We start from the raw sequence: 72,089 nt of genomic DNA on the forward strand, positions 1-72,089 counted from the left end.
CGACAAGGTACTGACAATAACAGAGACAGTGATCTTGGAACCCCTGGCAGTGCTCCTGGAAACCGAGGGCTCATGGAGACAGCCTCAACATGTGACCAACCCTTGTACAACCTAAACTACAAGGCACCTTCCCAGTCGACTTTGTCTTTACCTAAGCATGTTAAGTTGGACTGCTTCTATCAGGCCAACCCCAAGGTTTAAACACATGCAAAAATCACTCAAAAACAGAACTGTGTAAAAACAGAATATATAAATACCCCCATAGGGTCTATACCAGGCTTTGGGCAACATGCTATCTCACCATGCTCATCTGCAATTCAGGTCTCAGTAGTCTACACTTGCCTTTGACCAGTTAAATAGGACTGGTGGCTACTCTATTAGCCCAGTTCCAGAGTCTCCAAAGACAGGTCCCATATCAATTCTAAACTTCTTACACTGATTCACCAGGTTCCTCAGACCTTGGCCTCTAGACAATGCCTTCCATTACTGGGCAGCTGTGTTTCTCTTTCTGCATCTCAAATGGAATGCATTACATGCGTTTTATAATATACCTTTATCTTCATTACCCACCTTCCTCAAGAGCCCAAGACAAAGTCTAGAATGTACTGAGTTTTATTGAGAATCTAATTAGAGAGAAAAAGAATTCAGTGTAAAAGGAGAATAAAACCAGACAAAGCAAAATAAACAGATTTATAAGAAGCATGTTACTATTGAAGGCAACCTCCAAGAACAACCAAAAATTTGAACCCAGGGTCTTAGGAAAAAATGAAAGGTGGCAGATATTCATATATACCTCACACTCCTGTGCTAGAGAAAAGAAAAGCAGAGTCCTAGCAGGTGTGTGGAATGATCCCTGCAGTCATGACAGGCAAAGCAGCAAGGTACAAGAGATCTGGAAAAAGCCTCACAGTATGCAGCACCACTCACAAACGAGTCCCCAGAAAGTCCTAGAACAATGAGTTGGACAAGCAGCTGCCTTTTCACATTAGAGAAGGGAACTAGTGGGAAACTGAAGGTTAACTGTGAAGGTGGAACTCACCATCAGAGACACAGGTCTACCGCTCGGTGTCAGCTGTATGTCCAGCACTGATGATGAAAAAACAAGGCTTCTCTGAAGGGTAGAAAGACTTGGTCTTCAGCCACTGAGTACACTGGACCAAACAATCAGGAATAGCAGGGTTAGGGTAAAACTGGAAGTTCCAGAAATTGATGCCAGAGATGCTTTTAATGGAGTGAACTGAATACCAGTTAGGGAAGGACAGCATAAAGCCCACCCAAAGAAGCAACACAGGAAGCAAGAAAGAAATTTCTTCAAGAATAGAGGTTCAAAATCAAGGAAGAACCCGTGACACCCTGATTGGTAAAGAAGAGCAGGAAGTGGTTCTTTTGCAAATTGCAGGTGATGCAGCAGAATCGGGCCAGAGCTCTTGAGAGGAGGTTTTGGTGAGATGAGGAATCCAGACCCAACCTTAAAAGAGAGCTATCGTTGGGAAAGCAGCAGAGAATGACCCAAAGCCTTGGGACCCTACACATACAGGGGAGATCCAGAGGAAGCTCCTGGCTCCTAGCTTCATCTCCAGCTATTGTAGCCATTTGGGGAGTGAACCAACAGATGTAGAATTTTTCTGTCTCTCCTCTATATAAATCTGCCTTTCCAATGAGAATCAATAAATTTTAAAAAGAGAGAGAGAGGGCATGCACTATTGTTATGCCAGAGACCTGAGTTTAGGCCTGGTGATGGCCTAGGCATCACCCCAGAGGGAGTCGTGTGGTCAAAGGGTAACAGAGGGTGGGGAAGGGAGTAGACACAGCCACTCCTTAATGAGCCTGCCACCTCTCAGTTCATCCCATAGAGCCTGTCATATGACAGTGAGTCATTTTCCAGAAGCAGCCTATGATCCTGAGAGCATTTCCTTGGTATCTCTCTAAGATGATGCTTTTCTTTCTCTTCATTTATCCCCAGTTCCTCTCCATTCTCTGTTTCTTCTTCTTCCCTCCGCTACTCCAGTGTTGCCGTCTCTCTCCTGTGGTGTTCCTCCTTCTCCTCTTCTGTCCTTCTTTCTCTCATTTCTATCTGCTTTATACATTCTTTCCTTTCATGAGCCTATAGGTCTATTCAGAAAGCAACCACCCCACTGACTGATCACCTATGCTAACCAGCCAATGTGTGAGAATGGGTACCTATTGACTTTGGGAAACAAGTGGATGGAGTTAATTTTGGGTACTGAGCCTGGAATAACAGGTTCATGCAGATGACACAAAGTAGTGGCGGGTGGTTGGGGTGGGAGAGAGCAATTTTCATACCTGAGTTTCAAGGGTATTAGGATTTCCAAAAGGCCACTCCTAGTAAGAGATTGTTTGCTGAGGGCAACTCTGGGTTAATGACCTCTTACGATCAGAGGAAATGCCAATGCATGAAGGTAGAGACCAGAGATCTCTTCTTCCTCTGTCACTCAAGAGAAGATTGACACAATGGGGAGCAGGGTCCTCAGCAAGCCAATAATTCCTGTATATTCCCAATGACGTTCTTGGTCAACATGGCATCTTAACACTTCCTCCAGAGAGAGAGAAAAGTCATTCTTATAGCAATAAATGACATTTTATCTGATCCCCCCCCCCAAAAGCCAAGATCCACTGAGCACTTGAAAAATAGAGGATTTGGTTATTGTACACCATTCCTATAGCCTCTCAGAAGAGTCAGAAATGCCTATTGTAATCCCCTCATTTGTTTAAAATATGAAGAGACTTCATAATACTAATCTTGGGTACAGGTTATGACCTAGGCCAAGAGGCAAGGCTGTTTCTGGTCTAATTAGTTTCAGAATTCCTTCCTAGCTTAAAGTATGGCCACCTAAGCAGCCTGTCGTCCACAGTATTCACACCAGTAAGTGTGGACAGCACAGACAGGTCCTGGTGACATGACTGCCATGCAGTAAGTGTGAAAAAATGTTAAGCCAGAGATTTTCATTACAAAAACTGGAATGAAGGCAGAGCAGTCACACAAAATCTCTCTTCCTTAAGGCAGGGCTCATTTTCTGTATAAAATGCCAGCTGACCAGAGACTCCACAGCAGATCCAGAGGCCAGTGCACCTGAGCTTTTCTGAATACCAGGTGAGTCTCTGCTTGAAGGTTTCTAATGCTCTATCCGTAGCTTGTATTGAGTGGGACTTTTTGTCATGCTGAAGATATACTTGTTTCTAACCCAATTCTTATAGTTAGTGTGATCTCAGAAGTTCTGATAGAAATGACTTCTCTGAAAATTTGTTCTGTTGGCAGGAGAATGTGCCCATGTCAGGGACCCTTTGAGCAATATTTTAATTCTCCCTGCCATATTCATTAAGAATTTCCAATATTGAAGGCACATCTCTGATAGTTTAGATGTTCAAAAGATAAGGGTTTTTTCTTTATCCCACGAGTGTGTGATTCATCAGAAAGTATATTCCTGGGGCACATTTTGTGAAAATGGAATACGAGAATTGATTAACAGGTAGAGAGAACAGGTTAGGACTGAAGCAATGCAAGGAAGAGGCCTTGGAGACTGACAGAGATGATCTGGAAGGAGAGCCACAACTGGGACCAAGCAGTAGCACCACAAATAGGCCTTCAGAAAGCATGTGCAGAGAGAACAGTGTGAAGAGAGGCAAAGGTGGGTCATGTGGGCTTCACAGGGAGGTGTACATAAAACTACCCTAGCAGAACTAACACACTCCATCTAATGGACATAAGCGGGTAGACTCCAAGGCTTTGCTCTACCACATTTCCAAATGGTTAGAAACCTGGACCTCCTGTCATTCTCAGGACACTACCGTGGTGTTGCACTGCTCTGTTGTTTTTGGCTTGTGTCTAGGCTTTTCAATAGGTCATGCATAGAAGAAGCTTAAGGAAATGCTGCATTCACTAGGAATGGAGTGCTTTTGCCTTCTTCCTTTTGAAGGGTGCAAGTACAAGAGTCATCAGGGTATCCTGTGTTATCAAAAGCAGAGAAGCAGAGAGAAAGAAAAGAGAATATGACCTCTGAAGGCACATGCCATGAGAGATTTATGCCTCTCTCTGAACTGGTATTCTTCCTTCTCTCCCCAAATTACTCAGATTTTCTATCTCTAGGTTCAACATCTTTGGAAGCATGAGCTCTTACCAGCAGAAGCAGTCTGTTACCCCACCCCCTCCACCTCAACAGCACCAGGTGAAACAACCCCAACAGCTTCCACCTCAAGAAACATTTGTTCCTATAACCAAAGAACCATGCCAGCCAACTGTTTCACAACAGGGAAGCACCAAGATTTCAGAAACAGGCTACATCAAGGTCCCCGACTCTGACTACACCGTGGTCTCTGGGCAAAGCAACATCAAGGTTCCTCAGCCTGGCTACACTGTGGTCTCTGGGCAAAGTGGCACCATTGTCTCTGGGCAAGGCTACACCAAGGTCCCCGACTCTGACTGCACTGCGGTCTCTGGGCAAAGCAACATCAAGGTCCAACAGCCTGGCTACACCGTGGTCTCTGGGCAAAGTGGCACCATTGTCTCTGGGCAAAGCAACATCAAGGTCCCCGAATCTGACTGCACCGTGGTCTCTGGGCAAAGCAACATCAAGGTCCAACAGCCTGGCTACACCGTGGTCTCTGGGCAAGGCAACATCAAGGTTCCTCAGCCTGGCTACACCACGGTCCTGGAGTCAGGATGCACCAGTGTCTCTGGATCAGGCCATTCCACAGTCCCTCAGCCTGGTTACACCAAGGTTCCTGAAACACATCCCTCTGTAGTCCCTGCAGGCCCAGCTCTGCAGCAGACCAAGCAGCAGAAGTAATGTGGTGACATCCATGTCCTCAGGGAGCTGATCGCCAGATGCTGAACATCCCCTCCCATCTGTTCCATGTCTCACCTCTCTCTTTATGTTGTAATCAGTATGTTTTCACCTGAAACGTACTATCTCTTCTTTGTGTCATAAAAGTGTGTGCTTTGACTTTCTTGGTATACACTTTGGAGTTCTGTAAACCTCTGAAATAAGTTAATTTCTCAGTGGCCTGAGTGGCTTTCAATTGTCCCATGTTCACCTAAAGGAGAATTGTGTAAGAATTGTGTTACCTGAACTTCCTCCATTAAACCACTTGCAACCTCACTCTTGCTTGTATGTGTCATTAATTCTATCTTCCTCTTTACTCTAGCTGCTATTTGTGTCTGGATCTATAGGCATAAAGGGATTGCTACAAAATCACACCTAATTCAGGCTCCAAATGTTTTTTTATGAGGCCCTGTGTCTTCACTTAGGGGAAATCCACACACAGTAATGAATGTTTTGTTACAGTAATCAGACCTTGTCATTTTGGAGGTCAAGATGAATATAGGTTTTCCGGTTGCACTTTACAGTTATGTTTGATTTCCAAGGTGCCAGTTCACCTGTTGTGCTAAATATCTCTCCCACAAATCTCTTGTCTTTTCCTCCAGAACTGAAGTCAATTTGTCTGTTTCTCTTTATTAATTCTGCCCTCCATATACCCTGACACCACAATACACACAAAGTGGTAGATTTATTGCAAATAGCCACCCATCCACATAAATACCCACAGAAACTCCATCCTCATTAGCTTAGAGAGTTATATCTTTTACTGATTAGCTATTATATCAAAAGGGACCTAAATTGTTACGAGGAAGACACAGCATACTTCATGCACAGTGTCTCCTGTTGGATAATTTTCAGTCTTCTGTAGATTTAGCATTCACACCTTTCTCATATCTCAGGGGTCTTCTGTCCAATAGGCCCTAAACGATCAAGGGGTGAGGCAACAGCATTGTATTGCAGCAGAAACACCAGAGACAAACTGGCAGTGAGGGATGTCCATTTATTTGAAAGAAGTCACAAGCTTATATTGAATAGGAAACGGAGGTAGGAAGAATGGCGATCCCAACAGTATCCCACCAACAACATTTTGGCTGGCTAGTAGGTATGTCTGTTTCTCTGGACTCTCCAATGAAGCTGTAGGTCATGAAGCACAGGAAACATGTTTCAACAAACTTACTACCTGCTGAAAAGCAGGATGAATGCAACATTTGACTTCCTAGGGTTTACCAAGTTTATTAAGGAAGTCCTAGCACAGCTTGTTAAAGAGGCAGAGAAGAGACTGGGGTGCAGTTCATCGCTCTTGCTGCATGCCCAGTGAACAGGTTGGGGTATCAGCTGAGACTCCTCTCAGGGGTTCCCCTGGGTACATTGTGTGCCATGTACCTACAGCCTCCTACTTGGGATAGGCAGATAGAGATCCAGGGACAATCTCCCACTCACAAATTCAAGCACATTGTTCACACATGTGCATACACACACACACACACACACACTCCCAATAGTGTCTCTCCCAATACCACTCTCAAAATTTTATCAAGCGACTCTAAAAGTAGGTAAATTTTATTTACTTGTTTGTACTTATTTGAAATGCTTAGAGAGACAGATGTATTGGACCCACTGGCTCCCTCTCAAATGACCACAGCATCTGGAGATGGCCGAGCCATAGCCAAGAGATTGGAACTGCGTATGGTCTCCAACATGGGAGACAAAGACCCAAAAACATGAGCTATTACCTGTTGCCTCTCAAGGTGTATGTAAGCAGGAAACTGGAACGGAAAGCGAGCCAGTACTTGAACCCAGGTACTCTAGTATGGGGAAGTGTGTGTTCCAAGCAGTGCCTTCACTACTGTGCCAAATTCACATCCCAGAAGGTAAGTTTAAAATAGATATTTAAAAAGGGGTTAAATGACCCAATTTGGGTCAATAATCAGTTAAAATTAGGTGAAGAGCAACTTATTAAACTTCAAAAATGTCATGAAATAATCAGAGCATCTAGTATGATTATTGAATTTCAATACAAGGGAAAAATTAAGAGAAAGCAGAATTTATTTCTTCCTCACATCTACAGCCAGTTCTCCAGATTCTCATGCCTCCAAACTTTCTCCTGCAGCCTGGTCTTCCTGATTAGTCTCTGTAGGGTGGATCTGGAATTCCAAAAAGGCTGGTTCTCTTCCCAAATGGCCGCAATGGCTGGAGCTGAGCCAATCCAAAGCCAGGAGCCAGGAGCTACTTCTGGCTATCCCACATAAGTGAAGGATCCCAAGGCTTTGGACCATCCTTGATTGCTTTCCCAGGTCACAAGCCAGGAGCTGGATGGGAAATGAAGCAGCCAGGATATGAACTAGCACCCATATGAGATCCCGGTCCTTGTACGGATAGAATTAGCCAATTGAGCTATCATGCTGTGCCCCTAAATAGTTCCTTATCTTATTAGTTACAATAATGTGAATTATTACATTTTAATCCCATCATTTCTGTGGCTTAGAGCAATGGATGTCTAGTTTAGATAACTATCGTGGCTGAACTTATATTGCCAGGGAGTTCTGTACTACTTGATCACTCATTGATTCCATCCCCTGTCCTATATAGCTCCAAAATCTTGAAGGATTTTTGTCTCCACTTCACACTACTATGTGTTTGCATGTTCATGATCACCAGAAAACGGTGATTGCCTCAATCTCTCAGCCCGTGAGCTACTGGATAGAACACGAGAGTCTGTGATCTCTTAAAAGCACTGAGATTTGTGAAAATGTTATGTCCATCCTCAGCAAAGTGAAGAATACACAGATACTGAGATCCTAAAACTCAGCCACAGTCCACTCTATTAATGATCAAGTATACATTTGTTTCTTTTTTCTCACATGCACAACGTCCTCCTCTTAATGAATCAGCACAATGTGATCAATCCTTACCACCTTCCTCCTCTTTGTGTTGCCTCTCTGAGTGATGTATGACCTTCTTCATCATGTTTTCATAGTGCTGAGCCGATCTGAAGCCAGGAGCCAGGAGCCTCTTCTGGGTCTCCCATATCGGTGAAGGATCCCAAAGCTTTGGACCTGCTTTCCCAGGCTACAAACAAGAAGCTGGATGGGAAATGGAGCACCCAGGATATAAGAAATGGAAGAAATGAAATTTTATTTTTATTTGCATTTTCATCACAACCAAAGATGCTGAGCAATTTTAAAATGTGCTTATTGGCCACTTGTATTTCTTCTCTTGAAAAATTGAGATTTTTGCTGCATTTTTAACCAGATTTTTTGTTCAGTTGTTGAATTTTTAGCTGTTGTATTTATTAGGGATGTTATTAGTCCTTTTTCAAGTGGATTATCTCCAGTTAGATTGGCTATTGTTGAAAAGTCAAAAGAAAACTAATGCTGGCAGTGTTGCTGAGCGATCACTCCAATAAATTCTTGGTGGAAAGGTAAACTACAACCATTATGGAAGGCAGTGTAGAATTTCCAGTAAAAAAATAAAATTAGGGGCCCAGCATGATAGTGTAGTGGTTAAAGTCCTCTCCTTGCACGCACTGGGATCCCATATGGTAGACGGCTCTAATCCTGGCAGCCCCGTTTCCCATCCAGCTCCCTGCTTATGGCCTCGGAAAGCAGTCGAGGATGGACCAAAGCCTTGGGACCCTGTACCCACGTGGGAGACCCGGAAGAGCTCCTGCCTTCTGCTGTTACAGCCGCTTGGGGAGTGAACCATCGGATAGAAGATCTTCCTTTCTGTCTCTCCTCCTTCTTGTATATCCGCCTTTCCAATAAAAATAAACAAATCTTTAAAAAACAAAATAAAATAAAATTAGGCCTACCAAATGACCCAACCATGCCACTTTCTGGGAATGCATTTAAGAGATGATGTCAGCATAGAACATGGATATCTGTACTCACAAAATAAAAGATATGAAATTAACCTAGATGTAGTCAATGGATGTATAATATTGGTTTTATGTAGAAACTACAGCAATAGGAGAAAAGAACCTCAGTATAATATCAGATAATTCAAATTTAGAATAACATCTGGGGATTTAGAGCCAAAAGGATAACTGGGGTGCTGTGGGTGGAGGGGATGGATGAAGGAAAGAGGAGATACCAAGGGAAGAAGAAGTCTTTCCAAACCAACTTAAGAGGGTTCTTGCCTCTATTTTGAGTATCATGTCCAATGAATGATTGCCACATCCAGTACAATGAAGATTTTGCCCAAACTGGATCTTTTTTTATTTCAATTTAATTTTCCCAAATGTTCATTTATTTATTTATTTGTATGAGAAGTGAGAGAGGCCATGACAGAAAGAGAGACAGGCACAGAGTGAGTTCCTCTCTGATGGGTTACTCTACAAATGCCTGTACTGTCTATAACTAGGTCTGGAACTCAGCAGGACCAGGAGCTCAGATCCCCCTCATGGTGGTTGCACGATTCAGCTTCCTGAGCCGTTGCCTGCTCTCTCCCAGGGTACACATTAATAGGAAACTGGAGTTTGACAAAAAGGAAGACTCAGACTCACATGATCCGACATGGAAAGTGTATTACAGCTGGCAATTAAGTGCTAGTCAAAAGGCCTGTCCAATACAGTATTTTAAAATTTAGTTCATATTTCTATTTGGTCTTTTAGGTCAAAAGTGTTGAAAAACCCATGGAATTTGTACATCTTTGAGCATTAAGTTAAGGAACTACTTCTTTTAAACAGGTTGCCTTTATAATTAAGCAATTCCATAGAATACTTCTGCAGTATTTCATTTCTAAGGAATATAAAGGAACCATGGTCTGAGTCAGTTTGGGGCATGATTGACCAAACTCGTTTTTCAGGCCTCTGCCCTTCTTATATTTAGATAATGAACTCATTTTGAGTTAAGAATAGTCCACCTTCATGCTTTTGAATGTAGATACCCAGTTTTTCCAGCACCATCTGTTGAAAAGGCTATCATTTCCCTTAATAAACAGTGTTGATACTCTTGCCAAACATCATTGGTCCATCGATTTTGGATTTTCTATTGTACTTTAATTGGCTATATGCCTGCATTAACACTAATACCACACTGTTTTGATTACTATAGCTTCATAGTAAATTTTGAAATAAACAACTGTGAATCCTCTTATTTTGTTATTTTTCCAAATTTTGGTTATTCAAGATCCCTTGAAATTTCAGACAATTTTTTAGGCTCAGGTTTTTTTTTTAAATCTCTCCTAACAATGTTACTGAAGTTTTAGTAGAGATTTTTATTAAATCCGTAGATAACTTTTGGCGTTATTGGTATCATTTCCTTTTCAAAGAATTATTAATTTGATGGGTCCGGCACAATAGCATAGCAGCTAAAGTCCTCGCCTTGAACATGCTGGGATCCCATATAGACACCGGTTCATATCCCAGTGGCCCTGCTCCCCCATCCAGCTCCCTGCTTCTGGCCTGGGAAAGCAGTCGAGGAGAGTCGAAAGCCTTGGGACCCTGCACCTGTGTGGGAGACCCAGAAGAGCCTTCTGACTCATGGCTTCAGATCAGTTCAGCTCCGGCTGTGCAGTCAATTGGGAAGTGAATCAATGGGTGGAACATCTTCCTCTCTGTTGAATAAAAGAAGCAAAAGAACACATCTTTGCTCTCATTCTTTGGCTATGTGTATAATGTTTAGTGTGGACTTTTCATATGTGATTTTGTAGTGCTGAGGTAATTTTACTTGGTTCCTAGTTTGTTGAAGTGGTTTTGCATTTTACTACAAAAGGCTGTGGAATTTAGTCAAATGTGTTTTTACTTAATTAATTGAGAAGATCATGTGGTTTTGCCTTTCCTTATGTTAATGTGGTGTGTTACATGAACTAATTTTAATATATTTGAATCACCGTTGTACTCAGGAATAGATCCCAATTGGTGATTGCAAAGAGACCTTTTAATATGATTCAGTACTTGATTTGCTACTACTTTGTTGGTAATATTTGCACCATAATGGACAGTAGACATTCTGGTTTTTTTTTTTTTTTCTTAGAGTGTTCTTATCTGGCTTTAGTATGAGGATAATTCTGTACTCCTAAAGTATGTTTTAAAAAGTGTTCCTTCTCTTCTGTTTTGCAGAAATTTACTCGGATTGTTGCTGGTTCTTGTTCAAATATATGTTTATAACTATCTTATTGGAATTTTATAAAACAAAGACTTATATACCGGCAAGTTATGTTCAAAAGAAATCCTGGGGTCTGGCGTGATAGCGTAGTGGTTAAAGTCCTCTCCTTGTGAGGATTTCTCTGCACTCCCCTCCTAAAACTGTTCACCTAAACTGTTGACATATGTCTTGTTAGAGTTAGAGAGTTAGATCACCCGAAAAACAGCCAGGTTCTGCAAAATCATGCTTCAACGCTACAAACTGCTAAATACTAAAATTAAAATAGACATGAGACAGCTGAATAGTAATCAGTAGCCATTTTCAAATGTATAGAACCCAGTTGTATATAAACTAATAATTGGTTTTTTTCAAGATTTATTTTTATTATGTTTTTATTGGAAAGGCAGATATACACAGAGGAGAGACAGAGAGGAAGATCTTCCGTCCGATGATTCACTCCCCAAGTGACCGCAACGGCCGATGCTATGCCGATCCGAAGCCAGGAGCCTCTTCCAGGTCTCCCACGCGGGTGCAGGGTCCCAAAGCTTTGGGCCGTCCTCGACTGCTTTCCCGGGCCACAGGCAGGAGCTGGAAGGGAAGCAGGGCTGCCGGGATAGAACCGGCAGCCATATGGGATCCCGGGTGTGCAAGGCGAGGACCTTAACCACTTTGGCCACCACGCTGGGTCCATAAACTAATAATTGTAATGTCAATGTAGAAGTCATAGGATGTGGTTCAGAACTTGCACTCTTTTTTTTTTTCCTCTCTCTCTTTCAACATGCTGGTTACACAATACCATGTCAACTAATTCCATATCGTTATAAATTGTTACTGATATAATGTCAGGGCTTTTAATTGATTGGGATGATACTCTGTCAGCTCTACCTTCAGACCAGAGATGGTCTCCCCAAGAAACCGTTGAATTTATCTGGACAATAAGATGCTGGACTCTATGCTTTGTAGATGCTTGCAAGGAAAGAATCCCAACTGAATTTGAACTGTGATGATGCAACAAGGTGGAAGAATCCACCATGGGGGGGGGCGGGTTTTGGGGAGGGGAGGATGAATCCCAGGGCCTATAAGACTGTGTCACATAATGCAATGTAATCAATAAAAAAAAATAATAATTTGAAAAAGAAAAAGTCCTCTCCTTGAATGCACGTGTTAGGATCCCATATGGCAGCCGGTTCTAATCCTGGCAGCCCTGCTTCCCATCCAGCTCCCTGCTTGTGGCCTCGGAAAGCAGCCGAGGACGGCCCAAAGCCTTGGGACCCTGCACCTGTGTGGGAGACCCAGAAGAGTTCTTGGTTCCTGGCTTCAGATTGGCTCAGCTCCAGCCGTTGCAGCCACTTGGGGAGTAAACCGTCAGATGGAAGATCTTCCTCTCTGTCTCTCCTCATCTCTGTATATCTGCCTTTCCAATAAAAATAAATAAATCTTAAGAAAAAAATTCTATGGAAGAGGAATGAGCAGGTGTGAAACTTGGTGAAAAGGAATAAAAACCATGAAACAAGGAAGGAAGGAAGGAAGGAAGGAAGGAAGGAAGGAAGGAAGGAAGGAAGGAAGGAGAAAGAAAGAAAGAAAGAAAGAAAGAAAGAAAGAAAGAAAGAAAGAAAGAAAGAAAGAAAGAAAGAAAGAAAGAAAGAAAGAAGAAGAAAGAAGAAGGGAAGGAAGAAAGAATGGAGAGAGTGAGGGAGGGGATGAGAAAGGCAGGGAGGGAGAGAGGGAAAGAGGAAGGAAGACACTTCAAAAATAAAATTCATGAATAAAATACAGTTCAAGCAATGTCATTAAAGAACCCTCTCGATCACAAAGACGAGACAGAGTCGTAGACAAGGTGTGGGAGTGATCCTTAGGGACAAAACAGAGAAAAAATTTACAGAGGGCCTAAGAAATATTCAGTACCACTCACCCCCAGGTGCCAAGAAGGTGTCAAGACAAGTTGAAAGAACAGCACCTTCCTCCCACAAAAGAAGTGACCCAGCATGAAAGCCAAGTGCTTGGGGAGGTATAACTTGTTCTCAGAAGCCATGGAGTTTTCTGTAAGACCAGAATCTATTGCATCATTGCTAATGAAGAAACAAGCCTGAGTATGCTAGACCACACAAACAAGAATAACAGGGCTGGCATAAAGTTAGAAGTTCAGGAAGTTAATGGAAGCAGAGTTTTGTTGGAGTGAATGAGGCACCGATAAGTCAGGGCAGGAGGACTCATCCAAGGAAGCAGCACAGAAAATGAGAAAGAAACTTTTAGAACTGATATCAACAATCAAGGGACAACATGAAGGACCCATATTGTAAGCTGAAGTTCACCTTAGCCAGTGCCTAAAACAAAACAGCATGATGAAGGACAGAGGGGCAGGAAGTAGATGCTTCTGGGGGCAAGAATCCCAGGTGGTACAGCAGAATCTGATCACGACTCCCTCTGAGGATGCTGAAAGGTGGTTTCACCAAGGAAAGAAAGGAATCTGGACCTAAATGAGAGCTATTGTGATACCAAAGACTGGAACTTTGGCACAGTGATGGCCCTGGCACCACCCAGGAAGAAGGTAACCGGTCAAATGCTAGCACAGAGGGAAGGCAATGGGTGGGGAAGGCAATGGAAGATTCCAGTCCTTCTCAATGCATACCAGAAACCCGTCCTAAGACAGTGAATCATTTTCAAGAAGCTGCTTCACAAACCTCTCCTCCCTTCTCCCCAAACATTCACCTCTCCTTTTTTCTCTCTTTCTTTCTCCCTTTCATGAACCCATAGATATATTCCAGAAAAACAATACCTAGCCATTGAGCCAGGCAATATGAGAATCAACAACTAGTGACTTTGGGAAAGAGGTGGATGGAGCTCGTTGTGGTAAGTAAGATAACAGGTTCATGGGGGTAACACAGAAGGGAAGAGCTACCTACATAGCAGGGTTTGAAGAATGTTTGTATTTCCACAGTCCCATGCCTAATGGGAGATCATTTACTGAGGGCAACCCTGGGCTGCTGACCTCAGGTTCATCCCACTGTGATCAGGGGAAAGGGCTGATGCAAACAGCTGCAGCATCACACCTCTGCTCTTCCTGTTTTACTCCAGAAAAGTCAAACACCAAATCGGCAGGATCTGCAGGTCTGTGCCACTGTATCAGAGAGATCCAGACCACCTTGACTGTCCACCCCCAGTGACATCGATCACCTTTGGTCAATGAAGAACCTTAGAGCTCCCCCCATAGAGACAAGTCATTTCCAAAGCAGTCACTTTAACCTGTCATCTCCACTCCCTGGTCTAGGTCCAGTGATAAAATGGATGATTCATGTATTGACACCTTCCCTATAACCTCTCAGAAGAGCCAGAAATACTTATTCTTATCCCCACATCCATTTCAAATGTAAGAGACCAAACAGGACTAGTAAAGGCTGAAGATTAAGACCTGGGCCAGGAGGCATGACTGTTTCCTATTAGTCCAGAACTTCCTCCAGTTTTAATCCATTCCCACCCCAGAAGCCTGTTGTCCACAGCAACAACACCACAGGGGTGGACAATGCAGACAAGCCCAAGTGACAACATCATTGGACAGAAAGTATGAAAAAAATGTTAATCCAGAGCACAGAGCTGGAATGAAGTCGAATGAGTCCCCCCAAATCCCTCTTCTTTAAGGCAGGGCTCCTTCTCCCTATAAAAATCCAGCTGGCCAAAGACTCCTCACCAGAGCAGAGAAGCCAAGAAGCTCAGCCTACTGAGGTAAGACTGCCTGTTTCAAACTTCTTCCTATTCGTACTGTAGTGTGGTTTAATTCAGTTGGGACTTCTTGACATTCAAGTGACATATTTGAGTGCAATTGCCATTTGTTTGTAGGGATAAAAAAAGTAGATCTTTGTTACTTCTGACTCAAACTATAGCTACAGGACTGAAGAACAGGAGCTTTTCTTTAAGGCAAGTATTTTATAATAGAATATGGACTAAACTCCACATCCACTGCATTTTTTGGTATTATTTTGATTTACCTTTTAATTTCATTGATGATTTTCAGTATCAAAATTCTTTGTCCTTTTGTGTGTTTAAAAGTTAAATTCTGCTTTACCCCATGAACCTGGGACCCATTACAGGATGGAATACATGAGTCCAATTGTCCAGCCAGGCAGGATGGAACATTGTTAGTGGAGAGTTCACAGAGGGTGACTTGTGGCGTGGCAAGATATGGAAGGTGACTGGAACCTGGGAGGAAAGCCGTGTTGATTGTGTGGAAAAGGGCTGATAGAGTGAAAACCTTTCTCAAAAGCATGTGTGGAGGAGGCAGCATGCAGAGTTGCTCAGAGATGGAGCATGTGTGCTCACAGGGAGATTTACAGAAATTCCTTTGAGTGTCACAGGCTTCTATCCGTGGACAGAGGTGGAGAAGCTATAGGCAATTGATGTTTTTGCCTTTCTAAACTTGCAAACCTGTGGCCTCTCATCAATCATGCGGGGCTATTGTTGGGCTGTGTTGCTAATGCAGACATTTAAATGTACCAGCTAAAAAAAGAAGTATTAAATAGGTCCGCACTGGGGTCAGCCTTGTAGTGTAGGAAGTTGCCACCTGCTATGCCAGCATCCTATACAGGCACCAGTTGGTGTCCCAGCTGTTCCACTTCCCAACTAGCTCCCTGCAAATGCACCTAAGAAAAAGTGGTAACAGGATCCAAGTGTTCAGGCCCTTGCCATCCACAAGGAACACCTAGAAGAAACTCCAGGTTCCTGGATTTACCTGCACCAACCCTCATCTTTGTATCAAACTGGGGAGTGAATCAGCAGATAGGAGAACTCTCTCTTCTCTCTCTCACTCCATCTCAAATGAATTCATAAATATTTAAAGGGGGAGGAGACACATTTGGGCACATTTACATGAAAAAGATCAAGTCAACTTTAAGATTCAGCTCTTGAAATAACACAGATTGGGTCTGGCATGGTAGCCTAGCAGTTAAAATCCTCACCTTAAACGTGCTGAGATCCATATGGGTACCGGTTCTAATCCTGGCCACACTGTTTCCTATGCAAGCTTTCTGCTGGCCAGTCGAGGATGGCCCAAAGCATTGGGACCCTGCACCCATGTGGGAGACCCGGAAGAGGTTATGGGCTCCTGGTTTCAGATCAGTTCAGCTCTGGCCATTGCAGCCACTTGGGGAGTGAATCAGGAGACAGAAGATCTTCCTGTCTATCTCTCCTACTCTCTACATATTTGACTTTCTAATAAAAATAAATACATCTTTTTAAAAAGAAAAGAAAATACACAGAGATAAACAGTTTTTGTTGATGTCAAATTCGGGAAACAGAAGAGAAGAGTGTCTTTCACTTCTCAAGAGGCAAAGAGTCAGATTTCTTTGGTGTTTTTTGACTTCATTTTGGTTTTGTCAACCCTCTGAACCAACTTTTTGGTCTCTAGGTCCAACATCTTTGGAAGCATGAGCTCTTACCAGCAGAAGCAGTCCGTTACCCCACCCCCTCCACCTCAACAGCACCAGGTGAAACAACCCCAACAGCTTCCACCTCAAGAAACATTCGTTCCTATAACCAAAGAACCATGCCAGCCAACTGTTCCACAACAGGGAAGCACCAAGATTTCAGAAACAGGCTACACCAAGGCACCTGATTCTGGCTACACTGTGGTCTCTGGGCAAAGCAACATCAAGGTTCCTCAGCCTGGCTACACTGTGGTCTCTGGGCAAAGTGGCACCATTGTCTCTGGGCAAGGCTACACCAAGGTCCCCGACTCTGACTGCACTGCGGTCTCTGGGCAAAGCAACATCAAGGTCCAACAGCCTGGCTACACCGTGGTCTCTGGGCAAGGCAATACCAAGGTCCCTCAACCTGGTTATACTGTAGTCTCTGGGCAAAGCAACACCGTGGTCTCTGGGCAAAGCAACATCAAGGTCCAACAGCCTGGCTACACTGTGGTCTCTGGGCAAAGTGGCACCGTGGTCTCTGGGCAAGGCAACATCAAGGTCCCTCAGCCTGGCTACACCACGGTCCTGGAGTCAGGATGCACCAGTGTCTCTGGATCAGGCCATTCCACAGTCCCTCAGCCTGGTTACACCAAGGTTCATGAAACACATCCCTCTGTAGTCCCTGCAGGCCCAGCTCTGCAGCAGACCAAGCAGCAGAAGTAATGTGGTGACATCCATGTCCTCAGGGAGCTGATCGCCAGATGCTGAACACCCCCTCCCATCTGTTCCATGTCTCACCTCTCTCTCTCCTTCCCCCGCTCTCTCTCTCATTTGTACCCTAAACCTATCTATAATAAATCTTTCTTACACATTCTGAAGTTCTCAGAGCCTCTGAAATAAACAGAGTGTCTCAGTGGTTTTCCTGGTATTCAACTGCCTCATGTTCATCTGAAAGGAAATTCTGTTTGAGAACATATGTTTCCTGTGCTTCTCGCATTAAACTTGTTTTAACTCCACCTTTGACTGTGTGTTTCAATGGCTGGATCATTCCCATTGTGAGTCAGGACACGCATACACAGAAGAGTGGGTTATACAAGTCACACATTTCATTCTTGGTCTGTGCATTTCTATAAGGTGTGGGGCTTCGCTCAGAGACAATCATGGGAGAGTAATGGGGATTATGTAAGGGTACCCAGATCCTGTCCTTCTGGGAGCGACCTCTGAATCAAAGCTTTCCTCTTGCACTGGATGAGTCATGTCAGAGTCCCATGGTGCCTTAGCATCTTGCACAAATGCAACAAATGCCTCCTCTTCATGTCAAGAAAACATTATTCCACCTTTGTCAAACACAGTTAGTTCCATGTGTACGAAATAATTTATGAGCTTCCTTAGTTCAGCTCATCTACATGGATAGAGGTTATCTCGCCAATATAGAGCACTGGCTAAACTATATATAGAAAAACGAACTTAGAGTCCTACCTCTCATCATATAAAAACAACCAACTCAAGATAAATCCAACACTTATATTTAAAATCTGAGACCAAGGACGTGATGGGAATGTAAATATAAATCAGTGAACCCACTGTGCTGACTTCCCCCTGTGGAAAACAGTGTGGAAATTCATTTAGAAGCCAAAACTAGAAATAGACTTATTTGCTCCGACAATCCCACTGCCAGCTATTATACCCACAAGATATGTACACATCATTGCTACAAAGGGATACTTGCACCAAGATGTTTTTAGCAATGCTGTTCAAAATATCCAAAACATGGAATTAACTACGGTTTCCACAATTAGGTAAATAGATAAAGCAAATGTGATATGTGTGCGTGTATTCCAAGAAAAGCATTGTTCAGTTGTAAAAAGAATTAAACGAAGCATTATTCAGTTGTTAAAAAAAAACACAATTAAATTCTACCATTTGAACCAAAATAGATGCAACTGGGGACACCAAACTTAATTATATAAGCGAGCCATTTAAAATTTTTACCTGTTGAACTCTTCATTTGGTTGAGAACTAAGCCTTTGAATATAATATAGATTAAAAATATTTTATCTCAAAAATTAAGAGACAGACAGAAGAGAGGAAGGAGACAAGAGGAAAAGAATTTAAGCTTTTAAATATTTATTTATTTATTTATCTACTTGAAAGTCAGTTACAGAGAGAAAAGGAGAGACCCAGAGAGAGGAAGAGAGATCTTCTATCTGCTGATTCACGCCCTACATGACTGCAACAGCTGGGATTGACTCAAAACAAAACCAGGAGCCAAGAACTTCAGGTCTCCCTCATGAATGCAGGGGCCCAAGTACTTAGACCATCTTCTGCTACTTTTTCCGAGTCATTTACAGCGAGTTGAGTTGGAAGTGGAGCAGCTAGGACACGAATTAGCACTCATACAGTATGCAGGCAGTACAAGTGGCAGCCTTGCCCACTATGCCACAACAAAAGCCCATATGCCACTTTTTATCAATGTATAGTATCACATTTATGATGCATTTGCTGTTGGTATTGCTTTTAAAATAATTTTACTTGGAAAAGATACTTATAAAAATGTATCATTTTAAATATACAATTTTTAAAATGATTATTTTTATTGGAAAGGCAGCTTTACAGAAAGAAAGAGAAAAAGAGAGAAAGATCTTCTATCTGCTGGGTCACTCCCAAAGTAGCTGCAAAAGCCATAGCTGAGCTAATTCAAAATCAGGAGCCAGGAGCTTCTTCTTGGTCTCCAACATGAGTGCAAAGCCCCAAGGCTTTGGCTCATCCTCTACCGCTTTCCCAGGCCTCAAACCGGGAGCTGTAAGGGAAGTGGAGAAGCTGGAACATGAACCAGCACCCGTATGGGATCCCAGCAAGTTCAAGGTAAGGATTTAGCCTATAGGCGTTAGCACTGGGCCCAAATATGCAATTCTACAGCACAAATTCCATCTACAACATTGTAGATCTCTATAAGGATGGTCTTGTAGGAAGTATCATGCTCTTAAATCTGTTAATATAAAATCCATTAAATTAGTTTGCCTGAAATACATAAAAAATTAAAACCAAACAAATGAAAAAATGTATGCCTGTATGTCTATTTATGGAAGATAAAATTGATACCAAATCAAACAAAATACAGATCATGATTCTTTTTTGGCAACCTTCTTGGTGTTCATTTAAAGATAATCATGATTTCCACATCATGTACTATTATTATTCCACATCATTTTTAAGATGTTTATTGAAGTATTAAAAGATAAAACTCAGTCAAAATGTTGCTGAGCTGGAAGAAACCTATGCTCTGCCCATGGAAAATGCCCCTTAGGTTCCTGCAAATGTTACTGAAAATACCACTTATGTTCTCACATGAGAAGTCTGAAGGGAGGGTTCACTTCCTGTTGGAAGTAGCTGCGATGTCTTCCTCCACACACAGCTCCATTGCAGTTCCCTGCCCTCTCTTAGGGACCCTTGGACGCTCCACCATCCATCCACTCGCACAGAGGCTCAAGGGCTTCGGTTTTTGGCCATCTAACAGCTGATGCCAGCAGAGGGTTGAGTGCAGAGTTCTCTTGCTGCCTCCGCTTCTCCTTGGCCCTCAGCCTTTCTTATCCTCTGCGATGTTTCAGAACTTCTCCCCTCCCACCCTGGGTAGCTATTTCAAGAGCAGGGTCTTGCTGCTTTGTGAAACGTCCAGTCCACAATTTGATAAATTCAGTTCCACATCCTCATGGCTCAGTTCAATTTGTGCTAACACACACATTCAGTTTCTCTTCACAATTCCCCCTTGCTTTCTGTACTCGTACATCTATCTCTTTTCTTTCTTCTAAGCCATGACACCTTTAATTCCTTAAAAAAAAAAGCTAATATTCTTTCTGATTCCAAATCAAACTTTTTATTAAGGGAGGTCCTTATGCGGAGAAGTCTGCTTGTGGATCTACGCCAATCACTTTCTCGATTTTTTTACCTGCCAGCTTCCAACTTAAACTCCTCAATTCTTTTTCCTATTTCATGCTTTGTATTCAGTCTCTTACCCCATTATTTTCATCTCACACGCTTTCCAAGAAACTAGGAGCCAGACTGCGCCATTGACCAGACGTACCACAGGTCATGCCAGACTGCCCTGCACATCCCACACCATGAATTTCTCAGACACAAGATCCTCAAGTTTCCATATGGTGTCCTTAAACTGTGATAGGTAGGAGAGCAAGAATGTTTTCTGTCCTGAAATGGGGTTTCCATGTAGACTTAGAGCCTTAGCATCCTGCCTGCACAGTGTTTCTGTCTGCTGAAATGTTTAGAGGTTAATACATTCACTATGTGATTGGAGCAGGATATCGGCCCGAAGCCACATCCCTACTGTCTGTAGGAAAACCTTCATCCTGATCCTTCCCTCAGTTCCTTCTTCCTACACATCATGAGTAGCATAGTCATTGCAAGCCACCTGCTCTTTCCTGTTTACACCTGCAGGATATTTGTAAAGAAGTATCCTGTGTCTTCCAGAAGACAAAGAGCCTCCCAGATATAATCCAGATGTTCCCAAGATAGCGTCTGTCCATTTTCCATGAAAATCTCATGGAAGAAATGGGATTTAGCAATTGAATCCTGCACACAAGTTCCCTTTTAAAAAGTTACAATAAATGTGGTATATTTTTTTGAGCAATACTTACTGATGTTAAGCTATATTTTTACAAAATATAAATTTGTTTTTATTTTGTGTAACTATTGGTAGAAATCCATACATTCTTATTCAGATTAAAATTTTTTGAAGGAAGTTATTGCACTTTGTTTCACACCAGCTAATGATGACACTTCCATTGTGCCACTGAACTCATTACTTAAAAATGAAGAATCTGTTTGAATACTCTTAAAGCTATCATCTAGTCCCTACAATCATTTTCATGTATCACTTACTACATCCTAGTAATCATTGTTCATATCACTAAAACAAAGAAATCAGTAATCATCAAGTAAAGTTTACTCTACATTTTATGTATTTGCCAGGTTAGATTATCTTACGTGAGACAAATCCTCCAAATATTTGTGACAATATAATGGAATATTATCTTTCACCTATCTCATTATCCATGGTGAGTTGACAGATTTTTAGCTTCCTCTCCCATGTCACTCCTTCTACTGCCTTCTACTGCATGGACAGGGAGAGAAACGGGAAGAAGGCGCACTTTCTCTTAACTTTCTCTTAATGGAGAGAATACCCTGCATTTCCAAGAATGTTACAACAGCTGGGTGTCAGTTGCATGATACCACCCAAATGCACTTGGTTATATGCCCTAAAAGAGAATAGGTATTTGTAAGCTCCCACAGATGGGTCACAGTCCAGACCTAAACACTTCTTTTATTCTTTACACATAGACACATTCCACTCTTCTTCAAAAGAGACGGAAGGAACGACTTGTGTGGTGGCATAACAGGCAAGTGCTTAGTCCTCTGCCTGTGGCATTGGCATCCCACATGGATGTACTTCAAGTCCTGGCTCCTCCACTTCCTTTCCAGCTCCTTGCTTAGGGTCTGGAAAGTAGCAGACAATGGCTCAAGTCTTTGGGCTCTTGCCCTTACTTGAGAAACTCAGAAGGAACTCCTGGCTCCCAGCTTCAGATCAACCTAGCTCCAGCCATGGCAGCCATCCATTTGAAGAGTGAACCAGCAGACAATAGCTCTCTCCCCGCCCCACCCTTCTCTTTCTCTATAACTCATACTTTCAAGTAAAATTGATAAACTTAAAAAAAAAGTGAAATTTAAAGACTCATTCAGTTCCTGCCTCCACCTCAAAGTTTAGGGCCTCAGGGTAACATGTGCTTTTTGTATGGTTGGAGTTCAATGTCAGAACCAGAAGTCCACACAGAATAGAGTTCAGCTTAAAACAAGCTTTAATAGGAGCGCTTACGAATGAGGTTCATTGGTTCAGTACAGAGGGCCAGAGAAGTCAAGCCCAGGGAACATGAGGGGTTGTTTTTGTCAAGGAGCTGTAGAGGTGGGGTTTGGGCTCAAAGGAGTGTGCCTACTAGAATGTCATAGGCTCCCTTCAACCTTGGGGGATCCGTAGGTCACTGCTGGACTGCTGGCCAAGGAGGAAGCTGCCTTCTCAGCCTGCTGCTAGGCCGCCCCTCAGCCACCCCACCGGGCTTTATGTTCTTCTGCGTCCTGTCCTCTCCATGTGTTGAAAAAAAATCAGTCCTTTCCATCCCTGACACGATCAAGTTTTTAAGAACAGAAAGTAGATAACTTCAGCAGGTACATCTTTGTGGAAGAGAGAAGACAAAAAATGGCCAGGATCTGAGCTGTAGGAAAGCCTGCTGAGCTGAGGAGATGATTTCCTCTTCCCGTTGGGGGTAATGGAAGTTAACTGATAGCGCGTTGGCAATTCCCTAGGCCTTAGTGGGTTGTGCGGTTCTCCTAAACTGGGTTGTGTGTTCCCCTTCTTGGAAAGTGCTATTTAGATAGTTCTTCCTGTATCAATAGTGTTTTACAGCTCTTGAAACACAAGCTAGCACTTGTAATCTGGGCTCATGTTTTTTTTTTGTTTCTTCCAGTATTACTCTTCATTTTGTGATTGAGAACTGGCCCAAAGAGTTCATCAATCCTTCATCAAAGGAACTCAGAAGTAGCCAATACTCACCAAATCACTGAATCATTCTGCTTACTTTTCTTTATGACTTTAGCGGACAATTCATTTGGTTTTTAAATAACAAGTAATGATTGTACTAACCTAATACAAAGTAATGCTTAAAGAAGTGATAGGAAAATGTAAACCGGGAGGCACACTGAAGCCCAGTAACGTAGCAAGCTCTGACTTGTAAATATACATAAAGCCAACATCATCATTATTGCCTGTAGAAATCCAGAGCACAGGGGTCTAGGCAAGGCAGACCTTGCCAATGCCTAAGATACTCCAGGAAGGAACTATCATGACTTGTGGACCAGAAATTTAGGTAGGGAAACTGCTGAAGGTTTTTGCTGGGTCCTGTATAATCAAGAATGTAAGTCCAGGGTCAGACCAGTATGGGGTATGCAAGGGTAGCTTTGTTCAATATTTAGTTATTTTTATGCTATAATTCCTATTTTTATAAAAAATAATATATGCCTGTAGTGTAATATTTATTATAGCTTTGTTTTAAAGGGAGATATTTTCTGAATTATAATTCTATATCCACATCCTTTAATATATCATTTACATAGTCACAATTCCCTTGTTGCTTTAGTATTTATTTTCATCAAGCGCTATAGCATTTGAACTTCATGGGTCAGGGACCCTTCTAACTGTGTTTTTAAGACACTCAGGTGTCTAGAACACTGCCCCAACATATTGGAAGTACTCAATACTATTTGTTGAACTCACTCTCTCTAGGGCTGGAGGCTTTTAAAAATCTTCCACCAGCATCACCAGCCGTCCATTGTAACCACCATGCTAAGCAGGATTTCCAGGGCTGAGCATATATTCAGGTGGGGAGGTTCTGGGACACGTCACCTAGTTCCTGACTTGTCATCTCAGATGATGTGTATTCAGCTTGAGAAGTCACCGATCCTGCTCACCCAGCATATTCTACTTCTCTATAATCTCTGCCATGGCTGATCCTAAATTCTTGAGATTAATCAGATAGTGTTTCAAATCTAAAAAAAGATAAATTTTGAATTTGAATAATGTATAATATGGGTTTGCTTTGTTTTATAGTGGATAACTTTGAAATGTTTTGGAGAAGAAAGTGAAGCAGATATTGTTAAAATAAAAAATAATAAAAACAAGAAAATCTCCAGTTTAGTAATACTCCTGCATGCTGATTGCAAATAAAAATTAACTAAATTTGGCCACTCTTTTTAAAGCACACTTGCTTCATTACCAGAGGCTGTTTAATTATGGTTAACTTCATGATAAAGAAAAGGAAACATTTTGATCAAAATGTCAAAAAATTTGGTCTGACTTCCTTATTTTTTAAAAAGAAAGTTTCAATAACATGAGACAGGCAGGGGGAAACAGAAATAGCCAGAAAGAGAGCTCCAGACCTACTGTCCACTGATTCAGTCTTCAAATGCCAACAATGACTTGAGCTATAGAGTGGGAGGTTGAACTGTTTGTCTCGATTCCCAGGTCTCCCGTGTGGATGGCAGGGACTCGATTGCTTGAACCATCACCTGCTTGTCCCAGGGCGGCTTTGACAGGAAGTTGGAGTCAGGAAACAGGCTAGGAACCAAATCCCACGGTCAGAAGTAAGGCATGGTCATCTCCACTGGCATCTGAGTTTTTAGACCAATGCCTCCTCACTTTTGATTTTGTTCTTAAATTATGCAATGCTTTATGATGCAGGAGAAAATGTGCATTTTCTTTGAATAATGACTAATAAAGGTGGCATCGTTGTACTAAAATACAAATTCAAACTAAGAAGGAAAAAGGCAACCTAATGTCGTAGTGGTGGTTTTAGGAGCAGAAAAACAGTGTCTTCACAGGAAGGACAAGTGCTCTCTGAGTGTACTGGATGGTGTTTTCCTCTCTGCCTGAAGGAGAGACTCTTTGTTAACAAACTCACTATTGCTAACTAACAAGAAAGATGTTCTGGTAGCAGTAGCCTTGCCAACCTGCAATCTTACTTGCATATTCTGAGACAATTTCTTACCAGATGAAGACATGAACTTCAAGCATCTAGCACCTCCACATTTCCATAAAACTTACCTCACTGTGGCATGGTCTTCCCTAGTCCCCTCCCACTTACCATGTACCCCAAGGTGTCTGCTCCAGTGTCCTTGGAAGACTGCTTTACCTGGCCTCTAGCACTATACTCCCCAAAACCAGAATGCCCTTAGAAGACAAATAAAGCCTCCCATTTGTAGCATACCAGCAAAGTCTACTCAAAGCCTGTCTCTATAAGGCAGCATCTTCATCAAACTTGAGACCCTAATAACCCTCAGATGAAGCTTAACAAAAAGACATTCTTTCCCGAACTCACTGCCATGCAGCAAGAGCAAGTGGAAAGAGACCGTCCCCAATCACTCCAGTTTTCTCTGAGTCTCAGAAGGTTAGTTGAAGTCTAACTTGTAAGTAATCCACCTGACTTTTGTGTGTTGCAGAAATGGATTTCCGTCCTCTGGATGACTCTGTTTTTATTTTTGCTTCCTGAATTAAATGCCTATTCTGTGATTGTCTTTACCTATCTTCTCCAGTAATTTGTGCCTGAAAATAAAACCTTACAAACAGAAAGTACATTGAGAAATGTGATCCCAGGAAAGAGAAATAATGGACAACGCAGAATCCGAGAAGGAAGGCACATCCATTCAACGATGGACTTTCTTACATATCACCAAGGACAACTGGTGCTGAAGTCCATGAAGGGTTTTGTTCTATTTTTTTGGTTTTTGTTGTTGTTGTTGTTGTTGGTTTTAGAATCTTAAAGGAAAAATGCTTCACAAAAATTTTTTTTGGAGATGAAAGTAGCAATATTTATCTATGTGAAAATGACTTTAACTGCCCTTCATTACCTCCAATTGCTAAGTCTGGGTTCATGTGCATTAGCTTCCTGATATTCTGATTACACAAAGATTCACTGTATTCCATGGGTCCCCTGCTCTGAGGTATAATAAAAACCCTGGGCCAGAATAGGAGACTGCGTATCATGATCCTGCAGAGCCCTTTGTCAGGAGCTCATCCAAGCGCAGAGATTGTGTATGGGTGAGAAGCAGAACAAAGGCATTTGTAGGAATACCCACAAGGTGTCCATTAATAATCAGTTCAAAAACTCATGGCTTGGATCTAATGAAACCAGCATCATACTCTCATCCTGAGAATGTCAGTGTGAAAGTTAGAGGCTTGTGGGGGAGTTGGCAGGTACAACCAGGAACCGTATGACTTCCCAGCAAATCTGCAGCTAATCCAGCACTTCTGCTGAAGAAATTCAATTCCCATCACAGAAAAGGAAAAGAGCCTTTACATTCAACTATCCAGTGTGTTTTAGAAAACGCAATAGAAGGGTAAAATAAGGAATTCCAGAAGACAGGATGTCAACGAGATTGAATGAAGAAGAAAGAGTCACAAGCCACAGAGTGTATCAAGTCAAACACAGGGGACAGTATGGAATGGCAGCTCCCTGTGATCTGAGAGATGTAGATCTAGAAGACATGAAAGCAGGGAACCTGGCTTTAGAGCTGAGATTCATGTTAGCCAGGTCCTTTGCCTAGTGCCCAGGGGGATGGAGAAGAGGAAGATGGTGTGCTCTAGGTCTGAGAATCGTACCGTGATGATCAAATTCAGGGGTCAACTTGACTAGATTAAGGAATACCTAGAATCCTGGAAAAAAATTCCTATTTTGGATGTATCTGTGAGAAAATGTCCAAATGAGATTAGAATGCGATTTCGGACTAGGTGGGAAGAACAGGCTTCAATGTGAGCAGACAGGGTCTTTTGGCTGGGAATCCAGAGAGAATAAGCATAGAAAATGAGCCTGTCTGAGAATTGGAATAGCCTCCACCCACTTGACTCATTCCTTGGAGTCACGACTGGCTAGTTTTGGTACTCCAGTACTTATTCCAGTGCCCTCTTGCTGGTATTCAGTCTTTTAGATTGGAACTGCGAGTTACTCCTTAAGTTTACCCTGGTCACGCGCTGGTTTTGCATAGCCTCCAGCCTGCCAATGACCTATAGTGGGATTTATCGGCTGCTGTAACCACATGAGCCAATTCCACTGATAAATTCCCTCCCCTTCCTACATCTTTGGATGTATCCTACCAGCTCCATCTCTCTGTAGAACCTGAATATCTCCACCATACAATCAGTGTGGGATGCTTGGAACTTGACTTGTTTTGTAGGTTTAATAGAAAAAGGATGTAGGTAAAGAAAAGTTTGTTAATCAGACCTTAGAGGAAACCTAAATTCATGCCAAGAAGCCTTGAACTCTAGTGTGGCAGCAGCTGTGGCCACAGCTAAAAAGGAAATCACTACTTAAATGTAACAGAGAGGGAAGCAGATGGGTGGTGAAAGAGGCAGAAACATCCCTCTCTTGGTGAACTGAGGCCTTGCCCTTCTTGCAACGTATGCCACAAGGAATGTCACAAGGAATTCTCTCATAAGAAACTTCCCAATGGCTTTCATCAAACCGATGTGTCTTTACAAAGAACACCATCTCTTCATGCTTTCATTCAGAATCATAATGGTCAATTTGCTGAGATATTACAAAGTAGGCATTCTGTGGGGATGGAGCACACAATAATGACCAAAAAACCCAATGGAAGGTGGTGACTACTGGCCCTAGGCTCAAGCCTTGTGGGAAGCGAGATAGCTATGCATCCACCAGCTCATCCACAAACAGGTAAACAAAATGAAGGAGGAGGAACCATCCAAACACAAGGTTAGGATTCCCCAAAGACCTCAGTTTGTAACAAACGGTATACTGCCTGCAGAGCCACACAGGACAGAATGAGTATCAGCTAGACGATATCTCTGGAGCTGCCGGACCTGACTGCCTCTTCATAGCTCCACATCTCATGCCCTTCAGCTGTTGACTTGGACTCCTTCTTTGCAGAGATGCCAAAAAATTCATTTTAATTTTTTCTCCCGGGCCCGGCACGGTGGTGCAGTGGTTAAGGTCCTCGCCTTGCACACCCGGGATCCCATATGGGTGCCAGTTCTAATCCCAGCAGCCCCGCTTCCCATCCAGCTCCCTGCCTGTGGCCTGGGAAAGCAGTCGAGGACTGCCAAAGCTTTGGGACCCTGTACCCGTGTGGGAGACCCGAAGAGGCTCCTGGCTTCGGATCGACATAGCATCGGCCGTTGTGCTCACTTGGGGAGTGAATCGGATGGAAGATCTTCCTCTCTGTCTCTCCTCTCTGTATATCTGCCTTTCCAATAAAAAAATAATAATAAAAATAAATCTTTAAAAAAAATTTTTTTCTCCCCCTTCCAGGCCTGATTCCACTGAGTGATGGATAAATATAATGACCACTTTTTCCTATCTGATGCAATTGAAGACACCACACCCACAGCTTCCTAGGAGAGCCAGCAATGTTTACCTTCACATCTGCTTCAGATGTTAGGCAGCCCAACAAGCTTTGCCTGTGCTACACATTTGGGCCTCCCAGAAGACAGTGCATTTTCCATTTCCAGCATCCTTGGGACTTCCTTCTCTCTCTTTCAGCCCACAGCATCCTCCCAATGCGCATTGCACCTGCATACAAAAGGTGCAAGGTGGGGACACAGTCCAGGTGACATAATTGTCAAACAGCTAGTGCCAAAAAAATGTCAGGTGGGAAGTTTCACCACCAAAGATGAGCCAACAGGCAGATGAGGGGTTGGAGTGAATCATGGTTGACATGTCTGACACAGCAGCCCCACATGGTCCTATTTCCTTAAGGCAGGGCTTGTTGCCTGCATAAAAAGCCACCTGGCTGTGGATACCACATCAGAGTCTAGCGGCCATTCAGCCTGTTTTCCAGACGACCAGGTGAGTTTCTCCTTTCAAACTTTTTATCATTCTTTCTAGCTATCAAATTTTTATCAAAATCGTCCCGATATTTGTGTTGACTTTTACCCCATTGTTGAAACTTTGTCTTAGACATGCAGACAGTTCATCCAAATTAGAATTTCTTGGACCAGCTTTGTTTTAAAGATAATAAGGATTTGGGCTTGAAGGAACTTTATACAGAATCTGTTCTGCCCTATCTGTTCTTGCAGTGTCAGTGTCAGGATCTAGAGTAAGTTAATAGTAGCATAATGATTGGAGGTTAGGTTCACAGCATTTTTACTGGCATTACAGCTTGTTTTTATTCATAATTTTATTAGAAAATTTTATTCTCTGGACAAAAATTTGTGAGAATTCACATATCTGGCACTTCGTTGTTAGAAAATAGTTTAAATAATTGGAAATATACTTCATGCATCTACAATGTATTTAGGAGAATAAGAGTTAAAATGCAGCATAGTAAGGTTCAATCTGGTGATCAGGGTGCATGTAGTGTCAGCAAGAGGAGCAGACGAGCATGGAAGAGGTTGGAAGGCTTGCTCTAGAAAACCTACCCAATGGCACTACCTGGCATTGTGTGTGCGGGTTGAGTGGTTGCTCGGCATTGGGCACTGTACTTGAGTGGATGGAAGGCACCTGAGACAGAGAAACATGTGATCCAGGGCACAGATGGACTCATGCAGAGTTCTAGCAGATCAGTTAGTAAAATTACTACACACCATAAGTTATTTTACTTATCAGAATTGAATTAGTAAACTGAAGTCATTATGCTGCTTTCCAAAGAACGCTGTGTTTCTCTGTGTTCCACTGTTGTCTCACACTCCTTGTTGTGCTGTGTTGCTAACTGGGTTTTAGGATGGGCAGGAGGCAAGAGCATCCTGGGAGAGGCCTTGCTAACATAGAGAACAAATTGCTTTAAAGTTCTCCTCTTCAAATGCTCAGAAGTCATTGGCAACAGGACAAGTACTGGGCAGCAGTTACGCCTCTTGGGATGCTCACACCATAGTCAGAGTGCATTTTTAAGTGTAAGTTTCACTCCTGGTTCCAGTTTCCTGCTAATCACTGCCCTGAGAAGCAGCAGGCAATAGCTCAAATGCTCAGGTCTCTACCATCTGTGTGAACACCCAGACTGAGTTCCAGGCTTCTGCCATTGGCATGTTTCAGCCCTGGCTGCTGTTGGTGTTTGAGGAGTGAGCCAGGGAATGAAAGGCATCTCTGTCTCTCTGATTTTCAAAGTAATGAAAATGAATTAAAGAGTAGAAGTGTTCTTGTGGTAGAGACGGTGAAAGAAAAACATTTTCTTTTTTTTTAAGATTTATTTTATTTTTATTATAAAGTCAGATATACAGAGAGGAGGAGAGAGAGGAAGATCTTCAGCCCGATGATTCACTCCCCAAGTGAGCGCAACAGCCGGTGCTGTGCCAATCCAAACACAGGATCCAGGAAATTATTCACAGATTCACAGTCTCCCACGCGGGTACAGAGTCCCAAGGCCTTGGGCCGTTCTTGACTGCTTTCCCAGGCCACAGGCAGGGAGCTGGATGGGAAGTGGAGCTGCCGGGATTAGAACCGGCACCTATGTGGGATCCCGGCACATTCAAGGCAAGTTAGCCACTAAGCCACGCCACCGGGCCCAAGAAAAACATTTTCTTCAACACCAAGTGATGTTGAGTATAATAATGCAGCTTTTCTGTCTCCAGGACCAGCCACTGATAAAACATGAGTTCCCAGCAGCAGAAGCAGCCCTGCACTGTACCCCCTCAGCTGCAGCAGCACCAGGTGAAACAGCCTTGCCAGCCTCCACCCCAGGAACCTTGTGCCCCCCAAACTAAGGAGCCCTGCCATCCGAAGGTGCCTGAACCATGCCACCCCAAGGTGCCTGAGCCATGCCACCCCAAGGTGCCCGAGCCATGCCATCCCAAGGTGCCTGAGCCATGCCAACCCAAGGTGCCTGAGCCATGCCACCCCAAGGTGCCTGAGCCATGCCACCCCAAGGTGCCTGAACCCTGTCCTTCAGCCATCACTCCAGCACCAGCTCAACAGAAGACAAAGCAGAAGTAATATCACCCAATGAAGAACCAAGCACCAGATGCTGAACAGCTTCTTCCATTCTGCTCATAAGTCTCATTGGCCTTGCACTGGCATGTAGTCACTTAAGTCACAGTCCCTTATCATTTGCTAAGGGACTTCATGAAGCTTTTCTCCCTACACCCGAGGCCTCTCAGCATCTGAATTAGAATGACAGTTGTAGTTCCTGAGCTAATTTTCAGCTGCAGCTGCTTAAAGTTCATCCTTAGAAGGACTTAAGATGAAACATGTGAATCATTTGTGCTCTGCCTTCATTAAATTCACTTTCAATTCCACCCCTGATTGTGTGTGTTCTTGTCTGACTCACTTCTTTCATCCATTTGCCTCATAACGAAGGTACCACACATGGAGCCACATTGATGAAAAAGGGCTGTGTTTAGTAGGAATTCAATCCTGGCTATAGGTGGTGGCTATTGAGCAGTCCTGGACTGCCAAAGGGAGGTTGTGCAATGCCAACGTGAGGCTGCTGCTCTGCACAGCCAGGGCTGGGTCATGCACTCTTCTTGGAATGCAATGAGTCGAACTCTAGTTTAGTTGATTCTGTCCAAGTTGATTCAGGTTGTCTAACCCTGTCCCCACACCTGGCTTCCAAACCACAGACTTAACAGGCCATTCCTGGTTATTTCAAGGAATGCTGTTGTTTCCTTGTGTGTGAGTTGTCTCCTCACTCGTTGCTTCCAAACTGCCACAGTTAAAATCCCAAACACACTTGAAGACTTTGTGATCCATTCTCTTCTATTCTCTGAGTGCCCATTCTGTGCTAGAAAGATGCTGGGAAGGATTTGTGCCTGCCAGCGTAGTTCAGTGTCCCTTCAAACACATACATGCACACACATGATCCCAAGTCCTCACACAGAAACTAATCTACCAGATCCCAAGGTTAGAGACTATTTCATGCAGAGTGTGGTAGGAACCACAGGAACTGAAGACTATAAAGCCCACTATCCTCCACCTACAATATAAAAAGATTTCAGATAAAATTAAATACAGTATAATATTCCTACAATATGATAAGGTTTCGGATAAAATTAAATCAGACTTATTAACAGTGCACTCATATCTTTGTTTGTAAATGTAGACTTTTATATAGAAATATATATTACTTTTTTTTTTTACTGAGCTATACAGTAAATTGTTCTAGAGAAGTGTAAAAAGGCAAATTTCTCCTTAGGAAAATGAATAAAAGAACTGTTAGCTTTTGGTATAACTCAAGCAATCATGATACTATGGATTGTGGAGTTTTTAATGTGATTACATTCTTTAACATTATCAAGTCCCTTTGAATTATATGGTCTACTTTTTGTTTAGTTAGAAGTCCTCCTACCCTAATGTCTTCTTGCTCAATTGGTAAACAAGATGTACTATCATAGCCAAGTTGACACCTCCTAGCACAAAAACCACCTAACCAAATAAACACACCAAAGAAAAAAGGTGTGATTGTGCTATGTTTATTAGTTACCGTAGGCTAGCCACAAAAACAAACACCCCCCATTGTCATGCTCAGCCCCAGTCCACTGTGGGTTGATAAGATTTTGTCCCACACAATCACAACAGAACCTAGGTTGCTTCTCTCACAAGTACCGTCTTTGAGTGCTTTGTTAGAGATAGAGCATGGAAAGAACAATTTTTGTTTATCCACTTGAAAAAAGAAATGACATACGTTCCTCCTGGGCTTATTGAACTAAGTAGAAATTGGCCATATGGCCCTGTCTATCTTACAAAGTCAAGAAGTATGATGAATAGTGTGCCCAGAAAAAGAAAGATTTTTTTATTTTACTTTTTATTATTATTATCATCACCATCATCATTTTATGATACAGTCCCATAGGTCCTGGGATTTCCCTTATCACTCCTCAATCCTCTCCCCCTCACTGACTTCCCCTATATCATTACTATAGGATAGGTCTTCAAACAGTCATATGGCCATCATTGCGAGCATGGACAATGACAGAGAATCCAGCATCCTATTGTCAAGATATAGCAAACAGTTTCATGGGGAGTCCATCTTTAGTCTGGAAGTAGAGATGCAGACTGCATTGTATCCTCACATTTGGATATGATAGTTTCCATTACACAGTTACTATACATCCCATTAAACGAAAAGCCACAAAACAAAACCAACAATAGAAAGAAAAACAGAAATTTACAACACCATGAGATTAAATAACATGCTATAGATATATAGATATGATAGTCTCCATTACACAGTTACCGTACATCTCCTTAAATGTTGCTAAAATGACAGGACCAAATTACCACCCATTCATATTAACCCTGAATGTAAATGGCTTAAGCTCATCAATCAAACGTCATAGATTAGTAGACTGGACTTAAAAACAAACCCCATCTATTTGTTGCCTACAGAAGACACATTTCACCTACAAAAATCAGCAGAAACTGTATCTCATGGGTTTTGATATTTTTTAGTTTCATCTCTTCAAAACACTTTCTTCTGATTAAATTCTTCAATGACTCATATATAGCAGCATCATTTTCTTCAAGAAGGTTCCTGATTTTCTTCTACATTTCTTCAGCAACACATTAGTTATTCAGTAGCATGTTATTTACTTCATGGTGGTGTCAGTTTCTGGTTTTCTTCCTGTTGTTGATTTTGTATTGTGGCTTTTCATTTAAAGGGATGTAAAGTAACTGTGTAATGGATACTATCATATCCAGTGGCAAGTTGTTTAACTTCATGGCATTATAAATTTCTGTTTTTCTTCCTGTTGTTGGTTTTGTTTTGTGGCTTTTCACTCGGGGGATTTATAGTGACTGTGTAGTGGAGACTGACATGTCCAGATGTGAGGATACAGAACAGTGTTCATCTCTGCTTCTGGATCGAGAAGGGACTCCCAGTGAAACTGTTGGATGTGTCTTGACAATGGGATGCTGGACCCTGCCATTGTCCATGCCCACAAGGAAGAACTTAAGACTGTTTATGAGGAACTATACTGTTTAATGATATAGGAGAATTCAGTGGGGGGGAGGGACTAGGAGAGGGGGGAGGGGAAATTCCAGGGCCTATGGAACTGTATCATAAAATGATAATAATAATTAAAAAGGAAACAGAAAAGCCCAGCATTGTAATGATGACTCAACTCCATAGGAACTACGAATTGTTGGATCATACAAATCAATGAGATCATTTTAGTCTGCATAAATTATACCTTAATAAAACTTATGAAAATGAAAAAAAGTGGTTTATAAGAGGAAATTTTACCCCTCCCATCCTATGAAGACAAGCTAGAAGCTGCCCTCTATGAAACAGAAGGTGAATCCTCACCACACTCTGAATCTACGTTAATCCCTTAGAACTCTGGAAAATGAATTTCTGTTGTTTACAAGATGCCCTATCTAATTTTTTTCAATATTCTGGAAAAGCATAGTTGTTGACTTAATTCTGCTTTGTCATATAAGATAATTTGTTCCCATATTCCAGAGACTAGGACTTGGAAATTTGGGGGGAACAAAATTCTACCTACCCCATTAGCGGAGTAAATAATAGAAACCGAGACTCTGGGTCATAGGAGAAATCTTTAACAAAGAGAATTTCACCTGATGCCAAGGGACAAATCAGTGTTTAACTGGTTGGTGAGAGTTGTGAGGATTGGAACAAGAAGGGACACAGGCTGTGTCTGGACTTTGGTGGAACTTGTATTGCATGGAACTGAAAGCCTGGCATTACTGACTGGATAAAGCAAGGGGGAGGCTGCAGAGACAGAGTCAGGCAGTTCATTCTGAGCCTTCAATAGTGTTGTTCCAAGAGAAGTGAAACTCCTTTGAAATAGAACATGCTGAAACACAATGTGAGGAAATTGGGAAAAATTCCAAGAAGTTGTAGCAATCTCTTTGCTTGGGCTCTAATGAAAAGTGAGAGAGAGTATGTGTGTGTGTGTGTGTGTGTGTTTCATGTCAGCAGTTTAAGGAAACCAATCTTTCATGAAATGGCAGTCTTTTTTTTAAAGATTTATTTTTATTTTTTTTTATTGGAAAGGCAGATATACAGAGAGGAGAGACAGAGAGGAAGATCTTCCGTCCGATGATTCACTCCCCAAGTGAGCGCAACGGCCGATGCTATGCCGATCCGAAGCCAGGAGCCTCTTCCGGGTCTCCCACGCAGGTGCAGGGTCCCAAAGTTTTGGGCCGTCCTCGACTGCTTTCCCAGGCCACAGGCAGGGAGCTGGAAGGGAAGCGGGGCTGCCGGGATAGAACCGGCTCCCATATGGGATCCCGGGCGTGCAAGGCGAGGACCTTAACCACTTGTGCCACGGTGCTGGGCCCATGAAATGGCAGTCTTAACGTTTACAAGGCAAATAGTGATTCCTTTCATGTGTTTACTATTTCACGCATTTCAAGCAATATTCCAATATTTGCCACATTAAAACTTCCAGTGTGCCTTCGTTTCTCCTGAGTACTAAAGATGTCCTTTCTCCCACTGTATGTCCATAATGAATGCTTCTCCTACCCAAGACAGCACTATCACTGTCACTAACCTAGTTGTCACGTGTCCCTTCTCCATTAGCCACGACATTGCATCCTAAGATGATCCCAATGAGCAGCTATATGTCAAAACTTGTGATTTTAATACGCTAAGGACCTAGGCTTGGCACTGTCCAGCTCCAAGGCCATGGCCTCTCTCCTCTCTGTCCTGGCACTCTTCCTGACCATGCAGGTCTATCTCAATATAGTTATATACATTTTACAGTTATACTAAATCTGCTATTTAATTACATTTTTCAAAGAGCTTGAGTTATCATAAGATTGAAGTCTGAAGCAATTGTCATCACCCCAGAAGGCTCTGTACTCCATCCCAATGAGTTGTTCTTCCACCCAGAAAACTCTTGATGTGCCTCATGGCACTGAAGATTAGCCCTTTCTAAAATGTTATCAAACCATGAATTGTGTCCTCTTTAGTGTAAGTCTTCCTGTTTTGGTGACATTGGTATCTACTTGTTCGTTTTTACAATCAAACATTGAGTCTTCCACGTATCTGGAATCGATGTGTCTTCCTTTTCCTTGGTTAGTAGTATTCCATCATATAGGGAGGCCATGATTTGTTTATCTCATCTGCTCATCAAATTATAGTCTTCTGATTTCCAAATTTGGTCATTATGAATAATATACACCATCATCATGTTCAGGTTTTTGTATGGACTTTTTCCCATTTATCTTAACAAAGACAGAGTTACTGCATTACATAGGAAATGCAGTCTTCAATTTGTAAGAAGCTGGCAGCTGCTTTTATCTCCTTATAACACATAAGGGATTCACCTGCTTCACATGCTTATCAGCCTTTCTAGTTTTAATCAAGTCTGTGCAGTGATCTTATGATTTGATTTTTCATTTTTGTGATAACTACTGATGTTGACCTTATTGTGCATTACTTCAGCAATGTTTCATAATTCCACTTGCATTGACCTCCAACTTTTTTGAGCGTGTTCTTTGGAATAGCTGTTTTGGTAATTAATCTTGACACGTGAGGTTACTTCAAAAGCCTGTGGAAATTGGATCATGTGATTCTCTTGTATCTTTTCTGAGCAAATAGATGAGAGGAGTTTTAAGGCTCTAGTCATAAAGCTAAAAAAAATTAATTCTTAATTACATTGGTTTTAGCAGTACAGTTGTATACAAGTATTGAAAGATCCCACTGCATCATACAATATGTGTAATTATTGTTAATGGTACTTTAAAATAAAAGAAGCCCAATTCCACACAATTTTGTAACCAACAGCAAAGCCATTTCTGGCAGAACTTTCACCTTTAGCTTTGTGTCACCTTCATCTGTGTTTAAGAGTACTTTGAAATTTAGCCTCTTTGGAATCTGTCATCATGGCTCCACAGGTTAAGCCTGGTTACTGGTATCCCGTGTAAGCACTTGTTCAAGCCCCCGCTGTTCCACTTCCAATCTAGCTTCTTGCTAAAGTCCCTGGGAAATCAGTAGAAGAAGGCTTAAGTACATAGGCTCCTGCCACCCACCTGGGAAATCTAAGTGGAGTTTCTGGCTTCTGTACACAGAGTTGTATGAACAAATAGAAAAAAAATCAGAATATTGTAAAATAAGAAATATCGATTACCTTATCTTGCTCATTATAATTTTTTGTAGTTATTGAAAATACACTGACACCTTAAATATGTACAATTACTGTTTTAAAAACCTCTTAAAAGAAAAATAATTATCCTTGTGGGAAAAAAACAAACAAAAACAAAATAAAATAAGCTGTTAATGATTTCCATTTTTAAAAAGACAGATTTGGTCACTTCTGTTGCTCTACCTTCCAGTTCACTGATTGTTTCCTGTGATCCCTTCCATTTTGCTTTTGAGGTCACCTGTTGATGGATTTCTCAGTTGTCATGTTTTTCAGTGCTAAAATTCCCCTTTCCTTGTCTTTCCATCATCTGTAGACTTGTTGAGTTTTTTCATACATTTTAAATGTGTTCATATTATTACTGAAGTGTTTTTACGATGGCTGCTTTGAATACCTGTTCAGATCATTGTAACATCTCTTCATCTTGGTGCTGGCATCTCCATGTGTTTCCTTGTATTGCTTGAACTATGGTTTTCCTGGTTCTTATTATAATGACCTTCTATTAAAACCTAGACCTTTTGGTTGTGATGTTCTGAGAATCTGGATCTTATTTAAACCTTCTCCTTTTGACTGGCATCCTCTCACACTGCTGCAGAAGGGGAGGCGAGAAGCACATCCTCTTTACCAGACAAGTATATTTCCAATGCCTGTGATAAAGAGAAGGGTGATGATAGCAGCTACTTTGCATCAGTGTTAATTATACATTAGGCGTTGTGCTAAGTTGCTTAATATTATAGGTTAAGGTTATACTTTTTACTCTTTGATGATAGGGAAATTGATGCACAGAGATATAATTCAACAAATGAATGACAGAACATGAATTTAAGCCAATACAGAAAGAGTTCTTCAATGACCTATCACATAAAATCAATTTCTCATTCACATTCCTTGTTAGAGCCCAAATACAGGAACAGAAAATCCAGAAGCAACTCAGAAACATTTAATAGTGAAACAAAAATGAGTTAAAGAAAGAAAATTCCCATTCAACCTTAAAGTCTATGCTTAATCTAACTAGTAGAGTAAAATTTCAATACTCCAAGTATGAAATTAACTTTTTAGGTCATAGGTAATAGAGACACCTTTATGGTTCTCTGTGAGACTTTTGCTTAAAATATTCGGTGGCTCTGGTAATCTTGTCAGTATTGGGAAGATCTGTTGTTCTTACTTACTATGGGGTGGATACTGCAACCCATAGGTTTTATTTCAATTACCCAAACTAAGTGGATAGAGGAGGTGATCACTGGGAAACAGGAAGGGACATTTCATTGGTGAGTCCTACTGAGTGGACCTGAGTCTAAGCACATTGGAAAAGAATGGGACACTAAAGTAGGGACAAATAAAATTGATAAGAGGGTTATGTGCACTGCTCCTGCCACAGGGATAAAAGATCCTTCTATGTCTCAGGAAATCTGGAGAAATCTCCACTGTCAACATTCACAGGAGGAAGTGAATGTTGCTGTGAGCAAGTGGCAGCCCATTGAATATCTAGACTGCTCTTTGATCTCCAAACTATCCTTATCAGACTACATGGCTTTGCTTCTCTACCACTTCAGTGTCCTTATAGTGATTTTATCTCTTTTTGAAGATGTATGCATCTATTTGAAAAATACAATAGAAAAGAGACAGGAAGATCTTCCATTCATTTATTTCCTTCCCAACAGGACTGGGCTTCTAGAATGCAGGAACCAGGAACTCTATCCTTGCCACCCTTGTGGGGAGTAGGAACCCAAGCACTTGGGCTATCGTTTATTGTCTTCCAGACACATTAGCAGGAAGCAAGATCAAAAGTACAGAGTAGCCAGGAATACAACTTGAGATCCTCAGGCAAGACACACAAACCCTTTCTTTCAGGAGCTTACTAGGCTAGTAAACTAAACACTTAGAAAACAAGCTGCATGACAACAGCAACTTCGGAAATCTGAATTTAAAATATAAATCTGAAAATGTTTCACCTGTGGGGTCAGAACAATTCAGAAAGTAATTTCATGGGTGATCAATGATTAAGATCCTAAATGTTTGAGTCATTGGAATAAGAAGGCGGCAGTGGGAAGGAAAGCGAACACTGTGACTGCTTTTGCTTTCCCTTCTGCAGTGATACCCATATATCAAGAACTGCTATAATTTTCTGCAAGATACTCCATTAATTCCCAGAAGTTTTTCATCTCCAATTTCAAATAGGAAAATGACGTTAAATAGAAAAGAAAAATAGCAAGAACCAACCCTGAGACAGTAGGCTAAGCCTCCACCTGTGATGCCAGCACCCCATATGAATGTCATTTTGAGTTTTAGCTGCTCCACTTTGACCTAGCTCCCTGTGATGTGCATAGGAGAGCAGCAGAAGATGGTCCTAGTGTTGGATCTCTGCATTTATACAGGAGACCAGAAGAAGCTCCAGGCTTCTGGCTTCAGATTGGCCCTGCTCCAGCCTTTGTGGCCTTTTGGAGAATGAACCAGCAGATGGAATGTCTCTGTCATGCCTTCTCTCTCTGAAATTCTACCTTTCAAATAAAAACAAATAAATCTTAAAAAGAAAAAAAAGAAAGAAAATGAAGATAACAGCAAAATGTAAATAATTACGTTTCAGAATCTTGTTCTTTCAACCAGTTATGGCCAAACCATTTTCTTGATGAAACAAAATATTGTAATAGTCATGATGATTTGTGATAGTGATGACGATTGTAATGACAGAGATGGTGTTACCAGAAAAGCCCGGTGGGTTCTTTCCTCAGCTTAGCATAGAAATAAAAGGCTGGGAATCTGTGGCAGACAGAGAAGTGTATTTACGGAGGGACCTGGTGAGCAGGGAAAGGAGAGGGATGAAAAAAGCACCGAGAGAGAAGGGGGGGGGGGGGCGCCAGGAGGTGGGGTGCCTCTCCAGAGGGGAGGCAGAGAGACATCAAAGGTTTCAGGAAGGTCTGAAGATTTTAAGCATTCCCTGACCTCTCCTTGTTGGGCGGGAACCTACAGTAAGATGTTCCCATTGGTGGTTTCTTAATCAATTAGGAAATGGGTGGGCAATGTTGGTGCCGCCTACCTGAAGGTGTGGCCAAGACCTCAGCGGGCCTGGATGGTTTCAGTAAGGACCTGCTGCTTACAATTGGCTACTATTTTTGGGTGCTAATTATGTATTTCCATTGTGCTAGCAAAATGTCATGTTAACTCAATTTTATGCAGAAGGCAAATGTGTAATGCAAACATTATTTTCCCCATTTTGCAACAGAGAGATTGAAATTCACGACATTCTGATTGTTCCTGAAATCAATCAAGCAATAATTAAGAACAATATTTGAAATGATATAGAGGTAATCTTTTGTGTAATCCAAAATTTGTACCAGGAGATCATAAAGGATAGAAATCAACTCAAATGATGACTTGGTGTTGCTAAACTCAAGGAACCAAATATGATTATGTTGGTTGGAAATTTGTGTCATGGCTGCATGTATCAGAAGATCAATGTTCCATAAATGAGCACATTTTTATGGCAGTTAAAATTTTTTAAGCTGTTTAAAAAAAAAAGAAAAGAAAAGAAAAGAAAAGAAACATATTGCATCACACAGAAAATTTACTTTATTTCAGAAAGTGAAAGGAGAGTTACAATTGCCAGGTAGTTGAGACCCCTGCCCAGGAGGCAAGCAGAACAGAAGACATCCAATGGATCATCTGATGGTATCCAGTGGGAGAGTTACCACTCTGCCTTCTGAAATCCTGAGATGCTGGTACAGTGAGAGCTGCCCTTGCTTGGCCACCTTCTGGAGACTAGCAGTGTAATAGCCCTGGGAAGGCCACCATTTGCTGTCAGGAATCATCAGAGGCAAAATTTAGATTAAAGAGTGGAGGAATTCCCTCTACATTTATGATTGGCATTAGAAGAGGAGATGTAGAGATTGCAGGGAAGCTAGGTGAACTGTCGAATTTTTGTGATCCTGAAGAATTCTGAAGCTGCTACTTGTTCTTCGGTGGGCACTTTTGCTGGGTTGGTGGGGGAGGCTGCACCGGTGGGCACTTCTGCTGGGTTGCTGGGGGAGGCTGCACAGGAGGGCACTTCTGCTGGGTTGACGGAGGAGGTTGTGCAGGTGGGCACTTCTGCTGGGTCTGCGGAGGTGGGCAAGGCTCAGGACATTTTGGGGGTGGGCACACAGGAGGAGGTTGGCAGGGCTGCTTGCTCTGCTGCTGTTGATAAGACATTTTTATGGAGTCTCAGAGTCTAGAAAAGAAACATAACCATTTCACAGGAGGGGACTCCTACAGCGGAAGATGCTGTAGTTTTACATAATACTATGGGGTATTACTTCCCTAAGTATCTAAAATACATACTTTACTCCCTTCACATCCTACTTATGATTCTTTTTCCTTCCACTTTAGAAAATGACCTCATCAACACTAAGTAAATCGTAATTTGCAAAGAAAATATCTCTGTTATTAAAAACAAAAGACCAAGGCATATTATTTGCAAAAAAAAAAAATAATAATATCATCAAGAAAGGGAATCACAAATTCAAATGTCCTGACCAAGGTCACCATCATCTACCACCATCACCACCTCTTGTGAAGATGTAGTAAAATGATTGGGACACAGAGCTAAGGAGTCAAATTCAGGTGTATTCAAGAACATCACACCTATTAATTCATAAATTTTTGAAGAGATAACAGAAAGCTATGGAAATGAAAAACAGCTTGTTCTATACTCTTCTTCAAATCCAAGTTTTCCTGTCAACTTCTTTGTCCACACGAACACCACACTCTACCGAAAATGAAGCTAAAATGGTACAGCATTATGCTCCCAATTGCCTCCATCGCCTACGTACCATCAGACCCATGACCATAACTTTGGAACATCACACTTATTGCCCTCTGGTTAAACTCTCAACATTTTGAAGCATGAAAGAAAGCAGGTATGCTAAGGCAATCAGACTCACCAGGGTCTTCGAAGTACACTGGTACTCAGGTAGAAGTTTAATGGTCATGCCATACACAGCCTTTTTATAGAGCTTGCTGTCCCACCCAGGGGGAAGTGGAGCTGCCTAAAACTGGGCAGGTCCACTGATTTCCTAACCAAAATGCAAATCCATCCTTAACTAGCTTAACAAAGCCTTTCAGAATAGAAAATACACTATTCTCAAATCTCCTCCCGGGGTTCAAGGCCCATGACTCAGAGGCCCTGCCCTGACTCTGTTTCCATAGTTTATCACAGTGGGGGTACTTGGGGCCTCTCTTACTGGTAGTCAAAGGTTCTCTGTCACAGGTGGGGACAATGAAATCCTACCATCCTACATTTTTCCTGAATCTACGCTATAGCTCATCACCATTTTATTGTACAAAAACCCATCTCCACCTCTACTTTTCTAATGAAATTTTCCAGCATACTGGAAGGAGAGAGAAATTTTTTATTTAAAAAAAAAAAAAGAAACTTTTTTAAAATGCTTGACATCTGGCCTCAGTTTCATCTTTGACAAGCCATGTGACTACAGGAAAATCACCTCTCCCCCTTGGTTTGAATCTTTTCCTATTAACGGGACAAAATCACACCTACTTGTCATGCTGGGTCTGACTTGATCAGACCATCTCTTGGCCCCATTCAAGGATGGAAATTTCCCTCTATTATTTACATCCTTCCTTAAATCCTTCTTTCCTTCCTTCCCCTCCTCCTTCTTTCCCTCCTTCTTTCAGATTTAACCTATATTCCTGCTTCTTTGAGTCACTCTTTTCTGCCCATCCATAGATGGCGTTTTCCCCAGGACAGATTTCAGAGAGGGATCCATTTTCTCCATAGCTTTACCTTTTCATTCCCCTTAAGGATGTGTGGTTGAACTTTTTAATTTACAAAAAAAAAATCCTTAATCATGATTACACTAACACAATAAAGACACAGAAGATAAACATTCATTCAAAAGCTATTTATTGCTATTTATTGAGCATTGCCTAAGTGGTTCACCTGAGAATCACATCACCTTATGTAACAATTAGAAGTAGGGTTGGGGAGGTCTGAGTTATGGGGGAAAATATAAAGCTAGCTATCCTATGTGTTAGCTTCCTTCTATTCTCTTCCCAAGCAGATTTTAGGCTTTTCGATCTTTGAAAGACATTTTTTAAAATCTGTTTGCATGTTTCTTCTCTGCTGCCATAAGCCCCTGAGTCCCTCCCTCTGCTCCATTATCCTCACTTCCCACATGCACCTCTTGTTTTTTCCAGTTCAATACATATTGTTAATGCATTCAGGAGTAAGTTCATTTTAATTTTTTTACTTCTTCCTGCAATCAGCCAGATGACTAAGTGCTGAGTACTAAACTTTTAAAGCGATGTTGCTCGATACTTTGTCCAAATATTAAGGAAGCCTTCCAAGAACTGGTTTTATACTTTGAGAGGGAGAATGAAAAAGGACAATGGGGAAAACTCAAAAGTCTTTGAAGCATTCACCAACTCAACTTCAGCCAACAGTAGGAATGCTGGATCAACCTAGTAGCACATGCCTTCAGGCAAGCAGGGCAGGTTCCCAGAACAGGCACTGCGTTTGTCAGCAAGGCAGGGCTTTTGGTCAGGCTGACTACCAACCACAACACTTCAGGGATAGCATCATTCATTTCAGCACCCTGAGGCCAAGTGTTCACAAATAATGTCATCACGCACCGTTTATATTGACTATTACATACACCAATACTTAAGAGCACAATGTGAGTGAGAGAAGGAGAGAGATTTTTTTAAATAGCACGTTCCAGGAAGCTATATGGAATTGAAACACTGAAATGAAAAAAAAATCCATAAAATGATAAACATACATTTCAAGAAACTTGCTGACACTTAGGTAGAGCAAACATCAATTCTAGTTCTTCACAGGTACCAAAGATTTCAAAATATTGTTTCAAACAACCATTGATTTTGGTTAGCCCTTGTGTGACCTTAGAGCTGCAACGTATCTTAAACTAAAGATTGTGGCTCATGTAAGAACTAAAGCCCTTTTTGAGGAGCTATGAATGATTCTGATGCTGTCTACTTAATCCTCATTCAACCTTTGTTTTCATAAATGCCATGATTCTATAGGAATGCCACATGAAATCTACAATTGTCCTTAAGGTAGCACATGGAAATTGAGTTGGATTAAAAGGGAAGGAGAATATTCAAAACATGAAAAGGTATTCGCAACTATAATCACAACAACAAAAATATTGCTCAGATACTATAATCAAAAGCAGTTTTAAATTTTTATGTTTTAATGGAGAAAATAACAAAGAAAGAGAGATGGAGGAAAAGAAGGAGGGAAGAAAGAAGCAATGAAGATAAACGGAAGTCTCATTCAACTACGAAACATGTCTTTTATTTGTAATGCTGAAAGGAAATTACATTGCCCAAGGAAGAGAAATCCCCACTTGAGTCGTAGACAAAAGTTGCAAAGGGTTTGGCAAGGAAGCTCAGGCCTAGTGAGCAGTACAACCATTGTGTGTCACCTAGCAAAATAGGAGTAAAGATTAACAGAGATATCCAAAAGGCTTGGCAGTTAGACTCACAACCTATGGACTATGACCGAGCATCAGTCTTTGTTTCAAGGCTCCAAAAGTTTGTGGGAACTGATCATGACCTTGAGTAGGCATTTCTTCTAGCAGGGTGAGTGCTGCTACACAAGAGGGATGTGTTCCTGCAGTCACTGCCTAGGTGGGTCCTGCACAAATTGGCATTTGGAGATGGGTGAAAATGCAGGAGGTAACTTGTACAACTATACTGTCTCAGGGGCAAGGTGTGGAAGCCAAACTGTCATGACCAAAATGTTGAGGAATGAAAGCAGATACTTGGAAATCAAAGGGATAGTCACACAGCTCACTCGATGAATGTTGGTTTCTCTGCTTAAAGCAGTGTCCCTCCACAGTCACACTTTTGTTGAAGACTGTGGTCTCTTCAGCAGCTGACACAGTTTTTCTTGAATAATTGCTTTAGAATGAATATGAAAGAAGAGTCTGCTGATGTGAGAGAGGTTGTCCCAAGAGGAAGGCAAGAAGAGCTTCATGTGTTTTTTGGAGTGCAACATGAACCCATGTTTTACAAATCGTATCTTCAGATAGTCTCTAAATGATCATGAGAAAGCAAAGATTCTTTCTCACTTGTTCTTCTCACTGCCCATTTTCTTTTGTGTCAACCACAATACAAGAAACCCTATCACTCTCTGCTACTTATATTGATCAACTGACATGAAACAGGTCAACACAAGTCAGACTTCCATGAAAACACTCTCTAAAGCAAGATGCCACCACTCCCGCCTGCTCCATCAACCAGACCCTCCAGGCTCTTTAACACCAGTAGGGAGCTGGAATGGTGGCTGTATTGCAACAAACCCAAATGCAAAGCAGAATAGTGCAAACCTGTATACCTCTAAATAGTAGGCAACCCAACCCTCATATCAGACACTAGACATGACTCCGTGAGCACCATGGTTACCTAAATTGTGCTACCTAGAGATCCTCTTCCTCAGGGTTGTACTTAGGGAGAAGTCCTTAAACTGAAGTCCTGCACTACTTGGCACTTTTAGTGTTTTGTATCAGTTTGAGGATTGTAGAATACTCAAATGTTGGGGCTCAGTACCTTTGCCAAACCTCCTCACAATATCTACTTCATAAAACTGGGCATTCTGCATCTCTATAACAGGTACCTACCTGGACATCTCTCCTAGCCACATGAACACTCATACCACTAATAAGTTTATGTGGCATTGGAAACATTCTCCCTGGGACAGGCGTTAGGTATCACTTGGGGTGGGGAGGCGGTGCAACAGCCTAGTGGTTAAAGTCCTTACTTTGCTTGCTCTGGGATCCCATATGCATGCCAATTTGTATCCCACATGCTCCACTTCTTATCCAGCTTCCTGCTTGTGACCTAGGAAAGCAATGGAAGATGGCCCAAAGCCTTGGGACTCTACACTGGCGTGGGAGTCCCAAAGGAGGTTCCTAGCTCCTGGCTTCGGATCGGCTCAGTTCTAGCTGTTGCAGCCACTTGGGGTGTGAATGAGAGGATGGAGGATCTTCCTCTCTGTCTTTCCTCCTCTCTGTATATCTGACTTTCCAACAAAAATAAATAAATCTTAAAACAAATAATAATAAACAAATAGATCTTTTAAAAATGTATCACTTGGAATGCCAATCTCTCACATACGAACAAATGTCTGAATTGGACTATCAGCTCTAATTCCAGCTTTCTGCTCTTGTACATTCTAGGAGGCAACATATACAGCTCAAGTAGTTGGGTTCCTGTCCCCTAACTGGGAGATTCACGTTGAGTTTCTGATTCCTAGTTTTAGCCTCTCTGTCACCCAAACAAAACAAATAAGGCTCCTTAAAGCTTTCTTTAAATAACTAGACACATGAATGTCCCACAAGGACTACCTGAATCATATTTTCATGCACTGTGTTCCTTTAAATAGAGTACAGATATGTTCTGAGCTTGGCATTATAATCCTTTTTTAAAAATTACTTTAATTAGACATTATTGGAGAAGAAAAAAATTAGACACAGAACCAGCATGGAACATCTAGACAAAAGCAATTTTTAAAAGATATCAGTAGCTGTCTTTCTTTTAGGATATTTGGCTTATGACTTACTTATGAAAATCTAGATGTTCATGAATTGCCTTATGTTGTTTATTAAGCTAAACTTTACCCTTTTGTGTTTGGTAAAGAAATAGGTGGCAAAATGAAGAGCGTACTTTCCTTTCATCGAGGATTTGATTTGAATGGACGATATGGTAAATAAGTGAAAAAGTAGGCATTATATTCTTGGTAAAGCCGGCAGCACTGTCAGTACTGGGGATTGACCTAAATTGCAGAAGTACCTGCATTTTTGGATTCACAGTTACAAATCTCCGGGCTGCCTCCTTAAGTAAATCCTCATTGTAGTTACTCAACAACAGTATATTGCTTTTTTCTGCAGGTTTGTTCACCAATGACTTCCTTTTCTTCAACTTTTGAAGGAGAACCATGACTTTTTACTTTACTTTTTTTTCTTTCTTTTCAATCTGAAAAATCCAATCTCTTTCTTTGGACATTCTAAGAAACAACATATTACCTGTTTTAATTAATGACTTTAAACAGCAGTAATGTGGTTTGAGGAAAGTTAGGAATATATTTAGGAAGGCATATGACAGCTCATTCATTTTTCACTCACCGTTAATAACTACATTCATTGGAGAATGCTTTGACCATGAGTCTCTGCTAAATTATTTTTACTAAATACTATGCCTTTCAATTCTGATCCTCATAGTTCTATTCCTCAAAGAGATTTAGTATTGTATTTCTTGTTCCTCTTAGCTGATTCACTGGCAGTATGGCCCAGAAAATAGGGCTCTGAAGTGAGGCCACTTTGAGCCCTCCTGGACCCGCTTTCTTGCTCAAGGCAAAGCATCAGATGCCACTTATGTATCATGCTCCTTTCCAGGTGCCACTGCCAATCTCTGCTGGTGGCTCTTCTGTCTCCTGGAACCCAGCAGAGGTTCAATTTTAATATTTCTACTCAGGAGTGAGAAAAGAAACTTTGGGCTGGGCATTTGATACAGTAATTAAGATGTCCCTTGAGATGGTTGCATCCCACATCGCGCTTCAAGTCTGGGCCTAACTCTGGATTCGATCTGTCTCTGTATATAGTGGGTCAGCAGGTGTTGGTTCAAGACTTGGGTCCCTAACACCTGAAATGTCCAAAGAAAACTTGAAATCCATACAAAGTTGTTTCATCATATATATTTTCCATGAGCTTTTTGAAGTGTCTTCGTATATGCTTTGTACTTTCCACTAGTTACAGGCAGACAGCAGCCTGGGTGCCTTGGTGCAGTCCCCCCACAGTGCCTTGGGAGGTGGTAGCCAGAAACCCCCAACACATCTGTTTCTCTCCTGCAAACTGCTAATAGCTTTGCTTTCCTCAACATCTTCCCTCCTTTCATGACTTAGCTTGCATATCTAATCAGAGAAGAGCGGTAAAAACAAACCCATGTCTGTTCCAGCACTCACTTCCCTGGTCTTTGATCTTTGCTGGAAGAATCACTTTACCAGAAAGGATTATGAAAAGAAAAAAGACCTTTTAGAAAGTGTGGAATCTGCTGGGAAGGAAATGTCCAGGCAGGACCCGGCACCGTAGCCTAGCGGCTAAAGTCCTCACCTTGAAAGCTCCAGGATCCCATATGGGCGCAGGCTCTAATCCCGGCAGTTCCACTTTCCATCCAGCTCCCTGCTTGTGACCTGGGAAAGCAGGAGAGGATGGCCCCAAGCCTTGGGACCCTGCATCCATGTGGGAGACCTGGAGGAAGTTCCTGGTTCCTGGCTTCTGATTGGCGCAGCACTGGCCGTTGTGGTCACTTGGGGAGTGAATCAACAGACAGAAGATCTTCCTCTCTGTCTCTCCTCCTCTCTGTATATCTGACTTTGTGATAAAAATAAATAAATCTTTTTTTAAAAAGTGCCCAGGTAAGACAAATTCCTGGCACAGAATTCCCAGTGCTTACAACAATGAAAACTGTATGGAAAATGATATCACACAGCCAATAGCTTTTAATATTTTAACTGTCCTCTGTTTTTTCTACATTTGAAATATTTATAAATTAAATTCCAAATTTATGTAAAGTATAACAGCACTTATATTACTGCAGGGTTTCAAATTGTTGTTTGGAAAGTGATTTCACTTAGAACTGTCAAGCCAGTAGTTATGGGGACATTATCACATATTATTTAAAAATATGAGAATGTTTGTAAACAAAGTGTTGAATTTAGAAAGTGCCTTCTTAATACATTCTCATGTGCTTCCCAAATGACCTAATCACTACCTACTTAGGAACTTTTATGCCACAAAAAAAAAACACTGCAATTTTTTATCTTGTCCTGGCTCAGAACGCATCAATGTTTCTTTCCTTCTCGGTTTTCCAGTCACTGAGACCGATCTGGTTTTGCTGCATAGTTCAGAGTCTCTGGCTCATTCATAAAGGTACCGAAAAGTTTCATTTCTACTATCAACTCAGGTTATCCTTATATAGACACCATGACCTCCCTGCACTTCCTAAACTCCAGGAATAAAGATGAGATACAACATGCACAAACTGTAAGAAAAATATAAGCCAATACTGTGAGTCTACTTACAAGATTTGGACTTAAAGGGGTTGGTTATATCAGAAATCAAGAGGAATGACATTGGCAGAATTGGTATCTGTGTTTACTCTGACCCCACTTAGACTCTGAGTTCCTCAAAGCCAGGGTCTCACATGTAAGTATCTATTTGTCTACTATTTTCTCCTATCAAAAGAACACCATCATCATCATGACAAAGTATAGGCTCAAAGAGGACAGAGCTGAGATCCTAGACTCAAGCAATTAGTAGTCACTGAATAAAGGTTTGGTGAATTAATGCATGTACTAAACTACCTCCTCAATCTCAGAAATTACTCCATTTGAACTCTTTTGCTTTTGCTAAATCACCAGAAATCATTCCCAGAATATGATTTTCACGAAAGAGAAGAAATACAGTAGGGCAGAACAAAGAAGGAACGCCCTCCCTCTCTGCCTCACCCTCTTTGCTCTCCGGCAGAGTTCAAATCAGGACAGGATCAGTGAATCGCACAGGCTTCAGTCAGGGCCAGTCTGCACACCCCCTGATGGGACGCAGCAAGTTTTCTGTGAGATCAGCATCATTCATGAGTGCTTGGGAGTAAGGCTGCCAACCTCCACAGCTTAAGAGCAGTTAAGTCCATGACTAAAACCAAGAATCCAGGACACATCAAGGGACTTTCCCTAGCAGAAAGAGAATCTTTGCATCAGCATAATACACTCAAAACGTGGTTTTTTAAAACTTTATGGATCATTTGCCTAAATCTGGATCAATCATGGACAGGCACGTTGGTAGCTGTTTCAAGATAATGAAGGCATAGATGTTTTCTGATTCGTCAAGCTCCAGACTCATCCAAGCAGAAGTCTAGCATAAGTGGGATCCATTGAGGTCTGACGACTTCTTAGGAAACCAGAAAGTCTTAGGAGCAATGGTTTAGAGAGCAGCCAAGTGCTGGCTGCTTCAGTCACTGGTACATGTTGACCCCCAAGAACTCTCCGACACCCCCTCCTTGCTGAATGGGGGTCACATGTCACCAGTTGTAGAGAAGGAAAACCCAACTGATGAGTGGTGTGCCTGGAAATCAAAACAAAGTTCATTACAACAGCCTCACTCCAAGATGGCCCTAAAATACAGAAGTGAGAGGAGACCTCACCCAGATCGCATTGCTGGAGCATCTGAAGCTACAGACAGATCATCAGGACACTCTCCTGGAATGGAGTTTCCCAAGAGGAGAACGAAGATGAAAGCCAGCAGAGTTGTTCTGCATGTGCCTCCTAGCCTCCAGCTGAGCCCCAGACAGAATAGAGGCACTAAACTACCTAAATTCCCTTTCAGGACAGCACATTCCTGGATTTCCCATCACTGAGTCTGGTGTCCATAAGAAAAATGTATATGTAACAGTACTGGCCATCATTGCTTGGGGTCATGGCCACAACCTTCAGCATCTTCAGGACACAGATCTGACAAGTCTGTCACTGTCTCTAAGGCAGCAGTTGTATACCATACAACCACAGCATCTTTTCTATTATTTTAGAAAATCTGACTTTGCAAACCAAAATTTTGAGCACCAGTATTCTTCCAATCAGGGCCACTGAATTAGTTATATTGATCAGAAAGACTTCAGTCTTTCAGGAATTCCACACGGAACAGGCTCTATCTATCACAGCAGAGACTTTGCTGTCATCTCAGGTTCTGTGATCATGACCTCCAACCAGGAATCATTTAGCAATGTTGGTGGAACATCCAAAATGTAGAGCCTAATCTAGAAAGGAAGAAAAATAAAAAAGAAAACAAAGTGATGAACATTCAGTGCAGGAGATTTAACTTTCAAGAAACAGAAATATTACAGAGTGGAAAAGTAAAGACTGAAATCAATAAACAATCCAAAACAATTACCCTAATGTGAGAGACACAAGAATTGCAAATAGCATGGTCAACTAAGGACCAGCACGTTTAACTCATGGACTATAGAAGCTTGAAGTAGTGATATGCACAGAAACAAATGCAGCTTGGGACATTTTAAATGTAATGAAACAGGTACCTTCAAAGACTTAAATCCAAGTAGATATTAACCCAAAATCAAATATTAGAACAGAGATATTCTCAAACATGGAAAGACACGAAAGCTTACATTTCAGATGTCTCTTTCTAAATCATGCAGCAAAATCTGGAGAAAAAAAAAAAACAAACAAAATGAAAACTGGCTTAGCAGAGGATGAAGTGGAAGCAAACACTCCAGGTTAACAGCTCTATAGGACTACTGGACAACCCGTCTGAATGTTCCCAGAAGGATGGTGTACTCCAGGAAGGCAGAGGACAAGCAAACATCAACCAACAAGAAGCTTTACTGCTATCTGTAATGATTCAGAGTCATTTAAGAAAGCGATATAAGATAATGCAAGAAAGCAAGAGAAACAGAAAGTTGTAAAGGAAAGAGAATACGACAATTCTAATGCACTATCTAGGCACTCAAGGAATAACTTTTATAAGAGATAATAATGGTAATAATAGTAATAATAACTATACAGTTCTCAATTTACAGAGAAGATATAGCTACACTTAAACATTGAGTACATATACAGTAAGGTAGGCCACTGAATTTGTCAGCTTTGAAGAGTGCTTACAATTCTCAGAAAGGTTTCGATGACTTACAACAAAAGATTAATTTCTCATTCCCAACATATCTTTGGTAGATCCACTCTGCAGGTCGTCTCTATTGCAGCATCTAATTAAAGAAAGTTTTTTCTTATTAATTTCTTTAGTGACATATAGGTTATATAGTAGCATCATTTTCTTCAAGGAAGTTTTTCATTTTCTTTTTTGTTTCTTCAGCAACACATTGGTCACTCAGTAGCATGTTATTTAAATTCATGTTCTTATAAATTTTGTGTTTTTATTCCTGTTGATTTTGTTTTACAGCTTTTTATTTAAGGGAATGTATAGTAACTGTGTAAAAGAGACTATCATATCCAGATGTGAAGATACAATGCAGTATGCATCTCTACTCAAATCAAAGATGGATTCCCAATGCAACTGTTCAATTTATCTTAACAATAGGACGATGGACTCTCTATTATTGTCCATAACTACAATGTCAAAATACACTTAAATAGCAGAATGATGGACCTATGACTGATTATGAAGAACTATATTATTGTAATAATTTAGGGGAAAGCATCAGGTGGGAAGAGGACTTGGGAGGGAAAAACGGAAATGCCAGAGCCTATGGAACTGTATGATAAAATAAATAAATCTTAAAAAGAAAGAAACAGGATTCAGTAAAAACAAAATTTGAAAAAGTAGTCTGTTTCTGGCACATTGCTATTTCCACGGCAGCAGAGAGCAAGCGATTTCCAAATCCCTTGAATTGTTCAATGGTATTTGATGCATTACTATGCCAATACTGAACTTAGGCCCTCAGGCTTCTGCTCTCTCTCAAAACTCCACCATCAAGAAAACATGTACAGCTAAACTATGAGATTATGAAAGGTTACTTGGAGAAGAGATAAATTATTTCAGCTGAAGCCATCCAGGACTGAGCTGAACAGCCAGCAGAGCACAAACGCATGAAGAGGCCCAGCTTAGATCAGTGTTGAGGTCTAACCTGGTGGTACAGCAGACCTTTCCAGCTTTATATCATAAGCAAAAGCAAATGTTTGTCTACGGAGGTTACTGTGGCTTGCTCATTATTTGTGACACAGTACACGACCCTAAATATCTAATCTATAAGTGATATTTGTCCATCAGATTTGTATGTGCTGGTTACCAACTTGTCTGAGTCTGATGAGACAGAGCATCAATACACACAACACTTTATGTAAAGTGGGATCATTACTGATGGACAGAAGACCAGCAGTCACTGTGGTCACCATGTGGAGTCAGGACAGTTGCCTGTGGCAGGTGGATGCTCATTTGTGCCCGCGTACTTGTATTGCTGAAAAACAGTCTCCCACGGGTGTTAAACACTAGAGATAATGAGAATTGCTGGGCTCAGGTACAGGAGGACATCTTGGGACATCTGGGGGATACTAGAACAGAACCACTGCTCTTCTCCAGTCCCTTCTTGTCTCAGGATGTTGCCTTTCCAGCACATTCTAAAGTTATTAATAAGTGAGAAACAGGGAGAAACCGAAGGCCATTCAGAGAACTGTCCTGCAATTATTTTAGCAAGAAAGAAATAAAACCTAAAATTAACTCATGAAAGTTATAATAACTATTAAAACTAAAAGATAAAAATGTAACATTAAAGGAACATCAAAGAACAATGAGTTACTTATACAGACAAACATACAATGAATTTCAAAGGCATAACATTGGATAGAAGAAATCAAATATTAAAAAGATACAATGTATAACTCTATCTATGTAAAGTCCAAACCCATGGCAATGAAATCAGGATTGAGCTGATGTTTGCGGGGAGAGTGTGAGGACGTTCTCGGGCAGACACAGGTGAACTTATATTTTGTTGACAGGATGCTGGCACAGGTGGGTTTCTTACTTATAAATTCAATCCAATAAATGTAACATAAATAAGTAATGCAAAAGTTATCTTCACTCTATCTTCCATTTTAAAACCTTTGATTTTTCACATTTTTTCTCTCCACCATAAGATTTGTGACCTCCCATAATTTTATTTAAGCTACGTCAGCTGTGAAACTCGCACTAACATTTCACTTATGCTGTCACAGGAGGAAATCGTGGAGTAATGTAAGAATGAGAGCCGGCAATGTGGGAAATTATGACTATGGTAACTAAGACATGCAATTTATGTACATTAAACATTCAATAATTTCTAAAATCATGTAATTTTGTCTTCAGTTTGAGTGATGAGAGTGCTAAGTTGTGATGGGACAAAGTGATACAATCAAGTAACAAAGTAGATAGGGTTTTTCTATGTCAGTCCAAAATAAGACCATTCAAATTAAATGCATTTCACTTGGGTTATGGAGATTCTGAATTAAGAGATCACCTGGGAATGAGAGACAGGGAAAGGGGAGACACTAAATGATTAAAGATAGCTGGCAAAGACAAAACAGGAGGGGAAAAAACTGCCCCTTCTTTAAAACATGCCTTTTAAATGAGACAGAAACAAAGACATAGGCCCAGGACATTGACAGCAAATATAAAGAGGAAAACATCTAAGACTACGTAACAATAGGGTTGGCTGCATCTTCCTTCTCTTTTTAAGATCTAGCAAGCCAATCACATTAAGGACACTGCACACTAGCTACCTCCAGGATAGAAACGACCTTCACTAGCACAACTCTTGCCAAGTATCGTCTCAGGCAGAACCGAGTGAAATTCAAATTCCATCCATCCTGCAGCAGCATTTGGAGGATATGGAGCTGAGACCAAGAAGTACTACTAAGGAGTTCATTGTGCTCCATGAAGCCAAATGCTGTCTATAATCCTGGGTGGACCCTTTGGGGGATGAAGCTGAGAGGCTGGAGGACTTTTTTGCCGACATGCTTGAGGTCACTGATGGGTACTTGAGGGGATGGTCATGGCTCAGGACACTTTGGGGATGAGTTGGGCTCAGGGTACACAGGAGGTAAACAAGCCTCTGGATGCTCTGGTGGTGAGCATGCTTTTGCACACTTTGCGAGTGAGCAAGGCTCTTGACATCTTGATGGGAACACAGGAGGCGACTGACAGGTCTGTTCACACTGCTGCTGGTGGTGAGACATCTTTCCTGGATCTCAGGGAATCTGAAAGGACCAGGGGACAGCATTCAGTGAAATCTTCCTGCTTATAAAATAATGAATAGTTCTAATGGGCTGCAACATCATCTCTCCCTTCGCCAAGGGTGTACTTTGAATTCCTAACACCACATCACTTGCTTAATCTGATGTCTCCTTTCTTCACTAGCATCTGCTATTGGCACCTCTTTGATCGTCTCTGTCCCATGTCCATCGCTGCACAACCTCTTTCCAAAGAGAGAAGTCTAAAAAAGGTGAATGGACATGCTCTAACACCAAAAAGAAAAGGCAAAATTGCTTCCATCTTGACTGATCCCACCAGCAATTCTGGACGGGCTCATAATTAGAAGAACCTAACCAAAGACATAAACGCCTTTGAAATTCAGGGTTTATAACCAGGCCCAGAGTCTGCCCTGAAGAGGCTGACACTTAGGACCCAAACATTTCGAATTTCAGTGAGAGATTGTCACCGTAACATTGACATAGCCAGGAGATAACTTTTTTTTAATTTCATTTCATTTTATGACACAATTTCATAGTCTCTGGGATTTCCCCAAGAGAACTTCTTTTCCTTTAATTCCATAAATTCAGCATTTCCCTTGAGTTATGTTACCAACTGTTTCTGAATATAATCCATGAAAACGTTCAAATAGGAATCTCATCATTGTCACCCTCCACCTAGCAAATGAGATAAATTCAAACATGAAAACATGAACTGGCAACCACTTGTCTTCAGACTGAAGAACCCAAACTCACCTAGTCTTCCACATAGGTTCTACAGCAGAAGAAAAGAGGATGGCACCTGGGCGGCAGGGTGCCCTTTTATAGGATCTGCTACCCCTCCTACCCAGGCAGAGCATCACAAGACTGGCCTATACTAGGTAGTTATTTCGCAACCAAAATATACTCCTGTAACTCCAAAAATGATTTGTCATACTCATTCTTTATAAGGAGAATTTTACTCTTGGATCCTCCTCCATAAGTACAAGGATTTTGTGATTCACCTTGCAGCTCTGTCATGTCTGAGAATTTCAGTTTCTTGCAGTGGTTAAAAAGTCAATAGAGAATCCCCATGGTCATTAAAAAGAAAATAATACTAAAAAACAAATCTATGCCCATGAATGCCATAATTTAAGTGAGTGGATCAATTCATTGAAACACGCAAACTCAAGAAGGCATAGGTGACAAGAGTACAACTCTTACCAAAAAAACTGAATATGTAGATAAAATTCTCGATAACTACAAGAAACCAGGCACAAATGAGTATACTGAAAAATTCTACCACACATTTAAAGAAGAAATAGCAACAATTCTATGTAATATCTTCAGTAGAAAGAATCTTTTTAAAGAGCCTGAATCCTCACCTTGCACATGCCAGGATCCCATATGGGTGCCAGTTCATGGATGGCCATTCCACTTCCCATCCAGCTCCCTGCTTGTGGCCTTGGAAAGCAGTAGAAGATGGCCCAAAGATTTGGGATCCTGCACCAATGTGGGAAACATGAAACAAGCTCCTGGCTCCTAGCTTCAGAGCAGCTCAGATCTGGCTATTGCAGCTACTTGGGGAGTGACCAAGCAGATGGAAGATCTTTCTCTGTGCATCTCCTTCTATCTGTAAACTTGCCTTTCCAATAAAAATAAATACATCTTAAAAGGAATAAAATAATCTTTAAAAATTACTTTTAACTATTTAATATTATTTTACTTAATTATTGATTAATCATATTATTATGTTAATTACAATATAAGCTAGTACAATTGAACAGTTGATGAATATCTCTCTTAAGAAAAAAATGTAAAGGCTTCACAAAATATTAGCAAGTCCAAACCACAAAAAGAAAATACGTAATCTACTGTTCAATAAATTTTCCAAAATGCCAACAGCATTGAATAAGGATGCCCCAAGCTGCATAAGAGGGAGGTGTGGGCAACAAGTGTTTCAAAGTGAAAAAGTGGGATGCAGTAGCCCCCCGGGGCCTTGGGATATTGTGGCTGATAACTGTGTGATCTGCAGGAACCAAATCAAGCTCACCAGATATCTGCTGTTTCCCAGTAGTGTATTGTCACACAAGGTGTTAACTTCTGCATGTCTTGCTGGTTCAAATCAGGCATGTGTGTCCCTTGTGTAAGAGAGAGTGGGGCATCCATAAGCATGGGCACTAGAAAACCAGACTTCCTCCATAAAGCTTGATGCCTCACCTTCACCTGCTTAATTATAAACTAGATAGGAATATGTCTTTTCAATTTGTTATTCCTGGAGTTGTATTGTATTCTGTGTCATCTCCAAAACCCTCACAGGTGACATCACACTTTGCAGATCAACTGTTTTTCCACTAAAATTAAAACCAAGGCAAGCTTTTCTCCTCTCATCACTATTATTAATATAGCACCTGAAGTGGTAGTCAGTGCTGATGATAGATAGATAGATAGATAGATAGATAGATAGATAGATAGATAGATAGATAGATAGAACTAATGAATTAAGTAAGGGAAAAAGAATACAAGTAAATAAAAGCAGAGATAAGAGCAGAACTTTTCAAAGAAGAAACTAATATATCAAAGAAATTGCTAATATGTTCCTCCCAACTCCTCACTATCTCAGAGGAAAATTTTGAACAAAGTCATAACTTTGAACAATCTATTGTATAGTCAAGATTAGATTGCAAATCTGTTATACTGAAGTAAATAGATATCTTGTTACATTCTCCTTGGATTCTAAAAATATGTCATAACTTTCCAAGGAGCACATTTTCTTCTTTATTATAAAAACATCAGAAAGTGAGGGAGCACCGCTGTGGCATAGTGGGTAAAAGCCTCTGCCTGCAGCTCCAACGTCCCTTATGAGCACTGACCTGCTGTTCCATTTCCCATTCAGCTCCAGGCTGTGGCCTGGGAGAGCAGCAGAGTGCTGCTTTCTGTACCCACATGGGAGACCTGGAAGAAGCGTCTGACTCTGGGCTTTGACCTGGCCCAGCCTCCACCACTGGGGCCATTTGGGGAGTGAGCCAGTAGATGGAAGATATCTCTCTCTCTCAACTTATCTTTCAAATTTAAAAAAATCTTTTAAAATATATGAACACTGGTTTGTGTTTTTCAGGGCACTCATGATAGAATCTAAACGAAGGTCAAACGTTTTGCTCTGTAGTTGTGAGATCGGAAGAGCATGTTGACGGGCAACACAAAGTAAGATGATCTCACTATCGGCAGACAGCATCCACCTTCACCGCTGACCACCCCCCAACACCCCCAGCCCCAACTGCCTCTGGAACTTTGATAAGAATCTGTGCAGGATCCCACAGCTCAGAACTCAAGGTGAGAGAACCTGGGAGACCTAAGAGATGGGTGTTGACCAGAGACAGTCACAGAGTGAAGCCAGGGTGTGGCAATGTGAGAAACTTCTGCTTCTTACACTAACCCTGACTAGGGATTGCCCTTACTCTTGTAATATATTAGCATTAATTATAATAGGGGAGCTACTATTCATTAAAAGTCACTGTGTGTCATGCATCATGCCAAGTATATAACATACATTAAGCTATTTAACACAGTGATTAAAAAAATTAGGCTCAACCACAATCATATAAAGACACTAGCAGCATCAGCTGGTGACTTTCTTCACGTTCAAAAATCTCACCCCTTGGAATCATCTCAGATACAGTCAAGCAACTCTGTACTCCAGTATTCTCTTAAGCATGCCAAACTCAGAGGTACGATTTTCTCAGCTATAGGAAATCCCACATATAAAACTCAATTACACATCGAGGGTTAATTTAAAATGTTTTCTTTAAGGTGGGGTAGTTGGCAGATCTGTCAACTGTTAGAAGTTAGAAATAACTTCCACATTTGCCTAAAGAACTGTAAAATACCCATCAATATGTGAATCTTTCTATTGAAACTTTGAAGTGGGCCCAGCGCTGTGGCCTAAGGGCTAAAGTCCTCGCCTTGAACTTGCCGGGATCCCATATGGGCACCGTTTTTAATCCCGGCAGCCCCAGTTCCCATCCAGCTCCCTGCTTGTGGCCTGGGAAAGCAGTGGAGGATGGCCCAAAGCCTTGGGACCCTGCATCTGGGTAGGAGACCTGGAGAAGTTCCTGGCTCCTGGTTGCAGATTGGCTCAGCTCCAGCCATTGCGGTCACTTGAGGAATGAATCATTAGACAGAAGATCTTCTTCTCTGTCTCTCCTTTCTCTCTCTCTTTCTCTGTCTCTCTCTCTCTCTCTCTCTCTATATATATATATATATATATATATATATGACTTTGCAATTAAAAATACAAATAAATCTTTTTGGAAAACTGTGAAGCAACTAAATATCTTTCCAAGTAATAGTTATAAGCATAATTTATTATATTAGAATATTCTGTACAAGCGATGATATATGAGCATATAATGTTCCTGTAAGACTTGAACAAAATCCCAAACACTACAAGATCTGGTCTCTGTCTAACTCATTGTCTTCATCCCATCTCCCATATGCTACTACAGCCACAAGCCTCTTTGATATTCTACAACCACGCATGTTTCTTAATATTCCTTCCACCTGCAGAATCTACTCTGTTACAACATGGTCACTTCATTTTACTGTAACTCATTATTCTCCACCCTTTCAATCTGCTTGCACCCTTTTAAAGATGACTTTTTTTAACTGATAATATGTGATCATTTATGTTTTCCTATTAACTAATTTGTCTCCTACAGGATAAGTTAAACTCTACAAGTTCAAACTATTTTATGTTTTGTTCATCACTGTATCCCTCACCCATTGAAGAGGTCCAAATATAAACTACATTTGATATATGTACTTAATGAAGGAAAAAATTAATGGATTTGCATGCAATGCTGAGTTGAAGACATCATTTTTTATCTCTTAAAATTTGAGGACGATCTTGGTAGAGTGATATATCGTAAGATCACATAATTTACAAGGATCAGACCTGGAGTTTGAACTGATAAAAGTAACATCTGAAACAAGGGGACATGGGAAGTGGCTGCAGCGTGACCTGCCTTGTTCCTGATGCTACTGAGACATCTTTCTTCAAAGTCACAGAATCTGAGGGAAAAACAAATGACTTAGGAAGAGCACACTTGAAGATAAAGGAAGCCAAAATCTAGAACTATGCAAATCTGCCTCCGTGATGCATTCTGGTCTTCTCTCAGTGGCTTCTGTGGCCTCCCCTCCTCTCCTTATTGATAATGAATGTGCTTGCCACAGACTTTTTGAATTATCCTCAAATATGAAGAAGGCAATTAACAAATTATGTTGTGTCATATAAACACAACTATGTTTAAAATCTGTATTTTATGCAGGTATATACAAAAATATACAAAAATGTAGATATCTTGCACCATACAAAGAAAATATATTACATTAATCCCATATTTTAGCAATACCTAGAGTTTGGCAGACATTTACCATGCACTTTGCAGGCATTGTTTGACAAACTTTATATGCAGTAACTCACCTGTTCTTGAAACAACTTTATGAGATAGGACTTGTTATTATACCCATTTTATGAGTATGTTAACTGAGTCACAGAGAGGGCTAGTGGTTGGTTGAGCATTGCATGGCTGTTAAGTGATGGAGATCAGCCTGACGCAAGGCAATCTGACTTCACAGGAAAGTGCTGACATTCAATAATACACTGCTTCTCTGATACACAGAAAAGCTGAATAAGAGACGCATGAATTGAATCAGAAGGATAATAGCTGGCTTTCCATAGATAATTTCTACATAAAAAATCCTATAATATCAGTAGACTTGTAAAACCAAATATGCTTAAAAAAATATATTCTGTATGTAGAGAGTATTAAAAACTTAATGTATAAGTGAAATTGACATCTTGGGATTTGCTTGCTGTTATAGTCCTCACCTATATTTCTGCTGACAATGATCTTTCTACTTTTTGCTTGCTGGCCTCTTTCTTTCATGGAGCATTAAGACTTTCATTGTAAATTTTAAATTTTATCACAAAAAAGAAAAAAAGGAAAGGGGAGGGAAGAAAGTATCGTGTTCCCAGAATTATATCTATGAACTATATAAAATTTCTTCTCTTTAAAATATTAATTTAAAATAATTAATAAAAAATTAATATATTTTCCAATTAACCAATAGCAATCATTTTAAAAAGTAAAACTATTTAAATCTCTTAATAGCAAACATATTTAGTGTTGGACATGGCATGATAGTCTGGTGGCTGATCCTTGCCTTGTACATGCCAGGATCCCATATGGGCACCAATTCATGTCCAGCTGCTTCATTTCCCATCCAGCTCCCTGCCTGTGACCTGGGAAAGCAGTACAGGACGACTCAAAGCCTTGAGACCCTGCCCCCAGGCAGTAGACCCAGAAGAAGCTCCAGGCTCCTGGCTTCAGATCAGCTCAGCTCCAGCCGTTGCAACCACGTAGGGAGTAAAGCAGTGGACAGAAAATCTTTCTGTTTCTCCTCCCTGTAAATATGCCTTTTCAATACAGATTTTAAATAAATAAATACATAAAATACATTTCAAAAGACATTTAACATTGTCTATTGACTTAAGGAACAACCAAATGAAAGCACTGAGGGACATATCATGCAAGTGGCGATTCCATATCATAAAATATCCACACTCCTCCGAAGTAGCATCCCAATAAAAGGACCAGATGAGTTTTTCATGTTTCTTTGGAAAATGGTTCTAAATACATTTAAAAAGAGTAAGTATTTAAGAATAGCCAGGCTGGATATGAAAGCAACAAAGAGAAATACTATGCCTTGTCAGTTACTTCCAAAATATTGTAAAATTGTTATAGTTAGAAGAGTAACATTGGAGCACAAATGAACAGGTGTATTTATCCTTAACCTTTTCCTTTGGAATCACAAGAATTTGAAAGCAGGGAGGGATCCCATGAATCCCTCATACAGCTTCTCCCACGTTGACATTTTAGACAAGTTTGTGATGATGGAATAAACCACTCCAAAACCAACCATAAATACAGGTACATGATATATCAGAAAATAGTAAAATATAACAGAAAGAAATAAAAAATGAAAACATATTCAACAAACCATTGAATGATCATTTGTATGGCACGCTGGTGCTATATGTGGTTAACACATAATTCCTATAATGTCTTTAAATTGTTTTCTAACTCATACAATCCTGTCGAAGTTATACTGGCTTTTCTTCCATGTTGAGAGATGGTCTGAATCTCATCTCTTATTTCCATTCAAGCCTCAGCTGCTCCACTTCTAAATCAGCTACCTGTTGGTGTATCTGGGAAAACAGCAAAAGTAGACTAAGTGCTTGTGCTCTGCCATCCACGTGGGAGACCCCAACAAAACTCTTAGCCACTCCCCAATCACTACAGCCATTCAGGAAGTGAGACAACTAATGGAAGATTGTTTGTGTGTGTGTGTGTGTGTGTGTGTGTGTGTGTGTGTGTGTGTGTGTTCTGATCCCCCAGTAATTCTGCCTTTCAAATAATCTTAAAAAAAAGGAAAAGCAACATGTGGCTAGAACATTAAACTTTATTAAAGCTTTATTAAAGAAAGAACACAGACAGCAGGGTTCTTGTGATGGCAAAATGCTGGCCTTGGTCTTGTACTCACTCCTCAAAGGCTTTGGTTAAGCATAGCCATAGCTTAATCATGCACCAGGGTGAAGAGGCATGCTCCCAACAGTGCTCTGTCAAGTTCAGGAGCAGAGTGGTCCCTATTGGCTGTTATTTCAGGCATACGAGAAGCTGAGGGTTAGAGAAGATGTCACCATGACAGAGTCCAAAAGAAGGATGGAGTCCAGATTCTAGGAGTAATTCTTATGCTTTATGATCCTGAAGAATTCCAGCATTGTTCCTTGCTGTTGTGTAGCCCTTTTGCTGTTGGAAATAGCATGGCTATATGTAAGAGTATTTTTGTTGAAATGGCTGAGCTGAGCACTGCACAGGTAAGCATGAAGAATGCCAGGGCCCCAAGCACCTTGGTGGGCTGCAGGGCTCCAGACACAAAAGTGGATGGCAGGGCTCCAGGTACCTTGGTGGAGAACAAGGCTCCAGACACAATGGTGGATGGCAGGGCTTCAGGCACTTTAGTAGATGGCAGGGCTCTGAGCACCTTGGTGGATGGCAGGGCTCGAGGCACACTGGTGGATGGCAGGGCTCTGGACACCTTGGTGGAGGACAGGGCTCTGGGCACCTTGGTTGAAGGCAGGGCTCTGGACACCTTGGTGGATGGCAGGGCTCCAAGCACCTTGGTGGAGGACAGGGCTCCAAGCACACTGGTGGAGGGCAGGGCTCTGGGCACCTTGGTGGAGGACAAGGCTCCGGGCACCTTGGTGGGGGACAGGGCTTGAGGCACACTGGTGGATGGCAGGGCTCTAGACATCTTGGTGGAGGACAGGGCTCTGGGCACCTTGGTGGAGGACAGGGCTCCGGGCACTTTGGTGGAGGACAGGGCTCTGGGCACTTTGGTGGAGGACAGGGCTCCGGGCACTTTGGTGGAGGACAGGGCTCAAGGCACACTGGTGGATGGCAGGGCTCCATGCACGTTGGTGGATGGCAGGGCTCCGGGCACTTTGGTAGAGGACAGGGCTCCAGGCACACTGGTGGATGGCAGGGCTCTGGGCACCTTGGTGGAGGACAGGGCTCCGGGCACCTTGGTGGAGAACAGGGCTCCAAGCACACTGGTGGAGGACAGGGCTCCGTGCACGCTGGTGGAGGACAGGGCTCAAGGCACATTGGTGGATGGCAGGGCTCCATGCACGTTGGTGGATGGCAGGGCTCTGGGCACTTTGGTGGAGGACAGGGCTCAAGGCACACTGGTGGATGGCAGGGCTCTGGGCACCTTGGTGGATTGTAAGGCTCCAGGCACCTTGGTTGGGAGCAGAATTCTGGGCCTCTCAGTGGGCACACAGGAGGTAGTTGGCAGGGCTGCTTGCACTGCTGTTCCTGGTAGGACATCTTTGATGGATCTCAGAGAATCTAGAAGAAAACAGTGTCAGACAATCTCCAGCTTGCAAAAGAAGCCACACCCTTAGAAGGAGATGAAGCAATATTCCTCCAATTCCCAAAGATCTGTTTGATCATGAAAGCAATCTAGGATTCTGAATGGATTTTTTCTCCCCTTATGAAACTCTTTTCTCACAACACTTTAGTCTTTTATGGTCAGTTTTTTTTTTTACTCTATCCCTTTCTAAAGTAGCAACTCTTGTTACTACGAAGCAGCAAAAAAAAAGCCACTAGAATGCAAATCTCACTGCCAAAATTTGAGCCAACTCACTACAAATTCCTTCCACCCTCCTCCATAAGGTCCTGATGAAGCATCTAGCCAAGCGATGCCTATCCAGTGCAGCTCTAGGAGAATGACAAGGTTGCAGATCCAGCACCTGAAGACGTGCACTCCCAGAGGACACCAGGAACTCAAGGGGACCATGAGGTAGACATAACCCTCAGTTTAAAAATGATCTCCTCGTGAACTTCAGGATTAGTCTCCAAATGCCAGCTAACACTTAATTGCACCTACTTCCACAGCTTCATTATTTTCTTAATGCCAATCCTTAATCAGCTGTTAAAATAGCAGTACTGGGGACAGCACAGTGGTACATCATGCTAACCCTCTGCCCTATGGTATCAACATCCCATATGGGTGTTAGTTTGAATCTCAACTGCTCTACTTCTGATCCAGTTCCCTGCTTATGGTCTGAGAAAGCAGCAGAGGATGGCTCAACTCCTTGGACCCCTGCCCCAGGTGGGAAACCTGGAAGAAGATCCTGGCTCCCAGCTTTGGATCAACACAACTCTGATTGGTATGCCATTTGGAGAGTAAACTAGTGAATAGAACACCTCTCTATCTTTCTCTCTGTGTGTAAAATCTGTCTTTCAAAAAATAAACAAATCTTTAAGAAAACTTAAAACAGCAGTCATTTCTCTCTGCACATAAAGCTCTAACATCACCCAAATGCCCAAAAAGCCTCCAAAAGGTGTCCTCACCAGAGTCTCTAAGGACCGCAGCTGAGCGTCAGGAGGATGGCAGTAAGGACGTGGACAACCCTTTTATAGGGCCAGGAGGCCCCACACAGAGAGAAGTGGAGCAGCCCTTGACTGGAATGATGCGTGTGTTTCCCAACAAAACTGTAATGTGTGTGACATTCCAAGAATGAACTTCTGGTTCACAATCATGCTGATATCACAAAACATGCAGGCCCACGCTGTTTCTTAGCAGGACAAAGCTTTTCAAAGATCCTTTGTGTTATAGGACAGAAATTTGAGAGATTTTCAGCCAATTGGTGGGATAAGCTGTCTGGCCCCAGCAGTTCTCCAATTTCTCTAACTTCTATGCTTCCTAAGCACAAAACTGGTCCTTCATTCAATTCAGCTCTGTGCCCTGGGATATCAGATTGAGGTTCACCTTATCATATCGTTTATTTCATCTGATGATAGATAGATGGGTAGATAGATAAATGGATAGATAGATAAATGGATGGATAGATAGATAGATAGATTTAAATAGAAGGTAGGTTAAAAAAAGATTGATAAATACAGATGTGACAGATAATAAATATAATGCACAATGGATAGCTGTCTGAATTGATGACACATGATACAGATAATGCAAATGGCACAAAGACAGAAGTAGAAAGATATACATTTCCTTAATATGTAGCCAGTTTGAGAAAACTCGTAAAACTTCCTCAACCTTGTTGATTGTAGACTTGACATGCTCGGGGCTCTCCCCATGGTTCCATAGCAGACACAGTAACACACTGACCTGTTTACCATGATCTTGGTGGCTGTAGACTACTCTGCTTCTCTATAAACTGAAAATTATCTGCTATCATTTCTTTAAAAATGTAATATCTAAGTTCTGTAACACTGAAGAGTCCCCATTCTAAATATGTTACGCTTTCTTTTCCTAAAACTCATTCAATTAGTTCCTTACATTTTATTGCTACCTTCAATAGCATTTGATGTGTTAATCAGGCTTGGCATATTCAAAGGATTGAACTTAGCGGCCTTTTACACCACTCAAAGCATTAATAATTTCTCTGAACTAAGTAGTAGCTATTGCAGAAACAGAGCAACCAAATCCCGACCACTACTTGCTATTCGCACTTGCCTGGCTTGATTAGGTAATTAACAGGGCTCCTGATTGTGTACTTTGTGTTTCATAGCCTTCCTGAACTCAGGTCTGTAGCCCTGAATTTAAAAAATAGCAATAGTGAGCTCCAATTTTTCTTTAAACTTTGTGAAGTAAATAAGTAAATTCCAACCACAGCGTAGTTTATAAAAGCACTGGCTTCAAGGCAAAAAACAACAACAAAAAAAACACATGTATTCTTATTAATTTACCAATGATTTAAAACATGTACCCAGATGTAGAGCATGACACACTTTTGAGAGATACCTACTGTCATTTGTCCCCTAACAGCATCCTGTGCTAATTAATTAGGCTTGTCTTATTTTTCTCTAAGAACGTTCCTCCCTACTCTCCAAGACAGGATTTCAAGCCCTGTGAGCTTTACTTGAAAAAAAAAAATTGCCATGCAGCATCCATGATGTTCACAAATTGGATGACACTGGTAAGATAGGTGGAAAGTGAAAATTTTTAAGTGTTCATGTGTAGTACATAAGAATTTTGGAAAGAGGACATGAAGACCGGGCAGTTGGGGAGGAAGATGGCAGTAACACTGAAGTAGACTGTGCTCGTATCCTTTCACCATCCTGCAGAGACAGCAGGGCCCCACTGCCCTTCCCCAGCACTCCCAGTTGGGAAAGATTTAATCTATGTAGTCATCTCAATGTTCTTAGGAAACTGAGTTCTTCGGAGATTCCAGAAGGAACAAGGATGCTCCTGAGATGTGTAAGGTGAGTGTCTCACATGCTGCTTCCTGTGGAAATTCTAGGAACTAGAACTAAGGGATGGTTTTAGGAGTATGCAAAATACATGAAATGGTAATACTCAAGAACAGTCTAAATGCATCTGTAAGAATAAGGTTGCAAGAATAGCTAACCCAAAATTTTAAAAATATCTGAGACAAATGTTATGTTTTTCCAGATATCAAAAAGAAATTTAAGATACAAGAATTACAGGAGTTAGGGTTGTAATAGATAAATTTAGAGGTTTTTTTTTTCTTCTCTCATTTGTTTTTGGGAAGATTCAAAAGTCTAATTTAGAAAATGCTTACAAAAAATGTGATCACAATGAAAAGTGAACCAATAGGGAAGGGGTAAAGGGTGCCCCAGATTTAGCAATGGAAAAAGTTTCTGTTACTCCTTTTTTCCCTTCATTTTTAAAATTATTATTACTTTATGATACAATTCCATAGGCTCTGGCATTTCCCTTAATCCCTCCCCAAATTCCCTTCTCCCTTCCACCCACTGAGTTCTGCTATATTATTAACATAGTATGGTTCTTCATACATAGTCCTAAATCCATCATTGCAGCATAGACAATGGCAGGGAGTCCTGTTGTGAAGTTTCATTGGGGGTCCATCTTTGATCGGAAAGTCAAGATGCACATTGCATTCTCACATCTGAATATGATAGTCTCCATTACACAGCTACTATGCATGCCCTTAAATGAAAAGCCACAAAATAAAATCAACAACAGGAAGAAAAATAGAAATTTACAATGCCATACAGTTAAATAGCATGTTACTGAATGACTAATGTGTTGCTGAAGAAATGAAAAAGAAAATCAAGAATCTTCTTGAAGAAAATGATGCTACTGTCTAACCTAGGAGTTAGTGAAAAATCAAATATGAGGAAAAATATTTTCAAGAAATGAAACTAAAAACAAAAACATCAAAATCCATGAGATATAGTTTCCACTAATCTGTTGGTGAGATTCTGTCTCCCAATTCTTCCTCCAGATTAGAGAAGCTTTCCTTTATTATTTCATTAAATACAATTTTAAAACCAGCTTCTCTTTCAGCACCTTTTGGAACTCCTATAACTCTTATATTTGGCCTTCTAATAATGTCTCTTAATTTCTCAATACTTTTTTTTTTTTTTAGCTTGACCTAGCTCTGCTTCCAGGTTTTTGATTGTTTCACTATTTTGGTAAAAATACCTTTCCGTTCCGAGATTCTCTCTTCTGCCTCATTCATTCTATTTGAGACTTTCCACTGAACTTTTAATTTGCTCTATTGTCTCCTTCATTTTCAATAATTCAACTTAATTTTGTTTCAGTGTTGCTATTTCCTGTATGGCATATTCCTTAAATTCTTTGAACTCCTCTATGTGATTGCAGTCACTTATGGCACTCACTCCAGGGAGTCTCAGGCCTTGACTCTTATGTTAGACTTCCATCATGGTCTCCATAGCCCCGGCTCCTGAGTCACTCTACATGTCTGGTGATCCTGTGCTGTGGCTGCACCATTGCCTGCACAACCTTTCTCTCACTTCTGGTTCAAGCAGTTCCCAGGATTAGGGAACCACAAAGTGTCTTAAATAACTAGGTTGTTGGTGGTGCTGATCATGCTGAAACCTGCTGGCCTTTAGGTTTGAGGGTTACCCAGACCTATTTTGACCCATAGAATGCCAAAGTTTGTATTATTTTCCCTGTGGAACCAGTGCTTTGCACTGAGCTGGAAGTGAGTTTGCTCCTAGCTCAGCGCATGCACAGTTCACCGTTGTCCCTCCAGTCTCCACAGCCTTTGCCACACTGTACAAAATAATGTCTGATGTGCCACTTGAGTTCTGGATATGCTGGCCATTAGGTCTAGGGGCTACCTGGACCTATGTTGTATGGAACCTGTATGATGCCATGTCAGTGCAATGCACTGAACCAGAAATGAATTTGTTCCCAGCTTAGTGCATGCTTAGCCTCATTCCACAGCCTTTGCCTCCCTACACAAAGTGGCAGCTCTGGCATGGGGTATAGGCTATGAAATACAGCCTGTTCTTGCACTGTCTGTTTGGGATCTGCCATTCTGTCTCTGCTCCTGGTTGAATCAAAAAAAAAAAAAAATTAGCAGGATGGGCAGTTCTTTTCCTGGGTTCACCTTCTGAGCTCCCAGTGAACTCCCCTTCCACCTGGCTGCTGGTGAAGCTCCGGCAGCTGGTGGAGCTCAGATTGCCAGTTGCTGACTACCACTTGAGTATCTGGTCACTGCAACACCATACCATTGTGTCCACTGCTTTCCCGTGTCCATTAGTCTCCAAGGTGCCCCTCTGTCATCAGTCTGTCCTCTCCTATTTCCTGGAATGTGCCCTCTCTGTTTCACTCTGGTTAATGATTCTCCATTTGTTTAAAGTCCTGCTTTGTCTGCTGAAAATAGTCTAAATAACTAGCCCCAAGTCTCCTAGGGGGCCAGTGAGAGCAATGGGATTGAGCTCAGGCAGCTGTTTCCAGAGGTGGACCATTCACTCTACACAATCTCTCAAGGATAAGCCTATGAAAATAGAATGGGTTAAAATTATGTCTGTAAAAACTGATAAAGAGAGAAAGAAGAAACATAATGAGGACCAGGGGAGTGAGGGGAATGTGGCTGACTTCTTGGAACTGTACTTCTAGAATGCATAAAATCTGCTTTGTTAAAAAAAAAAAAAGGAAATTCAGAAGGGTATTGCCGGACATAGCAAACTAATCCTCTGCCTATGGCACCCGCATCCCATATGGACATTGGTTCAGGTGTTGGCTGCTTCATTTCTACCCAGCTCCCTGCTTGTGGCCTAAAAAAGCAGTAGAGGATAGTCCAAAACTTTAGGACCCTGCACCTGCATGGGAGACCTGGAAGAAGCTCCTGGCTCCTGGTTTCAGACAGGCTCAGCTCTGGCCATTGCAACAATTTGGGGAATACACTTGGGAAATGAAGCAGCAGATTAAAAAAAAAAATCTCAATATCTCTCTCTCTCTCTCTCCCTGATTTTCAAGTTAAACAAATAAATCTTGAAAACAAAAGAGTAAATCTGGACAGCTTTAAGGCCATGACATGCAAGGAAAAACTAAGGTGCTGTCACAGATTGACAGATCAAGAGACAAATTTAGCCAATATAATTGCTTTATTGTTAATTGTTTGATTTTGGTAAATGTACTATAGTAACATAAGTTCATGTAAGATGTTGGCATGATGAGAAGTCAGGCCAAAGGCAGATGGGCACTCCTGTACTATCTATTGATTTCTGGGGGCAGTGGGGGAAAGGGGAGGTTTGTATCTAAACTTAACTCAAAATTTAAATCATGAAAATTTCACTCCAACAAAGTAAAAACCTAAAGCATGATTGCTTCACATCACCAAAATTTGTATAGATAGAAATAAAAATGTTAATTTCCCCCATAATATTGGCAGTAAAATGCTGATAATCACATTTTGACTTGTGTATGAAAACAAATTACTTTTTTGTATATAAGATTCAGGAAGAGAGAATTTCATTATCTTTCAACCAAAATTGGCATGTATTGGAACTGTGTTATTACTTCACAAATTGTGCTCTTTTCATGGGTCAGATAAAAAGCTTACTTTTAGCTCAATAAAATGGAACCTTGGTTTATGTAATTCTATTTTATTTTTACCATGATCTGTGCAGCTAAAAACACAATCCTCCTGTGATTTTTGTTGAACCATACCAAAGGATTCAGAGAAATAAAGAATCAAAATAGTTCATGGCAGAACTTGGGCAAGAAGATGCAGATTTGAATAATAAATTCTTCATTAACATGCGGTTTGAATCAGGAGGGTACAGACTAGGAAAGCATCTGTTTAGGTGCCAATCTCTGTCGTCATGGCAATGACATGCTGCAAAGGGAGTGGGGGATTCAAAATTTTGCATATTCAATTAGCAAAGAGATAAGTCTTGCATTTTATATTGAAGTTAGCATAGCCAATTTGCTTATTTAGATATTAAAGGTGATGAGATATAATGAAATTAGGTTAGGTTCTTAAACTGCTGGAATATTTAAGAAATGTGTATGTGTGTGTAATATATACATAAATTAAAATAAATATTTTAATTAAATGTATTAATTTTATAGCCAGTTTAATTTAAGAGAGTTTAATTAACAAACATTGTTAAATGAACTACAACACCATTGTTACATCATCACTACAAAGGCTCTTGAAAAAGCTGCTATTTAATTAAACTTACTGCTCCCAAAAAAAGATGTTTTAGTTAATAGCTTTGATAAATGTTAACTTTGTAAACCAAAATAGCCTTTATGTCATCTCCGAGATGCTCTAAAGGCAACTCCAAGGACACAGAAACCGCTCATGGCCACGAGGAATAAACAGGACACTTGGTGAACATGACACACAGTGTGCATAGAAAAGAGAAGAAAAGCCAGACAGAAAATTAGGAAAAGGGGTAATATCATTCCAAGACCTCCACAGAACATTGCTTTAAATCCTCCATATTAACCAACATATGGTGAGTTGATGCAGGACTCCACAGGCCCTCTTATCTGTCCCCACACCTTTCTTCTCAAAAGTTCTCCACACAGAGTAGGGCTCATCGCCAGGACTATCCATTACCCACTAACAGTTGCCTCTAAAGGGTGATTTAACCCAGGACCTAAAACTCACCTAAGTCGACACCAGGTGGCCAATGATTTAGAGAGGTGAACAAGGCAGGGAAGAAAAACCAACACCAAAATGTAGCATATCTAGGATCTCACAAAAAGCTCATTACATCCTTGACAATCACACCAGGCTGTAAGATCAACCCTCTTTCCTTTCATGATAGAGGACCCTGCCTGGCAAGGCAGCTCTTGTCTTAGCAAGTACTTGATCACACCTGTCTTAAATTCCAGGAAGATTGGAGTGTTGGAACTCCCTATCTACATTTTTCACCTGAATTTCCCCCTAGGCACTTCATTTCCCACAATACAAGTATTAGCAGGTAAACACCCTTCCCTCTCCTTTTTCCCAGCAGTTCTAGGACTACCTGAAATTCAGGTGTGTCTTATAACACTCAAGCAGTAAAACTCAGAAATCTGAGTCAATGGCAGCCATAATAACTTTTGTGTTAAGCAACTGCACACACATGTTGAATTCCTGGGTTGCAGAAGCTTTGAGATCCATTCACCTGCCAAGATTACTCTGCTGTTCTTGCTCAGAAGGATGGCACACTGAGGAAGGTAGGGAACACCAGGACCTGAAACTCCACTGCACTTGGTATCATCCCTCGTACCTGAAACTCCCATCCCGTGCCTTCCACCACCCTTCACACTTCTTCAGTGAGGCCTCAGCTAGGTTTCGGGGATCATGCCATGCATTTGCGTAAGGCTCGAGTTTTTGTGTTGCCTCCTGGTGAACAACCACTTCTCAGTGTCACACCTGCAATCAATAGTAGTCCCATCTCTCTGGCATATCCACGGAAGCCCTTCTATCCTACCACCTATTTGTGCTCCTGGAAGAGCAGTTTTTCCTACTAGGCAACACAACAATTTTAGTGATTTTTATGAGCATCACCCAAGGGCCACTATTAC

At 41.3% G+C, this 72,089-nt stretch overlaps 4 protein-coding genes across 4 annotated transcripts; 3 read left to right on the forward strand and 1 right to left on the reverse strand.

Moving 5' to 3' along the window:
• The first annotated feature begins 4,124 nt into the window (after window positions 1-4,124).
• On the forward strand, window positions 4,125-4,805 carry LOC121168870 (small proline-rich protein 3-like). The gene has a single exon (XM_040999364.1). The coding sequence runs from the start codon at window positions 4,125-4,127 to the stop codon at window positions 4,803-4,805; it is 681 nt and encodes a 226-aa protein (XP_040855298.1).
• Window positions 4,806-16,341: 11,536 nt separating this feature from the next.
• LOC121168871 (small proline-rich protein 3-like) lies at window positions 16,342-17,046 on the forward strand. Its single transcript, XM_040999365.1, has one exon. It carries the CDS (start codon window positions 16,342-16,344, stop codon window positions 17,044-17,046), a length of 705 nt encoding a protein of 234 aa, XP_040855299.1.
• A 13,433-nt stretch (window positions 17,047-30,479) lies between these two features.
• On the forward strand, window positions 30,480-30,821 carry SPRR1B (small proline rich protein 1B). The gene is made up of 2 exons (XM_040998904.1): window positions 30,480-30,635; window positions 30,708-30,821. The coding sequence occupies exons 1-2, from the start codon at window positions 30,480-30,482 to the stop codon at window positions 30,819-30,821; spliced, it is 270 nt and encodes an 89-aa protein (XP_040854838.1).
• Window positions 30,822-40,876: 10,055 nt separating this feature from the next.
• Window positions 40,877-41,119, reverse strand: LOC121168415 (small proline-rich protein 2I-like). The gene has a single exon (XM_040998517.1). The coding sequence runs from the start codon at window positions 41,117-41,119 to the stop codon at window positions 40,877-40,879; it is 243 nt and encodes an 80-aa protein (XP_040854451.1).
• Window positions 41,120-72,089: the final 30,970 nt, after the last annotated feature.

The sequence above is a fragment of the Ochotona curzoniae genome, unplaced genomic scaffold (assembly GCF_017591425.1).
Source record: "Ochotona curzoniae isolate NIBS_2020 unplaced genomic scaffold, NIBS_Ocur_1.0 scaffold_1037, whole genome shotgun sequence".
Classification (NCBI taxonomy): domain Eukaryota; kingdom Metazoa; phylum Chordata; class Mammalia; order Lagomorpha; family Ochotonidae; genus Ochotona; species Ochotona curzoniae.

Bases quoted from the DNA above. Each gene is read 5' to 3' on its own strand.
- LOC121168870 (XM_040999364.1), top strand. From the start codon at position 4,125: ATGAGCTCTTACCAGCAGAAGCAGTCTGTTACCCCACCCCCTCCACCT.
- LOC121168871 (XM_040999365.1), top strand. From the start codon at position 16,342: ATGAGCTCTTACCAGCAGAAGCAGTCCGTTACCCCACCCCCTCCACCT.
- SPRR1B (XM_040998904.1), top strand. From the start codon at position 30,480: ATGAGTTCCCAGCAGCAGAAGCAGCCCTGCACTGTACCCCCTCAGCTG. The intron at 30,636-30,707 runs GTGCCTGAGCCA...TGCCAACCCAAG, and splicing joins CTGAACCATGCCACCCCAAG to GTGCCTGAGCCATGCCACCC.
- LOC121168415 (XM_040998517.1), bottom strand. From the start codon at position 41,119: ATGTCTTATCAACAGCAGCAGAGCAAGCAGCCCTGCCAACCTCCTCCT.